Source organism: Capricornis sumatraensis, chromosome 9 (assembly GCF_032405125.1).
Source record: "Capricornis sumatraensis isolate serow.1 chromosome 9, serow.2, whole genome shotgun sequence".
Lineage (NCBI taxonomy): Eukaryota > Metazoa > Chordata > Mammalia > Artiodactyla > Bovidae > Capricornis > Capricornis sumatraensis.
Genome location: NC_091077.1, coordinates 52,591,761 through 52,663,849, shown reverse-complemented (window position 1 = coordinate 52,663,849; position 72,089 = coordinate 52,591,761). Strand labels below are relative to the sequence as shown.

At 41.3% G+C, this 72,089-nt stretch overlaps 2 protein-coding genes across 5 annotated transcripts; one reads left to right on the top strand and one right to left on the bottom strand.

Moving 5' to 3' along the window:
* The first annotated feature begins 24,058 nt into the window (after positions 1 to 24,058).
* Positions 24,059 to 34,235, top strand: GNPDA1 (glucosamine-6-phosphate deaminase 1). 2 transcript variants are annotated; one of them, XM_068979616.1, is made up of 6 exons: positions 24,059 to 24,182; positions 27,401 to 27,502; positions 28,992 to 29,174; positions 30,159 to 30,343; positions 31,978 to 32,152; positions 32,826 to 34,235. In XM_068979616.1, the coding sequence occupies exons 1-6, from the start codon at positions 24,059 to 24,061 to the stop codon at positions 32,924 to 32,926; spliced, it is 870 nt and encodes a 289-aa protein (XP_068835717.1). In that variant the 3' UTR covers positions 32,927 to 34,235. The 2 variants fall into 2 exon arrangements, with proteins under 2 accessions (XP_068835717.1, XP_068835718.1); XM_068979617.1 differs by lacking the exon at positions 27,401 to 27,502.
* Positions 32,006 to 66,309, bottom strand: RNF14 (ring finger protein 14). 3 transcript variants are annotated; one of them, XR_011145372.1, is made up of 12 exons: positions 66,258 to 66,309; positions 63,621 to 63,796; positions 61,195 to 61,364; positions 60,020 to 60,171; positions 56,696 to 57,223; positions 55,156 to 55,384; positions 51,180 to 51,352; positions 50,112 to 50,242; positions 48,449 to 48,541; positions 39,300 to 39,539; positions 34,399 to 34,502; positions 32,006 to 32,115 (listed from the first exon to the last, which is right to left on the bottom strand). XR_011145372.1 is itself a non-coding variant. In XM_068979613.1 (9 exons), exons 3-9 carry the CDS (start codon positions 61,346 to 61,348, stop codon positions 48,484 to 48,486), a joined length of 1,425 nt encoding a protein of 474 aa, XP_068835714.1. In that variant the 5' UTR covers positions 61,349 to 61,364; positions 63,621 to 63,796; positions 66,258 to 66,309; the 3' UTR covers positions 47,165 to 48,483. The 3 variants fall into 3 exon arrangements, 2 of the variants coding, with proteins under 2 accessions (XP_068835714.1, XP_068835715.1); XM_068979613.1 differs by lacking the exons at positions 32,006 to 32,115; positions 34,399 to 34,502; positions 39,300 to 39,539 and having other exon boundaries at positions 47,165 to 48,541; XM_068979614.1 differs by lacking the exons at positions 32,006 to 32,115; positions 34,399 to 34,502; positions 39,300 to 39,539; ... (1 more) ...; positions 63,621 to 63,796; positions 66,258 to 66,309 and having other exon boundaries at positions 47,165 to 48,541; positions 61,195 to 61,323.
* Between the last annotated feature and the right edge of the window lie 5,780 nt (positions 66,310 to 72,089).

Genomic DNA, 72,089 nt, shown 5'->3' with positions numbered 1-72,089 from the left:
ATGTCCATTGAGTTGGTGATGCCATCCAACCATCTCATCATCTGTCGTCCCCTTCTCCTCCTGCCTTCAATCTTTCCCAGCATCAGGATCTTTTCCAGTGAGTCAGTTCTTCGCGTCAGGTGGCCAAAGTATTGGAGTTTCAATATCAGTCCTTCCAGTGAACACCCAGGACTGATCTTCTTCAGAATGGACTGGATGGATCTCCTTGCAGTCCAAGGGACTCTCAAGAGTCTTCTCCAACACCACAGTTCAAAAGCATCAATTCTTCAGCGCTCAGCTTTCTTTATAGTCCAACTCTCACATCCATACATGACCACTGGAAAAACCATAGCCTTGACTAGACAGACCTTTGTTGGCAAAGTAATGTCTCTGCTTTTTTTTTTTTTTTTTGTCTCTGCTTTTTAATATGCTGTTTAGGTTTGTCGTAACTTTCCTTCCAAGGAGTAAGCGTCTTTTAATTTCATGGCTGTGGTCACCATCTGCAGTGATTTTGGAGCCCCCAAAAATAAAGTCAGCCACTGTTTCCCCATCTATTTGCCATGAAGTGATGGGACCGGATGCCATGATCTTAGTTTTCTAAATGTTGAGCTTGAAGCCAACTTTTTCACTCTCCTCTTTCACTTTCATCAAGAGGCTCTTTAGTTCTTCCTCACTTTCTGCCATCAGGGTGGTGTCATCTGCATATCTGAGGTTATTGATATTTCTCCTGGTAACAGATTTCTCTCAACCTGTGTACAGATTTCTCTTTGACTGTGTGGATCACAACAAACTGTGGAAAATTCTTAAAGAGATGGGAATACCAGACCACCTGACCTGTCTCCTGAGAAATCTGTAGGCAGGTCAAGAAGCAACAGTTAGAACCAGACGTGGAACAACACACTGGTTCCAAATCGGGAAAGGAGTACATCAAGGCTGTATATTGTCACCCTGCTTATTTATCTTACATGCAAAGTACATCATGAGAAATGCTGGGCTGGATAAAGCACTAGCTGGAATCAAGATTGCCAGGAGAAATATCAGTAACCTCAGATACAAGGATGACAACCACGCTTATGGTAGAAAGAGAAGCAAAACTAAAGAGCCTTTTGATGAAAGTGAAAGAGGAGAGTAAAAAGGTTGTCTTAAAACTCAACATTCAAAAACAAAGATCACGGCATCCGGTTCCATCACTTCATGACAAATAGATGGGGAAACAATGAAAACAGTGACAGACTTTATTTTGCGGGGCTCCAAAATCACTGCAGATGGTGACCACAGCCATGAAATTAAAAGACGCTTGGTCCTTGGAAGAAAACCCATCACCATCCTAGCTGCTGCTGCTGCCTGCTGCCAAGTCTCTTCATTTGTGTCTGACTCTTTGCGACCCCATAAACGGCAGCCCACCAGGCTCCCCCGACCCTGGGATTCTCCAGGCAAGAACACTGGAGAGGGTTACCATTTCCTTCTCCAATGCATGAAAATGAAAAGTGAAAGTGAAGTCTCTCAGTTGAGTCCGACTCTTAGTGACCCCATGGACTACAGCCCACCAGGCTCCTCTGTCCATGGGATTTTCCAGGCAAGAGTACTGAAGTGGGGTGCTATTGCCTTCTCCAACCTAGACAGCGTATTAAAAAAGTAGAGACAGTACTTTGCTGACAAAGGTCCATCTAGTCAAAGCTATGGTTTTTCCAGGAGTCATATATGGATGTGAAAGTTGGACCATAAAGAAAGCTGGGCTCCAAAGAATTGATGCTTTCGAATTGTGGTGTTGGAGAAGACTCTTAAGAGTCCCTTGGACTGCAAGGAGATCCAACCAGTCCATCCTAAAGGAAATCAGTCCTGAATATTCATTGGAAGGACTGATGCTGAAGCTGAAGCTCCAATACTTTGGCCACCTGATGTGAAGAACTGACTCATCAGAAATGGGTAAGATGCTGGGTAAGACTGAAGGAAGGAGAAGGGGACGACAGAGGATGAGATGGTTGGATGGCATCATGACTCGATGGACATGAGTTTGAGCAAGCTCTGGGAGTTGGTGATGGACAGGGAAGCAAGCCTGGTGTGCTACAGTCCATTGGGTCACAAAGAGTTGGACGCGACTGAACTGAACTGAACTGATAGGTTATTAGAAGATACTGGGTGTAATTCGCTGTGCTATGAGGCTTCTCTTGCGGCTTAGTGGTAAAGAATCTGCCCGAGCAGGAGACGGAGGTTTGATTCCTGGGTCAGGAAGATCCCCTGGAGAAGGAAATGGCAATCCACTCCAGCATTCTTGCCTGGGAAATCCCATGGACAGAGAAACCTGGCAGGCTATATAGTTCATGGGATCACAAAAGAGTCTGACATGATCTGGCAACTAAAACAAACCAAAATGAAAAGCCCTGTGCTATACAGTAAATCCTTATTGCTTATCTATTTTATGTACAGTAGTTTACATCTGTTAATCCCATACTCCTAATTTGTCCCTTCCCCACCCACCTTTCCCCTTTGATAACCATAAGTTGCTTTGTCGTCTGTTAGTCTGTTTCTGTTTTGTATATAGACTCATCTGTATTGTTTTTTTAGGTTTCACATATAAGTAATATCATATAGTATTTGTCTTTGTCTGGCTTATTTCACCAAGCAAGTATTCTCTAGGTCAAAGATGCCTTTATAACATAGTTTACAACAGTGAAAAATTGCCAAGAGCCTAAATGCTCAAAAGTAAGGGGATTTCCACACCTATGGTCAATTTATCTTAAACCAAGGAGGCAAGAATATACAATGGGGAAAAGACAGTCTCTTCAGCAAGTAGTGTTAGGAAAGCTGAGCAGCCACATGCAAGTCAACTTAGAACATACTCTTACACCATACACAAAAATAAACTCAAAATGGCTCAAGGACTTAAATAAGAGACATAACATCATAAAACTTTTAGAAAAGAACATAAGCAAAACATTCTCTGAGGTAAATCATTCCAATGTTTTCCTAGGTCAGTCTCCCAAGGCAATAGAAATAAAAGCAAAAATAATGTGGGACCTAATCAAACTTAGAAACTTTTGCACAGCAAAGGAAACCATAAACAAAATGAAAAGACAACCCACAGAACAGAGGAAAATATTTGCAAATGATGGGACTGACAAGGGGCTTCACTTCCAAAATATAAGAACACTTCACACCAAATATCAAAAAAACAAACAACCCAAACAAAAAAATGAGCAAAAGACCTAAACAGACCTTTCTTCAAAGAAGACATACAGATGGCCAATAGATATATGAGAAGATGCTCATCATAGCTAATTATTAGAGAAGTGCAAATCAAAACTACAGTGAGGTACCACCTTGCACCATCACTGGAGAAACAGCAGTGCCAAGTCCACGACCCTACTCTAAGAAGTTACTTATGCCAGAGGCTTCCCTTGGGCCAGATTTGGGTTTTAAACCTACTTTTCGTTAGATGACTGACCAGTAGCCCCAGTGGGCCTTAGTCTCTCCAGCTAAGAAATTTACAAGGAATTTACCTTAAAGGTTTGTGTGAGGATTAAATGAAACAAAATGTGTAAAGTTCTTAGTGCACAGGACCCAGTAAAGGCTCAATAAATACTGGCTGTTATTTATAATGCTTTACGTAGGTATCCTTACTTATTGTCCCTGTTCTTTTCTTTCTTTGCTGTGGTGGCAAAATATACATAAAACATCATTTTAATAATTTTAGAGTAATTAGTTCAGTGGCATTAAGTACAGTCACACTGGTGGGCAAGTATCACCAGCATCCTTATCCAGAACTTTTTCCACCTTTCCAAACTGAAATTTCATACCCACTAAAAATAACTTTCTATTTCTCCCTTCCTCTGGTCCCTGGCAACCACCATACTACTTTCTATCTATGGATTTACAAGTCTAAGTACCTAATAGAAAAGGAATTATACATTTATCTTTTTGTAACTGGCTTATTTCACTTAGCATAATATCTTCAAGGTTCATCCATGTTGTAGCATGTGTCAGAATTTCCTTCCTTTTCAAGACTGAATAATATTCCATTATATGTATATATCACATTTTGTTTATCCATGGACACTTGTAGTTTCTACCTTTTGACCATGGTGAATAATGCTGCTACAAACATGGGCGTCCAACCATCATTTCAAATCCTTGCATTTAACTCTTTGGGATATACACCAAAGGGTGGAATTGCTAGTTCATACAGTGATACCATTTTTAATTTGTTTGAGGAACTGCCATACTGCATTCCCATAGCAATACACCATTTTACATTCCCACCACAAGAGTTCTAATTTCTTCCCATTCTCACAGAAACTTACTACTTTTTGTTGTTGTTGTTGTTAAAGTAACCATCCTAACGGGTGTGAGCTGGTATTTCACTGTGAGTTTGATTTGCATTTCCCTACTGGTTAGTGATGTTGATCATCTTTCATGTACTTATTGGCTATTTGTGTATCTTCCTTGGAGAAATGTGTATCTAAGTCCTTTGCTCACTTTTTAATTTGAGCTGTTTTTATTGATGTTGAGTATAGCAAGGTGTCTTACATGAGTTTATTCCTTTCTTCCCACAATGCTCTCAGAGCCTCCTCTTAATGCCGCAAGGCACCTCAGACTGATTAATGAAATCTGCAACAGTAGCTAGAAACATGAAATAAACAAATGCAGAAAGGAGGGAAGGGAAGGCCAGCTAAGAAGATAAACAAACTAGCTCTAATTCTCTCCAGCCAGTCCTTACTAAATTAGCCACAAAATGTCAGCACCTCAGATTCAAACGTGAAGTGATTTATATAAATTTCACCTTTGAACTTGACAAGAGGAATGAGTCTTTGCACATTAGGAGCACCCTCCCTGCTCTCCCCACAATGGAACAGCAGCAGCAAGCACCAGAAAACAGGAGAAAAAGAGTGAGGGGCCTGGAAAGATGTTAGGTCCTGTACAAGCAGCTTTCAGGGTGCAGAAACACATCTGGGGGAAGAAACAGAAAGAGTGATTGCTCCCCCATCACGTTCTCCAGAGGCGGAATCCTAGAACACAGCGTAGGAAGGTAATGTTAAGGCAAGTGAAGCCATGAGGAAAAGTTGTATAGGGAAGACAAGTGAGAATAAAATCAGGAGATCCCCTAAAATGACAGCCATCCATGAGACAGTTTTTAAGCATACTTGCTCTTCTGATAGTAACCCCAGCCTGCCCAGGTTCCTTCCTTTAGAATTTGAATAAGACTATAACTCTACACCAGGAATCACACTAAATGCAGGCTCCCAGGCACCGTATTCAGAGATGCATCCTTTGTGGGTCCAGGTGGGGCCTGGGGATCTGTATTTTAGCTTCACTGCCCACGATGAAACCTCAATGAGTAATGAAGATAATATGAGAATCACAAGCCAAAGGTACAGAGAGAGAATAGGATTTTGTTTGCACGCTTGTCAAGAACACATCCATTTGTAACTGTAATAATAATGACTCTTGAGCCAGGCCCTATGCTAAGTACTGTACTTGATTTAAACATATATTTACATAAGTAAACATGAACAAAAGAAAAACTGAGGCTGTATTTACAGATGATTACAAGTCAGTCAAGCAATGTAGCCTTGTGTTTTAGCACGAGTTCTAGATAGCCTCAGGTTCAAGTCCTGGCTCTGTCATTCATTAACTGTATGACCTTAGCAAGGAAGATCTCCAGGTCTTAGTGGGTACATCTGAGAAATAAGGCAGCATGTACATCACAGGACTGTTCATCCAATTAAAGAAAATGATATGTACAAAGCTCTTAGCACAGTCCTCGTATGTGGTAAAACCAGCTTATGAGTATTTTTAATGGTTGCTATTATCATTGTTGCTACCTGAGTAGAGTTTGAGTCCCCCATACTAAAGGAGGGCAAGAGTTGAGTCTATAGCCAGTTCTGACTTCACACATTCCCACCAAGATGCAAAGGAATACAGGGGACACTGCCAGGCCAGTGTTGTCACCAAGGTGTACCCAGAGCTGGAAACAACCTATCACCAGTTATTCATGCCAGATAACTTCCCCTGCACAGAGAGTGCGTCCTAGAAACTGCAGAGTTCCATAAGGTAGACGTGAGGTCACTTTAAGAATGAAAGGAAAAAAAAAAAAAAGAATGAAAGGAAGTAGAAGAGAGCACAGTACTGAGCAAATATTCAACCATTATTAGACATTGTTATTATCCCTAATTTATCAGATATCTGCTGTGGTGTCTCTAAAAAACACATGACCTCATTAATAATAATTCGCATTGAGCACCTACACCAAGAGCCATCTCTTGGGTCTGCATGCCAAATACCTTCACCTTTTCCTAATGAGAGGGTCTCACTTTTCTCTGGGGAACTTCCTCCCTCCATCCTAGTAGGCAGACCATCCTGTGGCTCTAGTAGGGCTGCCCATCACAGTGCTCTATTCCAGCTTCTGACAGTCATTACTAAATCATTCCAGGGCTTCCCTGGTGGCTCAGTGGTAAAGAATCCATCTTTCAGTGCAGGAGACACAGGTTCAATCCCTGATCCGGGAAGATCCCACATGCCAAGGAGCAACTAAGCCTGTGCACCATAATTACCAAGCGGGTGCTCTAGAGCCTGGGAGCCACAACTACTGAGCCCGTGTGCTGCAACTGCCGAAGCCCGTGCACCCTAGAGCCTGTGCTCCACAACGTGAGAACCCACCACAATGAGAAGCCCGTGCACAACTGAGAGTAGCCCCTGCTCGCTCCAAGTCAAGTCCATGCAGCAGTGAAGATCCAGCACAGCCAAAAATAAAAAAATATTATTAAAAAAAAAAAAAGTTCCTGACTAACCAGCCAGAGGTCACCAAGCAGCGAGGTGGGGCATCCAGAGGACCTCAGGAAGGACTGCAGCTCTTCTGTGTGAGTTTTGGGTTCCAGCTCAAGGATTCCAAGGACAGTCGAGGAGAAGTGAGAATCAGTTCTGGACTGGTTGCTGTTTTGGTCTCAGGATTAAGAAAAGCAGAGGTTAACTAGGGATGGAGTGCTGTCATGAGGTGAGGGCTCGGAGCAGTTAGTTATTCTCAGTAAGTGATGAGAATAACAAAGCAGGCCTTTGCTTTTGCCTTTTGTCAGAAGTCAGAAAGCAGCAGTCATCCCAAGAGAGGTCCTTGCGGCATGTCACAGCTGCTGCCCCACTGCGGGAGAAACACAAAGCTGTGGCTTTGCAGCTGACTTTATCTTCTCTGTCCTCCCAGCCAACTTTTTTACTTTGCAGTCCAAGCTTATCTTCACCGTCAGCCCCAACTGTGACTTTGTACAAAGACACCCGTCCTCAAAACATTTCACTGTCATTTGCTAGAAAATTGAGAATTCAATCCTCTGATGACTATAATGTGAAGGAACCCCCTGGTTGCAAAGCTCAAGCTGCTGTGATAAGGTAGAACTCTGCCACACCAACAAGGGTTGCAGCTGGATCGTCCAAGGCAGAGCCTCAGGGGAGGCCCCGCTACAAGCTGCTGGTGCCGAGATGCCCATCACTGTCTGGCCTCTCCCAGCCTCCCAGAGGACTGACTGTTTAAGCTATTATTTCCATTCCAGGAACTATCCCAGTCTTTTTCCAGTAATCTTTATTATACCAAGCCACTGAGTTACTGTTTCTTGCCACCCTAGAACCCTAAGTGGCCTATCTCTGTAAGCCCTGTGTTGGCTGCTGGGGATAGAGAGGAATAAGATACAGGCCTACCTGGATGTGCTCACTGACTTCTTGTGACCAAAGGGAGTGATTATTCTCATGACAAAAAAAGATTCTTCCCTTTGCAAAATAATTCTGGGTCCTCCCATTCCTCATTCTGTAAACTTCGCGATGGCTTACTCTATCCCCAGTGCCTGGCCCACAAGAAGCCCTCAGTGGATTCACTGAATGAATGATGGATGATGTGATCATCTCTATTTCTAAAGATAAGGAAAAAGAAGCTTATAACTCATTTGGTGGTGGTTTAGTTGCTAAGTCGTGTCCGACTCTTGTGACCCCATGGACTGTAGCCCGCCAGGCTCCTCTGTCCATGGGATTTTCCAGGCAAGAATATTGGAGTAGATTGCCATTTCCTTCTCCAGGGGATCTTCCCGACCCAGGAATTGAACCTGGGTCTCCTGCACTGCGAGCAGATCCTTTACCAACTGAGCTATGAGGGAAGTAGATGCTATCAATAAGTGGTAGAGCAGAGATTCAAAACCAGATCAGCTTGTGTCTTCCCTCCACTACACCACACTATGTTTCCCTTATCTGCCCCAAAATGGAGCTCTCCTCTTCTTAGATAGGAGAAATTCCAAGATACCAAGGAAATATTCTAATTTCAAAACATCACACCATGATTTGGCAGGTCCTCTAAGAGCTAAGCAGGATTACCATGTGACCCGGCAATCCACTCCTAGGTATATACCCAAAGACCTGACAACACCTACCCAATGAGCACATGTACACACATGTTCATGGCGGCACTATAGTCACAAGAAGGAAACAGCCCAAATATCCATCCATGAATGGATGGGTAAACAAACTGGCAGATGCATACAGTGGAATCTGTTATTCAGCCATAAAGAGAAATGAAGCACTGACATGTTGCAACGTGAATAAACTTTGAACATATATGCTACAGGAAAGACACCACACACCGAAGGTCACATACTGTATGCTCTGATTTATATGAAATAGCCAGAATGCTATATTGGGGGTTTTCATTGTTGAGGGGAGGAGGAAATGGAGAAAAACTGCTTCATGGGTAGGGAGTTTCCTTTCAAGGGGATAAAAATGTTTTGGAACTAAATAGAGGTGATGATTACATAACAAGATGAGTGTTCTAAATGCCACTGAATTGTTCACTTTAACACGGTTAATTTTGTTATGTGAATTTTACCTCAATTAAAAAAAAAATCACATTCCAGGAGCTCTGAGGGCACTCAGGAACACCAAATGTTTCCTATGGTACTTATGCTTGATGCTGTTCATATGTTGAAGAAGTCCTCTTTTGGAGGAAGTATGGTCAAACAGCTGGAGTACAGACAGCCTCAATTCAAACCCCAGATCAACTACTTATGTCATGAACTTGGGTGAATTTCTAAACCTCTGCATGCTGGTTTTCTCATCAGTAAAACTGGAATAAGGGTATCTACCTCGTAGGGTTGTTTTAAGAACTAAGTGAGCTAATAATGCATGCAAAGCACTTGAACAATTTCTAGGACATGATAAATGCCCAGTAAATATCAGCTGCTATAATGATGACGATGGTCTGCTAGAGTGAGTTCACTGCTTCCAATCCCTCCATTTTCAAAAGTTTTCATCATACTTGCTCTCTAATACATTTTATGCTACAGAGATGTTTCTGCCAGGAAAGGAGCTATTCTGCTCAGAGCAGACTGACTCCCCAGCGAAGAGATCTCCAGCAATGAAATTCCAAATATGTTCTGGAGGACCCTTCCTGGTTTCTATCTCCATCAGCGGTGGAGAGCTCCCAGGAAGTGAGCCCGACACAGAATCATTAGAGCGGCCCCTGTTCCCTTTGGCTGCCTGGGTAGTTTAGTGCGTTTATGGTTAGCTCTGTTTTTCGGTCATTTGCTATGTGGGATGGCAGTGCTCCCCTCCCAGCACCAGGCTACTTCCTGTGCTCTGTGATGTGGAGATTTGGAGCTGTGGGAGACATCCCACACAGCTGGTTGGCCAACTTCAGATATCCACCCTGGTCCAGATGGGTCACTAGGCTCAAAAAACATCCTGTCCACACCCTAAGAATATCAAACCTGTGCCTCTCATCCATGCCTTAGGGCATACATTTGATTTTTTAAAAATAATTATTTCAAAAATAATTAAAAGTGTTTAATATATAAAAGAATATGCCATGAAAAGGAAGCCTCTTCTGCTCCCTGCCCTTCAGCCTCTCAGCCTTTCAGTTTTCCTCCTCCGAGATCATCATGACTGTTTCCTGTATACCCTTCCAGAGACAGGTTGCTCATACAGGAACATATATTTATTCCTCCTTCTATGATGCCCACGCATACTCCAGCACAAATGATACCATACAAGGAGTTGTCGTCTTGTTTTCTTTTTTGAATACCATAACATTTATTAAGGAAATTAAATTCTTATTTTTCCAAAAGACAAAAAAACTCTTCCCAGAATTACAACTACAGGTCTGAATGGGTTCTCTGAGGAATCCTTGCAAATATTTAAGAAAATGATACACTAATCATCACATCTTGTTTTCTTTTTAAAAATTAGCTATCATGATAGTATTCATATTAGTTCATGGAACTCGATCTCTTTTTAATAGCTGCAATGTATTCCATCTAACAGGTATCCAAAGATTTATCCAGCCAGTTCACAACTGATTGATATTTAGGCTGTTTCCAGTACTTTCCTTTAACAAGTAGGTTACAATGAATGCCTTTCTAGAAGGAAATGAAAATTCAACTTCCTTCTGTTGAGGTGTGGCTTCCTCCTGTTCCCTTAGCACTTTGCTTATACAGTTGCCTATACAGACCGGACATGTTCATTACTTTGTCCTGTGTCCTGTACTGTCAGGACACCCTGAATGTCTTGTATTCAGCTTTTTTCAATAAATTACCAAAATACGTCAGAGCTATTTTTCCTCCACAGTAATTGGTGCTTGAATCACTTAAATGGCAACACCAGCTGAAAAACTTATCTCCATAAATAAAGATTCAGGCAACCTCTTATGATCTCCTGCAGGTTTAGTGGAGGGAAATAAAAGGGGTCACTGAGAATTAAATGTATTTATTTGCACATTCAGGAAAGGAAAACACTGTTCTTTGGCCATAGTCCCATGCCGTGAACAGTAACCACCGTTAATAAGAAATAACTGATTTTTTCCCCTGAAAACCAGCCAATCAGCGACACCCTCACTGCAGTAACTAGGCTTCTGCATGTGAACAAATCCAGGCCGGCCCCAAGCCTCCAAAAGCCAGCCAATCAGTGAGAGTGTCCGTGCTCCTAGACGACAGCCAATCAGCAAACGTCTCACTCCCAGGTCCTTTCTGGAAAGCCAGCCAGCCAAAGGCAGCCTTGCTCCACGGATACATTAACACAGCTGAAAAGTCCTTACATCCTGAAATCCTTTCTCTTCTGAAAATCCACCAGACCCCGCTCCCGGGCTTCCTAGACGCTTTCATAAAATCAGCTCCGGCTTTGCTGGGGGGCTTTGCCTTAAAATTGTAGTTCCCACTTTTAGGCAAACAGGAAGTTCACCTTAAAAAAAATCATTTTTTTGAATTCAGTGTATGTTAGTTTGCAGTTTTGCAGCCCTTTTAACAGTTGGACCCAGCTGTTTATAGTGAGAGTTTGAACCTGTGAATGACAGATGTACTCTCTCACAGCTGTGAGATTATCAATCTCTGATTCTTGCAGTGGTTTTTATTACTTTTTTCAACCTTCCAGAAATATTTTTTTTCTTGAGGTGTAAGAGACATATAACATTAGTTTCAGGTGAACAACATAATATTTGCTATCTATAAATATTGCAAAATGATCGCAAGTCAACAACTGTCACCATATAGTTAGAGAAATTTCTTTGTGATGAGGACTTTTCAGATTTACTCTTAGCAACTTTCAAATATGTGATAAAGTTTAAAGTCATCAGGCTTTACATTACCTTCATGCACTGGAGAAGGAAATGGCAACCCACTCCAGTGTTCTTGCCTGGAGAATTCCAGGGATGGCGGAGCCTGGTGGGGTGCCGTCTGTGGGGTCCCACAGAGTCGGACACGACTGAAGCAACTTAAGCAGTAGCAGCAGCCATGACTTATTTACTTTATTGCCAGAAACTTGTACTTTTTTGCCCTTTTCACCCATTTCTCTTAATCCTTACTCCTTCACCTGTGGCAACCACCAATCTCTGCCCTGTGTCTGTGAGCCTGGTTTTTTGTTGTTTTAAATATGTGTCATAGGCTACTTTGTCTTTATTTCAGTTAGCATAATGCCCTCAAGGCCCACCCATTTTGTTGCCAATGGCAAGATTTCATTCTTTTTATGACTGAATAGTGTTCCATTGTGTAATCTATGCTGCATCATCTTTTTCCATCCATTGATGGACACACAGGTTGTTTCTGTATCTTGCCTATTGTAAGTAATGCTGCAATGAACACAGGGTTGCATACATCTGTTCAAATTAGTGTTTTCATTTTCTTCAAATAAATACCTTGGAGTGGAATTGTGGGATCATATGGCAGTTCTGTTTTTTTATTTTTTGAGGAACTTCCATACTGATTTCCATAATGGTTGCACCAATTTACATTACCACAAACAGTGCATGAGGATTCCCTTTTCTCCGCATTCTCGATAACATTTGTTGTTTCCTACAATAATAGTCATTCTGACAGGTGTGAGATGATACCTCATTGTGGTTTTGATTTGCATTTCCTGATGATTTAGTGGTATTGAGTATCTTTTCATGTACCTATTGGCGATCTGTATATCTTATTTAGAAAAAAATCTATTCAGATCCTCTACCCATTTTTTAAATGGGGTTGTTTCAGGCTTTTTTGCTATTTAGTTGTATGAGTTCCTTATATATTTTGAATATTAACACATCATCAGATATCTATCTTTGTGTATATGGTGGTGGTGGTGATGGTTTAGTTGCTAAGTCATGTCTGACCATTTGCAACCCCTAGGACTGTAACCTACCAAGCTCCTCTGTCCATGGGATTTCCCAGGCAAGAATACTGGAGTAGTTGCCAGTTTCCTTCTCCAGGGGGCCTTCCCAGCCCGGGGATCAAACTGGCATCTCTATATCTCCTGCATTGGCAGAAAGGTTCTTTACCACTAGCACCACCTGGGAAGCCCTCTTTTATGGCAGAGCCAAATGCAAAGAATCACAGTGCAGAAATTATTTTTGTTTTGTACAATATTTTTCTAATGAGAAAAGCTTGTATATAAGGCAATTGCAAGTAGAACTGCCTTCCAGATGAGACTTCAAAAACAGTAGCAATTTTTTGTAGACAGTCTTACTGAGTTGAGTTAATCACACACACACACACACACACACACACACACACACACACACAAACCAAAAGGACACAGGAAATTTTTGGAGGTGATGGATAAATCTGTTAATTGTGATGACTGTTCCCCAGGGAATGCATATGCCCATACATACTCATCAAATATATACATTAAATATATGTAGTTTTTGCATATATATTAAAAAGTTACTAATACAAACCAAAACCACAGTGATCTGGAAGCAATCTAAGTGCCTACTGATAGATGAATGGATAAAGAAGATGTGGTATATATGTATATATAATGGATATTATTCAGGCATAAGAAAAGAATGAAATCTTGCCATTGGTGACCATATGGATGGAGCTGGAGGGCATTACGCTACTTCAGACACAGAAAAACAAATACTATATGATTTCAATTATATGTAGAATTGGAATCTAAAAACAAAACAAATGCACACACTTAACAAAACAAACAGAGTCATAGACACAAAGAACAAACGGTGGTTGCCAGAGGGGAGAGAGGGGAGAGAATGAGAGAGATGGGTGAGGAAGATTAAGAGGCATAAACTTCCAGCTACAAAATAAGAATCATGGATATGAATGTACAGTGTGAGACATATAATCAATAATAATGTAATATCTTTATATGGTGACAGATGGTAACTAGAGTTATTGTGTAACAATCATTTTGTAACATACAGAACTATCAAATCACTATGTTGTGTACCAGGAGCTAACACAGTTGTAGGTCAATTGTACTTCAAAACCAAACAAACATGTGCACACTGCTATATATAAAACATTATCAACAAGGACCTAATGTATAGCACATGGAACTCTACTCAATACTCTATAATTACCTATATGGGAAAGTAATCTGAAAAAGAATGAATATATGCATATGTATAACTGAACCACTATTCTCTACAACTGAAACTAACCCAACATTGTAAATCATACACCTGAAACTAACATAACATTGTAAATCAACTATAAAAAAGAAAAGTGAAGTCGCTCAGTTGTGTCCAACTCTTTGCGACCCCATGGACACCAGGCTCCTCCGTCCATGGGATTTTCTAGGCAAGATTACTGGAGTGGGTTGCCATTTCCTTCTCCAGGGAATTTCCCAACCCAGGGATTGAACCCAGGTCTCCCACATTGTAGACAGATGCTTTCCGTCTGAGCCACCACTTGATCTTAGCCAAAAGGCCAGTATAAAATAAAGGGAAGGACTTCCCTGGTGGTCCAGTTGTTGAGACCCCATGCTTCTACTGCAGGGGGCATAAGTTCTATCGCAGGTCAAGGAACCAAGATACCCACAAGCCACACAGCCAAAACATGAATTAATTTAATTTTAAAAACTTTTAAAAATCCAAACTATCTTCCTTCTTTAAAAAAAAAAAATTATATGTGAGTGACAAGCAATTCCAAGATCATTGCTAATTTAGTAAACACAACATTTTTATCATGAAGCTGTGATTCACCAAAATACATATTTCTATTGACACAACAGAACAATTTTATCTTCAATGCTGGATATTTTAACTAAATTTATAATTGTGTTTACGTTACACTGAGCATGATTTCTCCTTAGCGAAAGTTCAACGGCCAAGGACAAGTTAACTTGGTTGTGACCACTAAGGAAATCACGTTAAAATGTAAATAGGACTTCTCTGGTGGTGCAGTGGTTAAGAATCCGCCTGCCAATCCCACGTGCTGCAGGGCAACCAAGCCTGCTTCCTGCAACAACTGAAGCCAGAGCACCTAGAGCCCATGCTCCACAAGAGAAGCTGATGCGCCACAATGAAAGAGTAGCCCCTGGTTGCTGCAACTAGAGAAAGCCAGAGCACAGCACTGAAGACCCAGGACAGCCAAAAATAAATGTGTAAAATTTTATAAATGTAAGTGAAACATACATAGACTGTCACTTTGGGGAGTTTTATAAGAAAATCCTGCAAAACAACAAGCTATTAACAGCCGAATCACCAGGGAAATATAAAGAAGGAAAGAGGTCTCTAATTTAGATGCAATTTATTTCAGATAAACAAAAATATGCTTTTAGAGACACTTATCTGTTAGTACAGGAGGTAAGAATCTGCCTACCAATGTAGGGTACATGGGTTCGCTCTCTGGCCCAGGATTCCACACGCTGAGAAAAAACTAAAGCCACAACTATGGCACTCACACGCTGCAACTGCTAAAGCCCGCCCAGTTAGAGTCTGTGCTCTGCAGTAAGAGAACCCACTAAGATGAGAAGCCCGTGCATCACAACTAGAAAGTAGCCCCCACTCCCTGCTACTGCAGAAAGCCCCATGCAGCAACAGTGACAGCGCAGCCAAAAAGAAAAGCTTTTAGAATATCTCATGGAGGATTTTCTTTTATCTCAAAGTATATATGCATAAGAAAGTAGAAATGATTCAAATTTAACTGGGTCTCCTGTTTATATTTCTTAAATCTGGAAACACTATTCCTCCAGCCTCTGTGGCTTCCTGTTTCTGATCATCCCTGTCTATAATGCCACCCTCTTCCTCTTCAGTAACCAAATCCTAACTGTCTTTCAAGGCCCATCTCAAAACTCTAGTAATAATAACAACGATCCCTTAGTGACAGCTAACTCCGTGCCAGGCACTGTTCTAAGTGCCTTCAGTTCAGTTCAGTTCAGTCGCTCGTGTCCGACTCTTTGCGACTCCATGAATCGCAGCACACCAGGCCTCCCTGTCCATCACCATCTCCCGGAGTTCACTCAGACTCACATCCATTGAGTCAGTGATGCCATCCAGCCATCTCATCCTGGGTCGTCCCCTTCTCCTCCTGCCCCCAATCCCTCCCAGCATCAGAGTCTTCTCCAATGAGTCAACTCTTCGCATGAGGTGTCCGAAGTACTGGAGCTTCAGCTTTAGCATCATTCCTTCCAAAGAAATCCCAGGGCTGATCTCCTTCAGAATGGACTGGTTGGATCTCCTTGCAGTCCAAGGGACTCTAAGTGCCTTACATGTATTAAATCATTTATTCCTCCCTGAGGTAAACTACTCTTGGCAATCATAGTACATACCATAAGATAGGTGTTATTTTTCCTATTTTATGGATGAAGCAATTAAGCAGAAAGAAATTAAGTGACTTCCCAGAAGTTACAATCAGTAAGTGGTAGAGCTGGGAATCAAAGTCAAACAGCCTGGCCTGCATTCCTGGATATGCCCCAGGTCTCTCTGGCTTTGATCTATGTGGCTCTCTTGGGGCTCTGAGCTGCTTTCCCATCTAATATCTGAAGCACATGATCATGCAGCTTATTATACTGTCATCTCCTTGTGAAGGAGCCTGAAATTACTAAACTTGTTCACATTTCTCCGCTTAAAAGGAATTCTGCAATAGCCAAGAGGTAGGAGCAACCCAGTGTACCTGGACAGATGAACAGATTAAAAGGTATGTACATATGTGTATATACACAACACACACACACAACGGAATAATTTTCAACCTTTAAAAAGAAGGACATTCTGACACATTCTACAGTGTGGATGGAACTTGAGAACATATGCTAAGTGAAATAAGTCAGTTGCAAAAAGTCAAATGCCATATGATTCTTTGTATATGAGGGAACAAGAGTAAACGAATTGGTAGAGACAAAAAGTAGTGGCTGCATGGGCTCAGGGCAGGAGGAAATGTTGTCTAATGGGTATGCAGTTTCAGGTTTGCAAGATGAAAGAGCTGTAGAGACAAGCTGTAAAACATGAGTGTACTAACCATACTGAGCTGAACACTTAAAAATGATTAAGATGGTAAACTCTATGCTGTTTTTACCATATTTTTTTTAAACAGAGAAAAAGAAATTTTGCATTTGCCTTCTTAGTTGCTCCCCTCTCACCTGCTCTCTAGGAAGCCAGTTTTTGGCAGTATCATATCTGGGTTTTTGGAATGAGAGAGAGAGGAAAAGAGAACAACTGGGAAGCCAAACTCTGGTATCTGCATCAAAAAAGGCAGAAATTTACTGTAAGGAAAAGGAGAATGGACGTTAAGTTGAAGGAAGGGTGAGGCAGTCACCTGCTTTGGCTGGTTATGTGCGATGGGGAGTTGGGGCAGATTTTTTTAGTTAGGAATTTAGAATGAGCAGTAGAAAAAGGTTTCCTGGTTAGCAGTAAAAGGAATGAGGCAAGGAGAATTTTAAAAGGTGCTCTGAGTTCTGATTTGGATTGTCTTTGATATTCCTCTAGAGACCTTAACAACAATTCTAATTGCTTTTGGTCACCAGATTGTTTCTCTGAACATAACTCTGATGCAAGAACAACAACCACCACAATAATAATATGGGATTAAACTATGTAAAATGGACAGTATTTGGTTTCTAATCCATAAAAATGACAATTTTGTATGATTCTACCTAATAAGTGATATTTATGGAGCAGCTGCCATGTTCAGGCATAGTGCCAAGTGCTTTACATGTGACGGTCTATTTTAAACTTCATGACAACCCCATGAAGGAGTTTCCCTACTTCACAGTTGAGGAAACTGAGGCACAGAGATTAAGAAAATGTCCCAGCTAATAAGTGGGTGATCTAGTATCTGAACCCACTGGGGTCTACAGCCAGTGCTCTGAAACATGTGGGGCTTTGACTTTTACACGCAAGGTACTGAGCTAGGTGGTATGGGAAATGCGAAGATCAGTGAATAAGCTGTGAGATCAGAAAGAAGGTGAGAAAGAGCTATAGGAAATGGAGATTAAGACATGGCCTCAGATAATGAGAAGACAGAGAATAACAGCAGAAGCCTTGGCAAGGGATTCACAAACACAGCCGAAGGCAGCACAACATGGGAAGGTGTGGTCTGAGGAATGGAGAGTCATTGCTGGGTCAGACGATGCACCCCCAGGCACGGGGGACAGAAAACAGGGGTTGGATCTCTTGCTCAACATCTATCCCACCTGTGGAATTTTCCTGAGTGTGCTAGATATCTACTGCAGCATAACAAATTACTTTATAATGCAGCAGTTTTAAACAACAAATGTTTATTTCCTCACAGCTTCTGTGGGTCAGGAATTCAGGACTGACTTAGCTGAGTGATTCTGGTTCAGGGTCTCTCATGAGACTTCATTCAATATACTACTGATCAAAGTGGTGCACCTGTTACAAGTGATGAACCTATACATTATAATCACCCGAAGTCCAGTTTACATCAGAGTTCAATCTTGTACAAGGGTTTAGACAAAAGTACAGTGAAGGACATGTATCTATCACTACAGTGTTACGTAGAATAGTTTCACTACCCTATAATCTCTGTACCCATTCATCCCAGCCTCCCTGTTGTTTCCATTGTTTCCTGTTAATTCCTGGAAAACATCTTTTTTGTTGTCTCCATACTTCTGCCTTTTCCAGAAAGTCATATGGTTGGAATATTATAATATGTAAAAATCCTCAACAAAATTCTAGCAAACAGAATCCAACAACATATTTAAAAGATCATACATCATGACCACATGGGCTTTATCCCAGGAATGCAAGGATTCTTCAATATTTGCAAATCAATCAATGTGATACACCACATTAACAAACTGAAAGATAAAAACCATATGATTATCTCAATAGATGCAGAGAAAGCCTTTGGCAAAATTCAACACCCTTTTATGATAAAAGCTTTCCAGAAAGCAGGTATAGAAGGAACAGACCTCAACATAATACAGGCCATATATGATAAACCCATAGCAAACTATCCGTAATGGTGAAAAATTGAAAGGATTTCCCCTAAAGTCAGGAACAAGACAAGGGTGCCCATTCTCACCACTACTATTCAACACAGTTTTGGAAGTTTTAGCCACAGCAATCAGAAAAGAAAAAGAAATAGAAGGAATATTATAATACATAGTCTTTTCAATAACACACATTTTAAGTTTCCTCCAGGTCTCATGACTTGATAGCACATTTCTTTTTAGCCCTTATTGTAATTATTGTTTTCAGCCACTAAGTTTTGGGATAATCTGTTATGCAGCAATTAATACCTCAATATTCTTCCAGAGTATCTGATAACTAACCTCAGGGGAATAAAGATATTTATTTTTGTAATCAGTTATTCACCCAACTTAAACCCAACAGATATATTTGGCTTCAGATATGGTTAGATCTAGACAGCTCAACTGATGTCAACAGGGCTTTGTGTCTGTTTTCTATTGGTTCTACATCCCTCACTGACAGCTCTAAACTTTCCTGGATTTTATTAGAAGAAAGATTCATACAGAAGAAAGGTATCTCCTTTCTTCTAACCTGAGTCATCTGCTGTAACAGTGAGTCATGTTTTTGATCTTAAGTCACAGGAAACTCTACCAGCGGTGGCTTAAATAAATATCCCACACAGATACTTATTATTTCCTTAGAGGAAGTCAGGAGTAGGAGGTCTGCTGCTGCTGCTGCTAAGTCACTTCAGTCGTGTCCGACTCTGTGCAACCCCACAAACGGCAGCCCACCAGGCTCCTCCGTCCCTGGGATTCTCCAGGCAAGAACACTAGAGTGGGTTGCCATTTCCTTCTCCAATGCATGAAAGTGAAAAGTGAAAGTGAAGCCGCTCAGTCATGTCCGACGCTTAGCGACCCCATGGACTGCAGCCTACCAGGCTCCTCCGTCCATGGGAGTTTCCAGGCAAGAGTACTGGAGTGGGGTGCCATTGCCTTCTCCGGTAGGAGGTCTCAGTTCAGTTCAGTTCAGTTGCTCAGCTATGCCCAACTCTTTGTGACCCCATGAATCGCAGCACGCCAGGCCTCCCTGTCCATCACCAACTCCCAGAGTTCACTCAGACTCACGTCCATCGAATCAGTGATGCCATCCAGCTATCTCATCCGCTGTTGTCCCCTTTTCCTCCTGCCCCCAATCCCTCCCAGCATCAGAGTCTTTTCCAATGAGTCAACTGTAGGAGGTCTAGCACTTGTCAAATATCAAAGACTTAAGTTCTTTCTATCCTCCAATCTAGCTTCATGCTTGTTGCCTCACAGTTATAATATGGCTTCCCCAGCTCCAGGTATCACAACTGCCTTCACGACAGGAAGGAATGAAAAGGAACAGAGACTATATAGATGAACTCACAAACAAAAAAATTGGGGTGAGGGGTGTATTCACAATTCTTTTAGTTAGATAACTTTAGTTCCAAAACAAGAGGATGGAAGGATGAGTATGGGTAACAGTTTAAACCCAGGCATGGAATGGGAGGCGTCTGAGGGCAGAAGGTTAGATTAGAGAGTATTTAATTGCACTCATCTCACACGCTAGTAAAGTAATGCTCAAAATTCTCTAAGCCAGGCTTCAGCAGTACGTGAACTGTGAACTTCCAGATGTTCAAGCTGGTTTTAGAAAAGGCAGAGGAACCAGAGATCAAATTGCCAACATCCACTGGATCATAGAAAAGGCAAGAGAGTTCCAGAAAAACATCTATTTCTGCTTTATTGACTATGCCAAAGCCTTTGACTGTGCGGATCACAATAAACTGTGGAAAATTCTGAAAGAGATGGGAACACCAGACCATCTGATCTGTCTCTTGAGAAACCTGTATGCAGGTCAGGAAGCAACAGTTAGAACTGGACATGAAACAATAGACTGGTTCCAAATAGGAAAAGGAGTACGTCAAGGCTGTATATTGTCACCCTGCTTATTTAACTTATATGCTGAGTACATCAAGAGAAACGCTGGGCTGGAAGAAGCACAAGCTGGAATCAAGATTGCTAGGAGAAATATCAATCACCTCAGATATACAGATGACACCACCCTTATGGCAAAAAGCCTCTTGATGAAAGTGAAGGAGGAGAGTGAAAGAGTTGGTTTAGAGCTCAAAATTCAGAAAACTAAGATCATGGCATCTGGTCCCATCACTTCATGGGAACTAGATAGGGAAACAGTGGAAACAGTGGCTGACTTTACTTTTGGGGGCTCCAAAATCACTGCAGATGGTGACTGCAGCCATGAAATTAAAAGACGCTTACTCCTTAGAAGGAAAGTTATGACCAACCTAGATAGCATATTGAAAAGCAGAGACATTACTTTGCCAGCAAAGGTCCTTCTAGTCAAGGCTATGGTTTTTCCAGTAGTCACATATGGATGTGAGAGTTGGACGGTGATGAAAGCTGATCGCCGAAGAATTGATGCTGTTGAATTGTGGTGTTGGAGAAGACTCTTGAGAGTCCCTTGGACTGCAAGAAGATCCAACCAGTCCATCCTAAAGGAGATAATTCCTGGGTGTTCATTGGATGGACTGATATCGAAGCTGAAAGTTCAATACTTTGGCCACTTCATGAGAAGAGTTGACTCACTGGAAAAGACCCTGATGCTGGGAAGGATTGGGGGCAGGAGGAGAAGGGGACGACAGAGGATGAGATGGCTTGATGGACATGGGTTTGGGTAGACTCCAGGAGTTGGTGATGGACATGGAGGCCTAGCATGCTGCGATTCACGGGGTCGCAAAGAGTTGGACACAACTGAGCGACTGAACTGAAAGAGGGGAGGAGGAAATAAGGGGTATTATGGATCTATGATAATATAGTCAGCCATCGGTTTCTCAGGGGATTGCTTCAAGGACCCCCACAAATACCAAAATCCACACCAGCTCAAGTCTCTTACATAAAACGACACAGTATTTGCATATAACCTATATACAACCTCCTGTATATTTTAATCACCTCTAGATTATTTATAATCCCTAAGACAACCTAAATATTATGTAAACAGTTGCCAGGTACACAGCAAAACACAAGTTTTGCTTTTTAGGAACTTTTAGAAATTATTTTTCGAATATTTTCTATCCAAGTTTGGTTGAATTTGCACATGTGGAACCATGGACATGGAGAGCTCACTTTTTCATTTAATGCTCACAACAGCCACATGAGGTCAGTATTACTTAATTTCTACTCAATCCCCAAATTCCAGAGAGGAAAATTAAGAATTGGGGAAGAGGGATTATTGGCTTGAGTCACTCACTCAAGAAGTGGATATTGGCAAGAACAGAATTCAAATCCAGGCCTTTCTGATTAGTCCCCATGCGGACTCCAGAGTTAACAGACACCCATACTGGTTCCCTACAGAAAGGGTAACTCTGGGGTGGTGGTTGTGGCTTAGTCTCTAAATTATGTCTGACTCTTGCCCGCCAGGCTCCTCTGTCCACGGAATTCTCCAGGCAAGGTTGCCATTTCCTTCTCCAAGGGATCTTCCTGATCCAGGGATTGAACCTGGGTCTTCTGCATTGCAGGCAGATTCTTTAAGGACTGAGCTACGAAGGAAGCCCAACTCTGGGGAAACAGGCCCAATTAAGGTCACTTCCTAGACCTATCTGAAGGCAACTGACTAGCTGCTGACTAGCAGCCTATTATCTGAAGTATCTGGAGATAGGGTGGGAACCTCACTGAGAAACATCTGCAATCCTCAGGCCGAGATGAGATTTCTAACTAAATAAAAAATAAATAAAGCAAACCAAACAAACAAAAAACCCTACACCAACAGTGAAGCCAAAGAACAAGTACCCAGAACTTGTGTTAGCTCATCAGGGTCTCACCAGAAGATGGAGCCGCAGCGGGGCCCAAAAGGAAAGGGCGAGGAGAGTCAGGGCAACTGCAAGACAAGGGCGCCCAGCTGCCTTGGGATGGCCCGTTTGGTATGTTCTCATTTCTGTAAAATATAAGGATCGTAAGGAAAATTCACTGAGGAGGTAGTCTAAACCGTTAACATGACAGAGGACACCAAGAGTTTACGTTTTTCTCTAGTTTATACTGCTGCAAAGATTGATCTTATTTTTTTTTCCCTAGAGGTAGAAAAAAATCCAATTATATTGAAAACAAAAAAAGCAGTACTAACTAGGTAAGGAAATGACATCTAAAAACATAAAGGTCAGAGACAAGCTCAGCCCTAGAGGAAGCGATTCTGCTCTTCCTCCCCGGCCTCACCCCCAAAACTGAAAACCTGGTCCCAGAACCCCCGCCCGGGAGACTGCATCCCTGGGAGCAACCTGGGACGCCCTCCCGTCTCTCTCTTCCGCCAAACCAGTCCCCAGGTACCCACCACCCTCTCCGCCGCCACCCGGGCCTACTCCGCCCCGGAACTCAAATGAGAGTGGGCGGCCCCTGGCCCGCGGGGCAGAATCTCCCGCGGCCCTTCAGAATCAACCCCGCCGACCGAGCGCGCCACCGCGTGACCTGCAGCCACATGACCCGCGCGGGGCGGGGCTGCCGGCGCAGTCGCTGCCGCCGCCGCCGGGAGGCATCTGCGTAAGTGGGGAGCGGGGTCCGCAGGGACCCTCTTCGCGGGCGGGGTCCGGGTGTTGCCCAGCCTCCGGCACCCCGGGGCCGGGATTCCTAGCGATCTGCTTGGACCTCCTCCCTGGGAGGGCGATGGGATTGCCATTCGGGGGGGGCGGGGGGGGGGACTTCGGTTCGTGGGGAAAACCCCATGAATCGCAGATCCAGCCACCTTCAGCCCCGGGCCTTCCCACTCTGATTTGACCGCAGTGCTGGGGGAGGAGTAAGCGCCCTCATTCCTGAGTGATTGCCTTTACGCGGTGTTTTTGGTGGAAACTGAGGATTCACAAAGCAAGGCCGGGCGGTAGGAGCACCCCTCTCTGGTACTGAAAGAGAACACACCTCTCCAGTCCGCCACATACTCTAGTGATCCAAGATGATCCCATGACCTGTTTAGTGAGTTGTTGTTCAAGGGTAGAGCATAGCATCTAGCCAGGGTTATCAAGAAGGGGAACGGGGGCCTGGGTCGAGCTACAAGATACTAGCCAACATATTATGTTGAATACTATGTGGTTTACAGGCATTTTCTCATTTAATATTCACCATCATGAAATCTCTCAGGTAGGTGCTGTTGTCCCCATTTTCACGTTAAGAGAAAACAGGCTCAAAGAACTTGGATCCTTAACCAAGGTCCTGCAGTGATAAAATAGAGGAACCGAGATTGGACCCCAGGTCTGTCCCGCAGCAGCGCCTCCTGCTGGGTGGTGGAGGCACTGGCCCAGCTTTTTGACATTCCTGTGAACTAAAAGAGCCTTCCTCTTCCTGGCTCAGCCTAGAGAAAGGGGCTTACCCCTCCATCCCAACCACCTCCACCCCTTTCTCCTTATGTCTTACCAATGAGTCTTTCTGTCACCTGCCTCTGCAGGACACGATGAAGCTCATCATCCTGGACAACTATTCTCAGGCCAGTGAGTGGGCGGCCAAATACATCAGGAACCGCATCATCCAGTTTAACCCAGGGCCAGACAAGTACTTCACCCTGGGGCTCCCTACTGGTGCGTTGTGGGGTGGGGAGAGTGGGCAAAGGCATTAGGGGCTCTCAAGGGTCCAGGTAGGTAGGCTCATTCAGACAAGGAACTGCAAGGAGGGCTCTGAGGTACTGCCCCTTATGAATGAACAACTCCCCTGCGCCCTGAGCATACAAAACAGAGGACCTAGCTTCCTCGGGTTGGTTTTGTTGCAGTCTGCGCCTGAAGAATCCTGGAGTAGAAGGGATCTTGGTTAGGCACGAAAAACTGATTTTTAGGCTATATTCTAAGTCAGCCTTGGGAGCCAAGTGTCCTTAACAGAATTAAGTCCAAATACCTTAAGACATACATTTTATGTAATGAATTAATTTCTCTTCTCTGCACCTATAGTGCTAGTAACTAAGCACCATCTTTGGGAGAATTGAGAAGATAGTCACTCAAAGCAGTTTCTGTAAGGCTTAATTAAACATAGAACCCAAGTGAAAAACAGTCCCAATTTCTTTGCGGAAAAAATCAGAATGGTGCCTTTATCGGAGGATATTTTGACTAGCTCGTCAAGGCAAATGTGCTGATTATTTCTTTCAGAGGTGGGGTGGATTTGCCTCAGTGGCCCATATACTATTGGGTGAGTCTTCAAGCTTTTTCTATATACAGCCAAATAATAAATATTTTACACTTCACTGGCCATACAACCAGTGATTGCAATCACTTAACTCTGTCCTTGTAGCTCAAAAACAGCCATAGACAATACATAAATGAGCATGGCTGTCTGCCAGTGAAACTTTACCAACACTGAAGTTTGAGCTTATATAATTTTCATATGTCATAATATTCTTTTGTTTTTTAAACTGTCCTTTAATTTATGAATGCTACAAAAACAGGCAGTACGCTAGGTCTGGCCTGTGGGCTGAAGTCTCCCCATCTCTGCTCGAGAGGTTTGTGGGAACAGTATATGCAGGTGCCTGTGAAACCACTAACATCTGAGACTAGGACAGGGCTGCACTAACATCTGTTTTCTAACTGTACAGCCAGGCTAGGTTGGAGTCTGGGCTTCTGCTGAAACCCCTCCCCATTGCCCCGTCATTTGCAAAATAGATCCAGCCCCCTCAGAATGGTATTAAGGGCCATTGAGGGCCTGGCCCCTTCCTTACTATCACACTTGAACCAGCACAGCATTTCCATGTGGGTTCCTTGGAATACTCCTTCTATTAGATGAAGCACCAATCAGGGATTTGGGTGGAAGTTACCAAAACCTACTCTAGCTAATTTAAGAAGAAAAGGAATTTATTGGCTAGATATTGGGGAGCTCACAGGATCAAACCAGTCAGTCCTAAAGGAAATCAACCCTGAATAGTCATTGAAAGGACTGATGCTGAAGCTGAAGCTCCAGTACTTTGGCCACCTAATTCGAAGAGCTGACTCACTGGAAAAGACCCTGTTGCTGGGAAAGATTGAAGGCAAAAGGAGAAGACGGTGTCAGAGGATGAGATGGTTAGATAGCATCACTGACTCGATGGACATGAATTTGAGCAAACTCCAGTAGATAGTGGAGGACAGAGGAGGCTGGTGTGCCACAGTCCATGGGGTCGCAAAGACTCAGACACAACTTAGTGCCTGATCAACAACAACACACAGGATTGATGGGAAGGCTAGAAGTTTGGAAAATGGACATGACGAAGTTCGGGGGAGGACAGGGAAGCTGTGTAGCTCAGGCATAGCTAAGACCATGTCACAGGGACAAGCTGGTTATTTTGTGTGAATGGGGCTGCTGCCATTCATTCAGCAGATATTTTTCGAATACCTGCTGTATGCCAAACTGTTCTCGATGCCAGAGATACAGCAATGAATAAAAAGAACACAAATTCCTGCCTTCCTAAAGCTTATAGTGGGAGAGACAGATCATAAACAAGTGAATTAGCAAAATACAGAGGTGATAAGAGAGGAGAAAATGAAGCAGGGAAAGTGATAGGGAATGTTCAGGAAGGGGTGGGAGTTACAGTGTTGGATATGGGGGCAGGGAAAGTCTCTGAGTAAAGGCCCTAAAGAGGTGAATGAGCTGTGCAGATACTGGTAGGGTAGCATTGTTGGCAAAGGGAACAAACCCCATGTGCAAAGGCCCTGAGGTGAAACTGCTTGAAGCAGGATTCCTAAGGCGGGTGGGAGGCAGCCAGGGGCCAGGTTATATAGAGCCTTTGTTAGGACTGGTTATTATTCAGAGTGAAATAAGAAGTCATTAGTGGGTTATGAAAAGAATGACTTGGTTTGGGTGGGGCTTTTTTCTTTCCATCTTTTTATTTTTAGCAGTTTCACATATTCAGAAAAGGTGAAAGAACAGGTACTGTTTACCTGGATTCACCAGTTGTTAACATTTTGCCACATTTACTTTCTTCTCTTGTGGCTCATGTTCTGTCTATACACACACACACACTCCTTATAAGCCACTTGAATGGTCCAGAGATCCTTTAAGTCTTTTACCTCTAAGTCCTTTAGCACATAACTCCTCAGAACAAGGACATTCTCTTATATAACCACAATACTACTGTCATACCTAGGGGAATTAAAAATCATTTCAGTGTCATCTAATACACAAACTATATTAATTTTCCCTGTAATTGTCCACATTTATTTGCAGTTTAAAAAAAAAAATCCAATGTCCAGTCAAGGCTCCATGCATATCTAGTTTCTTAATCTACAGTAGTCCTCTTGCCTCTTCATGGGTTTATGATTGACTTTTTAATGAGACTGCACTTGAGTTTGCTGCTCCAAGGGGAAGTCTCCCCGAACCCACAGCCTGGCCTGTACCACGGCTGACATTACGTGGTGTAATGTGTCCCCTCTCCTAGACAGTGAGCTCCTCCAGGGTGGCTGCTGAGTCTCTTACTTCTCTGCATGCCCATAATGTACCTCTCACGTACTGGTTGCTCAGGGAATATCGTGTTGGTAATTAAGTCTGACATTTACTCAGGTGCTAATCACAGTCATTTCAATCATCAGTGTTTTCAGTGCTAGGGATTCAGCAGTGAACAAGACAAACATAGCCCTGCCCTCCTGGAGCTTGCAGTCTAGGGAGAAAATAGGTTATTAAACCAGCAACTTAATGGATGGCAGTTGGGATTGAGCATTGGGTAGGACTTCAGATCTGACAGGTATTCCTAGTGAAGCACCCCTGATTCATTCCTGGTTGCCCTCTGGGCTTCCAGGAGTGGGAAGCTGAAGGGGGTTCATTGCTCTGGCCTCTCTTGCAGGGAGCACCCCACTTGGTTGCTACAAGAAACTGATTGAATACTATAAGAATGGAGACCTGTCCTTCAAATATGTGAAGACTTTCAACATGGATGAGTATGTGGGTGAGTCTTTGTCTTTCATGGTCTTACCTGATTCCAGGAAAGTCGTACTCCTTGCCTCACAGGATCAGCCAGGAGAGGACTGGGGACATCTCGGAACCAGTGACATTTGATGGTAGGCTCAATTGGTGATACCATATCCTCCAGGCCTTGGTTTCTTCAGCTATGACATGAAGCTAATGAAACTGACTTTTGGGCTTAAGTGATATAACAGATGTGGAAGCTTCTTGTACAGAGCAGACACTTGATAAACTTTAGCATATTGCCCCCCCGTCTCCTCCCCAACTCCATGCCCTTTCTTTCTGGAACAAATGACTGCAAATGGGATCTGGGGTCCCATGGCTGGGTGGTGTCCCCCCAGTGTCTGTGTCTGGACTTTCTACTGCATCTTCCAGTCCCTTTCCTGCCAAGTATACCAGGAGGGGAGCTGAGACTGGTGTCCTTCCTACTGATGAAAAGTGGCACCTTGGACTCCTGTCATCCTCTGTGCCACCTACCATCATCTTGTAATGGTTTCACTTGAAAGGGGGTTCTTCTGTTTAAATTGTACATAACATAAAACTTACCATCTTAACTGTCTTTCTGTGTATAGTTTGGCGTTAAGTACTTTCACACTGTTGTGCAACCAATTTCCAGAACTCTCTTTATCTTGCAAAATGAAAACTCTAGCTATTAAACATCAACTACCCATTTACCCACTCCCCCAGCCCCTGCTGCTGCTGTTGCTGCTGCTAAGTTGCTTCAGTTGTGTCCGACTCTGTGCGACCCCATAGAAGGCGGCCCACCAGGCTCCCCTGTCCCTGGGAGTCTCCAGGCAAGAATACTGGAGTGGGTTGCTATTTCCTTCTCCAATGCATGAAAGTGGAAAGTGAAAGTGAACTCTCTCAGTCGTGTCCAACTCTTAGCAACCCCATGGACTGCAGCCTACCAGGCTCCTCCGTCCATGGGATTCTCCAGGCAAGAATACTGGAGTGGATTGCCATTTCCTTCTCCATATCCAGCCCCTGAAACATGCATTTTAAACATTCTTCTTGACTGAAAAATATCCTTTTTGGGAAGCCCTGAAATTAATTCTCACCAGCCCCCTGGCGTTCAAGTTGGGGTTCAGGCTGAGCAGGGTGTAACTAGGAATGAATGGTGGGGTAGGAGGCATAGGGTAAGGGGTATGCTTGCTTCCTTCCCTAGATGGACCCAGTACTTACCCCTAGGAGGCTAGTCTACCTCTAGTGGCCCAGAATGACCCTGGCCTGCAGCCTCTGGCCATTCCCCTGTGAAAGGAGATCAGAATGAGGGCCTAGTCCCATGGTCTTGAGCAGACAAGGATACCAGCTCAGCCTATCCTGAGTGGCTGGGGGTAGAAGGGCTGGGGCCCCAGCCTCCCTGATAGGCTCTTCCCTGAAAGTGTCTCTGGGGGTCAGGAGGTATCCTGACATCTTTGGGAGGCAGACTCTGGCTCAGCCTGGCATGACTGAGTACAGCCATGGCCCCACAGGCCTTCCTCGAGACCACCCAGAGAGCTACCACTCCTTCATGTGGAACAACTTCTTCAAGCACATTGACATCCACCCAGAAAACACTCACATCCTGGATGGGAATGCAGCTGACCTGCAGGCTGAATGTGATGTCTTTGAAGAGAAGATCAAGGCTGCGGGCGGGATTGAGCTGTTTGTTGGAGGTGAGCTCGACACTGCAGCAGGTGTCCAGGGTGGCTGGAACACATGAGGAGGACAAGACCCATGCCTGTCTCCCAAACAGCTTCCTCTCTGTGCCAGTGACAAGAGTCATTTGTTGGCCTGAGGTGGCAGGGAAGGCACAGTGGGAGCCCCTGCTGCTCAGAAACTGTGATCTGGGGCATCTCCTCTTCTTCAGTGTCTTATCTAAAGTGAGGTATTTGGATTTGGACTCAGATTCTCTCTGTTTCCTAGTTAGGAGTTTTATGGATCAGTCACAGGAACTGGCTGATCAATCAGTTAAACATTAAAAATCAGACTCATGTAGTTCTAAAAGATTCTACCATCAACCCCAGCACACTATAAACAGCAATTGAACCCCAGAGAAGCTTTGTGACTTGCCCTGGGTCAGCCAGCCAGAGCAGCAGAGAGAGGGTGGGGACCGAGGGTGTCCCTACGCTGAGCTGCCCTCTTACACTTCCGTCTGTCATGGCCTCTGGAGTCACCCACAGCGGGTGGAGGTGGGAGGCTGAAGTTGAACAGTTTTTTACTGCTCCAGATTTAATCCTTCTTTACTTCAAAGTGGGGAGGAAGAGGCTAGGAATGCTCATGTTTTGAGATATAAACCTGGAAGCCCCTTTCCAGGCCTTGTGTATGTTTTATTCAGTGTGACTCTGTCTAAGCAGCGGGACCCATGACTAGTGGCAGACGAGAGAAAAGTTACACTTGGATCACCTGGGGGGCAGAAGCTTATTGAATTGCTCCCTCCTTAGCTTTCTGAGGGGGTTAGCAAGTTAACAATGTGTGTATGCCTCAGCTAGAAACAAGGGGGGGAAGGTCAGATGCTTAAAGTTTATCTTAACTGAATGAGGTAAGATACACGGTTTTCAAGGATTTTTTTCAGACCCCACGTGGGGAAGGAGGGATTGTCCATTCTTGAAGTCTTGGATCCCTGGCACCAACAGGGCTGTCCCATCTCTCTTGGGCAGGCATCGGCCCTGATGGACACATTGCCTTCAACGAGCCGGGCTCCAGTCTGGTGTCTAGGACCCGTGTGAAGACGCTGGCCATGGACACCATCCTGGCCAATGCTCGGTTCTTCGATGGAGATCTTGCCAAGGTGCCCACTATGGCCCTGACAGTGGGTGTGGGCACTGTCATGGATGCTAGAGAGGTAAGGGTGCAAGGGATCCACAGGCCTTTCATTGTAGGTGGGGGGAGCTAGACTTGTCTTTTTGCTGCTGATTTTAACTATACAAGTACCACCTGAATTCACTTTTATTAAAAATGAAGACATAATAAATAAGGCTAAAGTCCCAACTGAGACCCTTCACTGTTCTTCTCTGGAAGTAACCGTTCTTCCCAGTGTGAGGTGTAACCTTTCAGCAGTGACTTCCCAGGAAGCCGCAGGCTCCTAGTCTCTGCTTACCCAGTACCACTAATGTTAGAATATGAATTTGTACCTGCCCAGGTACTGAGGGGGCCCTCTGGTTCCCTGCAGTTGGTGGCGGTCAGTCACTGCTTGAAGGGAGCTCCCCCTGCAACTGCAAGATGCTTGTGCTTAAAGCCCTGTGTGCAGAGATTCATAAATGTGGAGAAGTGTGATGGAAATAGTATCTTGACCTGAATTTAGTAAGTCTTTCCATAGAAATCTGGGTATCATTAGAATTTTTTGTGGTTCCAGTTTCCTTATTTTCATTAGAAGCTTTTTCTCTTCATTTCTGGTATATTCAGTGAAAAGAAGCTACAGAAATTTTAGCTTCAACTTTCCTTGCCCAAGTCTGTTAACAAACATGTAAATCAGTGAAAAAGATTCCCTGTCTAAAATGAACTTTTGTGAAACAAGCAATGGCAGCAGATTTCTGTTGGGTAACCTTGAATCAGTACCTAGGAAGGTCATTTTGCTGGTTTTGGTAAATAGTGTGGTTTGATGGTTTGAGGGCTCTTCCTGCAGTGTGCAGAAAGGACCTGGGGCTGAAAACCTGGAAATTCTCTTTTTGAAAATGAATTCTGGCGTCCTGAACAAAGAGTCACATTTCTCTGTGCCTCTGTTTCTTCATCTTTCAAGCAAGGAACAGTAGATCCTGCTCACAACTCCATGATACAAGTGAATTACAATGAAAGGGTATATGGAGAGCTATTTATAATCACTTTCCAACACTTGACATCTTGATATTTTAAGCATCGAGGGGAGTCTGTGCCTGTTTTACTTAGACAAAAAGCATTACTCTAAGTCACATGAGCAGGTCTAAAACTCTGAATTGAAAAGTGACCAGATTAAGGGGCAGCCTTATTTGGGTTCAACCTTAGCAGCCACACAGATAACTCTCAGCATTGCTTCCAAGGCCTCCTTGTAGACAGTGCCGATTGTGACCCCTTTTTCAGTTTGTCACTGAAAACTCACCCAGCCTAGAAGCCCTGGGACCTAAGGTGTGGGCCTCAGTGTGCACGGGACATATGTTCACAGGGCACTTTCACAGACATCACCAGAAGTGCCAGAAGGCACAATTACGTGGTGGATAAGAGCATGGACTCTAGGTTAGAAATGACCTGGGGCAGGCTACTTAAACCCCCATCACAGAACCTACTTCCTTATGTAGGGATAATGATGCTCCCCACTTCAGGCTACTCGTGTGATAAGGCACGTAGAGCATGGAGCGCAGTGTGCCTGCCCCGTGCTAAAGACTTAAAACGACATAGAAACAGCAGTCCTTACGATCATTTTGGGTGGCCAGACTAGAATTCAGGTGTCGACTTCCGTTTTGCTGCTCCTTCTCCTCCATCACAGGCTTGTTTTCTGATCCCCAGGTGATGATCCTCATCACAGGTGCTCACAAGGCGTTTGCTCTGTACAAGGCCATCGAGGAGGGGGTGAACCACATGTGGACCGTGTCTGCCTTCCAGCAGCATCCCCGCACAGTGTTTGTGTGCGACGAGGATGCTACCCTGGAGTTGAAAGTGAAGACTGTCAAGTATTTCAAAGGTGAGGGTGAGGTGGGTCAGAGTAGGTAGCCACCTTCAGATGTGCCGGGAGTGAATGGTGGATCTAGCTTGCATGCTCTGACCACTGTAATTCAGAACTGTGATTTTTAAAAAAAAATCAAACCCTCCTCTCAGAATACAGTGTTTTCTTCCATCCATGACTGTCAGGGTCCATTTTGGGAGACCTACTTGCTCTGAGGAGGAGAAAAGAATGAAATCAAAGTTGGAGTTCTAGGGCAATTTGGTAAACTCCTTGCAGTGATACTGAGCCTCAGGCTTTTTATCTTCATACAGGCCTTTTCCTTCTAGTCAAGGCACTGAACTGTCATGAAGATCTTTTTTCTTCTACTTAAAGAGGACACTCACTGCTTCAAACATGAAAATCCTCATTTACTGAGCAGGAGAATAGGAATTTGTTCTTTGGTGAACAAATGGCCAACTTATAATGGCCGACTGTCCTACAGACTGAATTTATAAAAGTCCCATGGATTCTAGCATTTAATAGGAATAACAAATTCTTTTCCTGTTCTTAAGATGTTCATCATTTGGGCCCACAGAAAAATGATGATGAGTACCAGTTCTAGGACAAAATTTGAGAGCTCCTGGACGTTACTGTTGATAATGGAACTCTGCCTCTACCTGCATTAACAACTTTTGTTTTTAATTTTTTGTAGGTTTAATGCTTGTTCATAACAAATTGGTGGACCCCTTGTACAGTATCAAAGAGAAAGAAATAGAGAAAAGCCAGTCTTCTAAGAAACCATACAGTGATTAGCCTGTGCTAATCACTGTAGTATCAAGTACCTCATTGGGACAGGCGGATCTTTCTGGAAATTGTCTTTAGGATGACAGAATTGTATTTCTTTAATCTAGTATGGTTACTCCAGATAAGTGGGCAAGTTTTTTGGCTATGCAGCTTGGAGTCTGGTCATAAGAGTTTAGCTACTTGTTTGTAACTTACTCTTAATCAGAAAAAAAAAAAAAGGAATCACTCCATAATTTTGATGTTTGCCCCACTGACTAGGGGTTTTTAGCTTTTTGTTCTGTCTCTGACACTGTTCGTATGTATACTACATTCCCATCAGTAAGTTCTATCATGTGCACTGAATCTCAATTGGGGAGGGAGTTAAGGGCTTATATATATTGGATAGAACCTCTCTGGAGAGTCTTGAAAGTCCCTCTTGAACAGACCTGCCCCTTATTTGAGAATCACTGTTTTAGATTAAGTAATAAATACTGTGTCTAAAATCAGTATGAGGAAGCAGTCCCTTTGGTCAATAACAGAGGCCATGGGAAGGAAACTATCCCTTACTTTCTCCCTCACCCCCCCTTTTTTTTCCCTGCTCTTTCAGTTGGCCCTTCCTTGAACTCAGAGGACTCTGAGAGAGGATTTGGGTGGGTAGGGCTAGAGAGAAGGCTTTCTCTGATAAACTCAGAGCTTCAGGTTTGACCCAGCCACATCAAACTCCCCTCCCACAGGGACCTTCCAGCACTGGAAGGTGGAAACATTTTTCCCATGGGAGTCCTGTGTTTTGTTCCAAAGTCTCACTGTGGAACCTCTCATACTCATGGAGGAGGTCCACAGGGGCAACAGACACTGTCAAGTTCAAAGCTGTATTCAGCCAAGGTTATGGGGCCAGGGCAAGCAGCTTAGTTTAGAAACACACAAGTGACATGTTCTACACCCCTAAGAGCTGAGCGCCAAAAACATACCAACTTCTTTAGAAGTTGCCTAATATCCTTTCCCCACATAAAATACCCTATCCTTCTAACCCTCGGGGGCTCCTGTGGCATGGCCTCATGTTCCCAGAACATGAGAAAACACAATGCTTTTGCCCCTTTCTCCTTCGTTCCTTGTTCACAAAATGAGTCTACTGCTCTGCTTTCCTCTTACTTCTATGCCTTGACGGTTTGGATGCTGCCTGCTCCTCCCTGTTTTTGTGCCAGCTGGAAGCTGCTGCCACCTCTTTTCTGGGAAAGATCTTTCAGAGCCTGGCTCAGGCCTCTCTTTAAGCACTGTGTTTGGTACCAGTGTTTTACCTTTAGCTTTTATACGTGATTGTGCTGCCATTCTGTTTTAAGCTAATGGATCAATGGACTTGTTTACAATGTGATATTTTCTATTAAATCCAGTATTTTCAAGTAAAATGTGTCATTTGTGGATTTCCTCCCCCAGAGGTCAGAAGCTGGCCTGGGTTGATATTTCTATGTTTTGAGAACAGCTAGTGAGTAAAGCACCACACTCACTCCTCATAGCAGCTCAGCAGGAAGTCACAGTCACAGCAACTGTTGATCTCTTCTTCAAACACCAGAGAGGAAAATAACCAAAATATTTCACAAAAATGAAGTGCCTGTGTGAAAAAATGGTAGGAATGAACAGATGAGCGATGAGCAATAAATGGTCAGCTTCTGGCTCTGCTTGACATCCCAATGAATATGTGGCTGTTAAATAGAATAAGGCAGACTTGTGACCAGGAGGGATGTACCGACTGCAGGGTACAGAAAACAGGTTTTAAGGTTTTTTTAGTTAAAAGTCAATACAATGGAACATCTTGGGTCAACATAACCAACTGAGATATGAGTAGAAGCTGAAAATAGGGTTTACTTTTTTAACAACTGTTACTAATATATGTGCCCATAGTAGTCACTTGTTTTAAATATAAATTCAATGACTTTTATTAAGTCTGTGGACTTTTACAATTCCTCACCACAGCCCCTTCCATCATCCCCCACAGCTCCCTAATCCTACCCCAGCCCAGGTGACCACTCATCTGCTTTGTCTCTATAAATTTACCTTTGTTGGACATTTCATATATAAATGGAATCATACAGCATGACATCTTTTGGGTCTGGCTTCTTTCACTAAGCATAATATTTTGATGTTTATCCATATAACATGTAGCAAACTGTCTGTTCCTTTTTATTGCTGAAGAGTATTTCATTGTATGGATATATACCACATTTTGTTTATTTCATAAAGAAGGGATTACATTATAAGTAGGCATGTTAATAGGAAAAAAATCTCAATGAAATGAGAAAGGATTTAGTGATGAATGCTAAACGGAGATGTCTGTATGAACTCAGGATCTTAAAAAAATCTATCATGGTAAAAAAGTCTAAAAGAGTGGGTAGATGTATATGTCCCCTTCATGGATCACAGCCTTGTCGTGGTGAAGGGGCCTGCATAATTCAATGAAGCTAAGAGCCATGCCGTGCAGGGCCACTCAAGACAGATGCGTCATAGTGAAGAGCTCAGACAAAACATGGTCCAGTGGTGTAGGAAATGGCAACCCAGGCCAGTATTCTTGCCTGGAGAACCCCATGGACAGTATGAAAAGGCAAGAAGATATGACACCAGAAGATGACGCCCCCCACCCCACCCCAGGTCAGAAGGTGTCCAATATGGTACTGGGGAAGAGCAAAGGGCAATTATGAATAGCACCAAAAAGAATGAAATGGCTGGGCCAAAGCAGAAATGACGCTATGTTGTGGATGTGTCTGGTGGTGAAAGTCAAGTCTTCTGCTGTGAAGAACAATACTGCACAGGAACCTGGAATGTTAAGTCCATGAATCAAGGTAAATTGCATGTGGTAAAGCAGGAGATGGCAAGAGTGAATACTGACACCAGTGAACTAAAATGGACTGGAATGGGTGAATTTAACTCAGATGACCTTATATCTACTACTGTGGGCAAGAATCCCTTAGAAGAAATGGAATAGCCCTCATAGTCAACAAAAGAATCCAAAATGCAGTATTTGGGTGCAATCTCAAAAATGACAAAATGATACTGGTTAGTTTCCAAGGCAAACCATTCAAAATCCTAGTAACCTAAGTCTGTGCCCAACCACTGATGCAGAAGTTGAAGTTGGTTTGACTGGTTCTCTGAAGACCTACAACACTTTCTAGAACTAACACCAAAAAAGATATTCTTTTCATCATAGGATTGGGATACAAAAGTAGGAAGTCGAGATACCTGGAATAACAATCAAGTTTAGCCTTAGAGTACAAATGAACCAGGGCAAAAGCTAACAGGGTTTTGTCAAGAGAACCCGATGGTCATAGCAAACACCCTTTTCCAACAACCCAAGAGACAACTCTACACATGGACATCACCAGATGGTCAATACCGAAATCTATGTTCTTTGCAGCCAAAGATGTAGAAGTTCTATACAGTCAGCAAAAACAAAACCTGGAGCTGACTGTTGCTCAGATCGTGAGACTTTATTGCAAAATGCAGGCTTAAACTGAAGGAAGTAGGGAAAACCACTAGGGCACTCATGTATGACCTAAATCAAAACCCTTATAATCATACAGTGGAGGTGATGAATAGATTCAAGGGATTAGATCTGGTAGAGTGCAAAGAACTATAGATGGAGGTTGATAACATTGTACAGGAGGCAGGACCAAAACCACCCCAAACAAAAAGAAATACAAGGCGGCAAAGTGGCTGATTGAGGAGGCTTTACAAATAGCTGAGGAAAGAAAAGCAAAAGGCAAAGGAGAAAGGGAAAGATATACCCAACTGAATGCAGAGTTCCAGGGAACAGCAAGAAGAGATAAGAAGGTCTTTTTAAATGAGCAATGCAAAAAAAAAAAAGAGGAAAATATCAGAATGGGAAAGACTGAAGATCTCTGAAAAATTTGGAGATACCAAGGGAACATTTCATCAAGGATGGGCATGATAAAGGATATAAACAGAAGGACCTAATAGAAGCAGAAGAGATTAACAAGAAGTGACAAGAATACACAGAAAAACTATACAAGAAAGGTCTTAATGACCCAGATTACCATGATGATGTGGTCACTAACCCACAGCTGGACATCCTGGAGTGTGAAGTCAGGTGGGCCTTAGGAACCATTACTGTGAACAAAGCTAGTAAATGTGATGGAATTCCATCTGAGCTATTTAAAATCCTAAAAGATGATGCTGTTAAGGTGCTGCAAATTTGGGAAGCTCAGCGGTGGCCACAGGACTGGTAAAGGTCAGTTTTCATTCCAATCCCAAAGAAGGACAATGCCAAAGAATGTTCAAGCTACCATACAGTTGCACTCATTTGACATGCTAGCACTATGCTCCAAATCCTTCAAGCTAGGCTTCAGCAGTATAACCCAGAACTTCCAGCTGTACAAGCTGGGTTTTGAAGAGGCAGTGGAACCAGAGGTCAAATTGCCAACGTTTGTTGGCTCATGGAGAAAGCAAGGGAATTCCAGAAAAATACCTACTTCTGCTTCATTACACTAAAGCTTTTGACTGTGTGGATCAGAACAAACTGGGAATTTCTTAAAGAGATGGGAATACTAGACTACCTGATCTGTCTCCTGAGAAACTTGTACACAGGTCAAGAAGCAACAGTTAGAACCAGACATGAAACTGGTTCAAAACTGAAGAAGGAGTACATCAAGGCTGTATATTGTCACCCTGCTTATTTAACTCATATGCAAAGTACATTACGTGAAATGCCAGGCTGGATGAATCACAAACTGGAATCAAGACTGCTGGCAGAAATATCAACAACCTCAAATATGCAGATGATACCACTCTACTGACAGAATGTGAAGAGGAATTAAAGAGCCTCTTGATGAAGGTCGAAGAGAAGATTGACAAAGTTGGCTTGAAACTCAACATTAAAAAAACTAAGGTCATGGCATCTTGATCCCATCACTTCATGGCAAATAGAAGGAGGAAGATTGGAAGCAATGACGGATTCTATTTCCTTGGGTTTCAAAATCACTGTGGACAATGACTGCAGCCACGAAATTAAGATGCTTGCTCCTTGGAAGGAAAGTTATGACAAACCTAGACAGCATATTAAAAAGTAAAAACATTATTTTGCTGACAAAGGTCCATATAATCAAAGCTATGGTTTTTCCAGTAGTCATGTATGGATGTGAGAGCTGGACCACAAAGAAGGCTGAGAGCCAAAGAATCGATGCTTTGGAACTGTGGTGCTGGAAAAGATTCTTGAGTCCCCTGGACTGCAAGGACATAAAACCAATCAATCCTAAAGGAAATCAACCCTGAATATTCATTGGAAGGTCTGCTGCTGAAGCTGAAGCCACCTGATGCAAAGAGCTGACTCACTGGAATAGACCCTGATGCTGAGAAAGAATCAAGACAAAAGAAGGGGGCAGCAAAGGATGAGATGATTAGATAAAATCACTGACTCAATGGACATAAATTTGAGCAAACTCTGAGAAACAGCAGAAGACAGAGGAGCCTGGTGTGCTACAGTCCATGAGGTCACAGAAAGTCATGACTTAGTGACTGAACAACAACAACAAATAGGTATATATAAAGCTGATTCACTTTGCTGTACCACAGATATACAGCTGTACAGCACATTATAAATCAACTATACACACCAGTAAAAATTTAAAAAATAGTAAGAATAAAAAAATTTTTTTAATCTGTCTTTCCAAGGTCTGTGTTTCCCAGCAACAGTGTCATCATGCTTCAACCAGCTCTCGTGCAGATCAGGTGGGATGTATACTCCTGGGCCAGATTGGGCCTCTGATGCTACTCAGGGCTTCTTGGAGAGAAGCAATCATTAATGTATGTTTTGAGCAGCGATTGCAGTAGAACTGGAATATTTTGTTGCCAAAAACAAGGATGTTTTAAGAATGGCCATCACCAAAAAGTCTACAAACAATAAATGCTGGAGAAGTTATGGAGAAAAGGGAACCCTCCTGCATTGTTGGTCGGAATGTCGATTGGTACCACTATGGAGAACAGTGTGGAACTTCCTTTAAAAATTAAAACAGAACTACCATAAATCCAGCAATCCCACTCCTGGACATATATCCAAAGAAAACCATAATTCAAAAAGATACATGCATCCCAATGTTCACCGCAGCACTATTTAACAACAGCCAAGAGATGGGAGCAATCTAAATGTCCATTGACAGAGGAATGGATAAAGGTGTGGTACATATATATAATGGAATATTACTCAGCCATAAAAAGGACAAAATAATGTCATTTGCAGCAACATAGATGGGCCTAGAGATTTTCATACTAGTGAAGGAAGTAAAAGAGAAAGACAAATATCATATGATATCACTTATATGTGGAATCTAATTTTTTAAAATGAAAGATAACTATAAAACAGAAACGGACTCAGAGATTTCAAAAACAAACTTATATTTACCCAAAGGGAAATGCTGGGGTTCTTGTTCAATTACTAATTTGTGTCCAACTCTTTGCAACCCCATGAACTGCAGCATGGCAGGCTTCCCTGTCCTTCGCTATTTCCAAGTTTGCTCATTCATGTCCATTGAGTCAGTGATGCCATCCAACCATCTCATCTTCTGTCACCGCCTTCTCCTCTTGCCCTCAATCTTTCCCAGCATCAGGGTCATGGTGGAGAGTTCTGACAAAATGTGGTCTACTGGAGAACAAAATAGCAAACCACTTCAGTATTCTTGCCTCAAGAACCCCATGAATACAATGAAAAGGGTCAGGGGATAAATTAGGAGCCTGGAATTAATATACACACACTACTATATATAACACATAACCAACAAGGACATACTATATAGCACAGGGAAATCTACTGAATATTCTGTAATAACTTATATAGGAAAAGAATCTGAAAAAGAATACATGTACAACTGAATTACTTTGCTGCACATCTGAAACGAGCACATTGTAAGTAAACTGTACTCCAATAAAATTTTTTTAAAAATAAATATTACAGCTAAGTAGAAAAAGGTGAATCTGTAAAACCCTTAGTGTGATACACAAAAAGGAAAAGATAGTGTATATATATAATTTGTATTTCAGGGGTTGGATGCAATGTGCTTAAAGTTTCATTTAGTAAAAAGTAGCAGCATGCCAACAAATGGGTGTCATGCCTCCTATTAAATACATGTTTAGAAACTGCAGATGGATACAAGAGACTAGCCCACTATCTACCCCCAACCCTGGTCAATATATCCATGGCTTACTCCCTTACTTCTTCAGGTCTTTTGCTCAAATGTCATTTATCAGAGATATCTTCCCTGACCCTCCAGTGTAAAGTAGCAATCCTGATTCCCTATGCCTCTCTGGGATATTTTCTGATGCCTCTTTCCTGGGAACTAACATCCTTACTGTGATGAGATGCTAGTGAAAGGTGCAGAAGTTTCCAATAAATAGACTGTGATAGAATCCTCAATTATGAAATAATGGAAAAATAAAACAATGCAGTAATTTGGACCTCAAGAGTGTCCTTAACAACTATTTTCCCCTAGTCCTTTCAGTCTCCTTAAAGAGACCTAATTCATAATGTCTAATTATGGCCTCTAATCCCTCTTCCTCCAGCTTTTCTCTGACCTTGAAAATAGAAGCAAGTGGTAAAGAACTTCACAGGTTCCCACCACCACATACACCCACCTGCTAGCCTTGCCCTCAGTTTGCCCTCTTCCTGTGGTTTGTCCCTTGTCCAATCCCTCTATTTGTACACTGCTGCTGCTAAGTCGCTTCAGTCGTGTCCGACTCTGTGCGACCCTATAGATGGCAGCCCACCAGGCTCGTCTGTCCCTGGGATTCTCCAGGCAAGAACACTGGAGTGGGTTGCCATTTCCTTCTCCAATGCATGAAATTGAAAAGTGAAAGCGAAGTCGCTCAATTGTTTCTGACTCTTCGTGACCCCATGGTCTGCAGCCTACCCGGCTCCTCTGTCCCTGGGATTCTCCAGGCAAGAACACTAGAGTGGGTTGCCTTTTCCTTCTCCAATGCATGACGGTGAAAAGTGAGAGCGAAGTCGCTCAGTCGTTTCCGACTCTTCGTGACCCCATGGTCTGCAGCCTACCAAGCTCCTCTGTCCATGGGATTTTCCAGGCAAGAGTACTAGATCCCTTCTTTTCTTGCCTCCTTGAGGGCATTGCTCCTGAAACTCTCCTTTCACACCTACAGCATCAAACTGTCCTTTTTTTTTCCTGAATCACCCCTACAAGAATACAAAACAAGCTTTAAAAACAAAACTCTTTACCGTTTGTCCTCTCTTATAATAGCTTCATTCTGATTCCCTTTGCAGTAAGAAACTTCCGGAATTATCTATACTCTGGCTTCAGTCTCTCTCCAATTCTTTCTTTATTCTCGTATTCCCATTATGCACATAACACACCTTTTGCAACTGCCTCACAGTTCTTAGATACTCTGTACCTTTTCTGTATCTTTTGTCTTTCATTCCTTTTCCTCTTTCAGTTTTTCTATTGACATATCTTGAAGTGCAAGGTTCTTTTTTCAGCAGTGTTAAGTCTACCCATGAACCCATCAAAAGCATTCATTTCTGATAGTTTTTATAGCTAGCATTTCTTTTCCATTCTCTTTTGGAGTTTTCCATTTTTTGCTTATATTCCTCATCTGTTCCTGCACATTGTCCACTTTTTCTATCAGAGACTTTAGCATAATCTTAGTTGTTTTAAAATCCCATTCTGATAATTCTAAAATTTCTGCCACATCTGAGTTTGGTTCTGGTGCTTGCTTCATCTCTTTGACACCAGCAATTTTCCTTGAGGGCAGGCTTCTGTCCTGGAAACAAAGCTCTGGGGTTATTTCAAAAGTTACTCCCTGCAGCCCACCCCCCACCCCCAGCCCCCTACCAGCCAACACCTGACAGAAGCAGATTCTTTTGCCATCCTCAGAGTGACAAGATGGTTGAGCTACTGGTGGTAAAACCCACATATGGGTGGGTCCCCTTCAAATGAGCTCCCAGGAGGTTTCTTTTTTTAAATTGTAATAATTTATATGGTATGTGTTACAAATTGCTCCCCATAGTTTTAAACTCTCACTAATCCACACTCAGCCCCCTAGCAATTCATTTAAAGCCTAATTATTGCCTCCAGCAACTTCTACTTTGGGTAAGCAGACCTGTATTTTCTGCATTTTCCTGTCTTTCTAGTTTTTGTGGAAGTTTGCCCTGTGACCTCAATTCTCTGATGGAGCTAAGAAAAGTTGATTTTCAGTTTGTTCATTTTCTTTATTACTGTGAAGATACTCCATTCCTTCTCAAACACATTCCAGATTTTCATCCCCTCCATTAAAACAGCAGTTGTCAAGGTCACCAATGACCTCTAAATGGATTTCCAAGTCAATTCTCAGAGCTCATATAACTTGATTTATTTGCAGTATCTGACACAGCCGACCACTCTGTCCTTCACATCTGACGTGGCTTCCAGGACATCACACTCTGCTGATTTTCTTACTTCACTGGTCACTCTCAGTCTCCTTTGCTGGTTCCTCATCATCACCCTGAATTCTTAGCATGTGGGGTGTCATAAGATGCAGTCTTTGGACCTCTTCTCTCTTAAAACTCACTCTCTTGGTAACTTCATCCAGTCTTACGGCTTTAAATACCATCTATACACTGACTCTCATATTTACATCTCCAGCCTGATATTTACATCTCCAGCCTGATATTTACACCTCCAGCCTCCCATATTTATATTTCTCCCTTGAACAGCAGAATATCCAACTGCCTACCTAACATCTCCACTGAGATAACCATCAGACATAGTAAATTCATCTGTCCACAACTCAAGTCCTCTGGCAAACCTCTGCTACCTATAGGTTTCTCCATATCACCTATTTACAAAGACCTAGAAATCGACTCTGCTGTCTCATCTTCTCACATTGTATGTCCAATCTAGCAGCAAATCCTGTTAGTTTTACCTTCAAGGAAGTACAGAATCTGAACATCTGTCAAGATTCCAAGTGCTGGTACACTGGTCCAAGGCACCTGCACTTCTCACCTGAGTTACTGCAGTCGTTTCCTAATTAATCTGTTTCTGCCCTTGCTCACCCTGTTCCCTCAACACCAGACACTAACACACTTCAAAGTCCTCCAAGGGCTTCCATCTCAGAGTAGAAGCCAAAGTTCACCCAAGGCCCAAGCAGTCTGCAGCACCACCTACTCCCATCCCACCTCTTAATACTCTCCCTTTCTCAATCTGCCCAAGTTGTGCTTGGCTACCATGCCATTCTCGGAGTCCTCTAACACGCTCCTATCCCAAGGGCCTTTGTTCCTGCTATTCTCTTTGCCTGGACTCTCTTCTCACATTGTCCACAAGGTTCACTTCCACACTGCCAAGCCTTTTTTCAAGGGGTATGCTGATGAACTCCTGTCCGCTCTTTAAAATTCCAACATCACTCAGCCTCCCTTAATAGCCTCCCCTATTCCTTCTTCCAACTTTTCTCCATGGTGCTTATCTTCTGATAAATCATGTAATTTGCTTAGTGTCTGTTTCCTTCCACCAGAATTTAAGTTTTACAAGGGCAGGGAGATTTATACCTGCTTTAATCAAGGCAACATTCTCAGTTGCTAGAAAAAATAGTAAGGCCTATTGTGAGGTGTTAATAAATATTCATTAAATGAGTGAACGAATACTAGGAAACACAACAAGTTTGTATTGGAATGGGATTGAAATTAAGACACACAATCATCTCTTAAATTTATATGCATTTAGGTTATATTACAGAGAAGGCAATGGCACCCCACTCTAGTACTCTAGCCTGGAAAATCCCATGGACAAAGGAGCCTGGTGGGCTTCAGTCCATAGGGTCACTAAGAGTTGAGCACGACTGAGCGACTTCACTTTCACTTTTCACTTTCATGCATTGGAGAAGGAAATGGCAACCCACTCCAGTGTTCTTGCCTGGAGAATCCCAGGGACGGGGGAGCCTGGTGGGCTGCCATCTATGGGGTAGCACAGTCGGAAACGACTGAAGCGACTTAGCAGCCGCAGCAGCAGCAGCAGGTTATATTAATATTAGTTTGTTGATTCAATGAAGAAAATAAAAAAGAGTCAAGGAAAAGAAATAACTATGCTGACTTTGTACTTCGGCATCAGAATCTCACTAAGTTTTCAATGTGCACGATACTCTTCAAAGCATCCTCTGGCTCAGAGATATACAGTACTATTTGGAGTGGTAAATCTTCAGGCTACTTGAGTAATTATGCAGACACTAGACTATAGGTGCTCAAAGTTGATATTATAAACAGCTTTCTGACCACAACCTCTCAACCTGGCCTGCAGGCCAATGTTTACTTTTAATGAGCCAAAGTTCAGGGAACACACTACTTAGCTACTCTCATCAATATGAGATGGCACCACAGATTAAAATTCCTTGGTTTTGCTTACTCAGATATAACTTAATTTCTTCACTTCAGTGGTTTCAGGCAAGCACTACTATCAGGGGTGACACTTTAATGTCACATCACAATTGGAGGTCAACTATGGTTCAAGTACAGTTTTAAGTGGCCGTATAGTCTTTAGTAATACTGCTGTTCTTGCCTTGCTGGTATCATCAGATGTTATTCTACCTAACAAAATGTATAACAAACTGTAATGAAACATAATGAGAAAAATTAAAATCTCAGAAATACATCTGGGATGTGTTTCTACAACAAAATACTACTCCTGTCATAACCAGTTATTGCATTTATACCATGGGAACTATTGCCACCTGCTGGTGATGCTTATGACTTACTTTAAAGATTAATATGGAGAAGGCAATGGCAACCCACTCCAGTCCTCTTGCCTGGCAAATCCCATGGACGGAGGAGCCTGGTGGACTGCAGTCCATGGGGTCACTAAGAGTCAGACACGACTGAGCAACTTCACTTTCACTTTTCACTTTCATGCATTGGAGAAGAAAATGGCAACCCACTCCAGTGTTCTTGCCTGGAGAATCTCAGGGACAGGGGAGCCTGGTGGGCTGCCATCTATGGGGTCGCACAGAATTGGACACAACTGAAGCGACTTAGCAGCAGTAGCAGCAGCAGGCTCTCCAAAATTCCAGGCAAAATTTTGAAATTCCCTTCTAAATCAGGCAACCACACGAAGGGCTTTATGATTATCAGATCTGATTAATTTTCTCTTAAAAATAAAAAGTAAATATATTAATGAATTTCTAATGTAAATGAGAACCAAAAAGAAATTGAAAAAAAAAAAAAGAGAATCCTCTTCTACTAAAAAATGACCTTGCTGACAATACTATAGGTCTGGGAATATGGCTGCCAACTGTTTTCTCTCTTACCCATCTCAACAGGAAGGGGGGCAGCCCCTAGATGCTCACTCATTGAATTCAGTATTTAGCTGAGGTGGCAGGGCTCATCTTCTCACACTAGTGCAGAGCCCCTCTGTGAGTCCAGATGACCCACAAGTCTGATTAACTTGTCCAGTGTTTAATGATTTCCTCATGAAGCTGAGCAGAAAACTGACCATAACAGGCATACAGCCTAAAACTCCAGAGATAGCCAGTGTCCTCAGAAAAAAAAAGAAAAAGACCTCAATCAATAATTTTACTGATTTTCTGAGCCTACCTGCAACAGGTAATCAGTCTTCTGAAAAAATTTTTGGCTTCTGACCAATACAGGTGCATCAAGATACAATGTTTATGTAATATTACTAATAAAAATGTGATAGCCAAGAGAAGCCTAAGGAGACATGATGACTAAAAGTAATATGTGGTATCCTGAATGGGATCCTGGAACAGATAAAAGTCTCCAGGGGAAAAAAAAACCTAAGGAAATTAGAAGCATAGAGTCTAGTTAATAACACTGTTCAGTAACTGTGACAAATGTATCATAGTAATATAAGATGTTAAGAATAAGGAAATATTTCACCTTCCAGTGCAGGGTTTGCAAGTTCAATCCCTGGTTGGGAAGCTAAAATTCCACATGCTCTGAGGCCAAAAAACCAAAACATAAAACAGAATATTGTAACAAATTCAATAAAGACTTTAAAAATGGTCCACATTAAAAAAAAAAAAGAGTAAGGAAATGGGTGTAGAGTAGATGGGAACTCTGTACTATCTTTGCAATTTTTCTGAAAATCTAAAACTACTGTAAAACGAAACGTTTACTTTAGAAAAAATGAATGAGACAAGATTTACCTCAAGTGACAAAAGCAGGCCCTTAAGTTGATTCAATCCCACGCTTTAAAAGTCACAAAAGCTTTATATTGACTTAAAAAGTTATTTAGCAGGTTGTTTCATCAGTTCTAGATCCAAACCTTTTCTACAAAATCAAGGGATGCACCCTCTTCAAACTTGCTTTAGCAGTCTTCAAAGGGATCCTCCTCTGCTCTCTCATTCTCATCAAAAGGACTCATAAGGTCCATGTCAATTTATGGCAAATCTCAGCCCAATTGTAAAAAAGGCCTTCATCCTAAAACACAATATTGTAAATCAACTATATTCCAATAAAAGATTTTTTTAAATTCAAAGGAACTTAACAATTCATAGAATGAAAATTTCCAAAAATTATACTCATTAGTAGTCAATGTGTATGCAAAAAATTTTTAATTGTGTGCCATTTTGCCCTGTCAGATTGGCAAATTATAAGTAAGTAAATAAATGAAAATAAGACTTTATAAGTCCTACTGTCTTTGTGAAAATTAAAGGGTGAAGATCTTGTACCTAAAGAAAAAACACTCAGTTGAACAAACAAGTCTTTGAAGCTAAGGACCTGTTGTGTTTTTTTAGAATCATAGAGAAAAATCCTGTCATTTCTTTCACGAAACTAAGAGTCTTTCCTACTTTCAATACATCATTAACATAATGTACAACAGACCCAAATAACCCCTAGCAACATCAATTAGCCCATGAACCTAAGAGCTTCTGAGAGGCTACCAGTGAAAGGTATGAAATGAACTCTTACCCAGTCATTGAGAAGAGCCACTATTCTCAAGTATGTACTCTATATAATTAGTTGTTTTCATTTCCATTTCTTATCTTCAACTTATTTTTTAAGTTAACTTTAGCTCTTATATAAAATGTGCTGAATCCATGTAGATTAAACAAAATATGGGCCCCCAAATCTAAGTTCAGTCACAAGCTTAGGTAAAAGAGGAGACACTGTTCCATGACTTTCTTCTGCTCACTTTAAGAATATGTGTTATACACCACATAGTTTTTAAATGTGATCATTGCCTTGGTGACAGAACAGATAGCAGCAACTCTGCTCTAATTATAAGACAATTTTTAAATAATTTTTATTTTTAAGATTTAGCATCCTCATTGACAATCCAGAAACAGTCCATGCTCTTTGGATACACACATATAAAATGGTTAAAAGCAATTCCCCAATTTTCAATGACAAGGTAGGAAAAAAGAACATGTTCACAGCTTTAGCTGAATTCTTCTATCCTTTTTACCAAAAATCTTATTTTGCTACCAACCCACTCACCAAACCATAAGGAAAGACAATTTTTCAAAAAGCCAACAAAACCCAAGAACAGGGATCTAGGTATCAAGCCAAAATCATCCCCTGAAACAGTGCTGATGCCAAAAAAAAAAAAAAAAGAGAGAGGCTAGGAAAACAAATTTCCATAGCACATTAGAGAAGCCCTTTTAAAAAGAATTCAGAAACTTAGCGCTGGAACTATGGTGGTGCAGTGTTCAAAACGCAGATAATTAAAGTTCAGCTTGGGAATATATTAGGCTTTCTCCTATCCCAGCAGGGGAAATAAAAATATGAGCTGTTGGAGCTAATATTAAAATTGTCCTTACCAATGAAAGGTAGGGCAAGGGTCGACTGGAGAGAATGTAGAACAAAAGGTAGCAAAGGCAAGTCGTTCTGAATCTAGGCTCTACTGCCTAGAAGCAGCATGAAAGTTTAAAAGGGCTGAAATTCTTCTAAGCCACTAGCAATAAATTCTTGACTTGGCTCAAAACCAGTGGACTATAGACCACTGATAAATATATTAGGTGACCTACAGTGTTTACGTACTAAAAAATATTTTTTAAATTATCTGTAAATTTCTATTCTGAAAAGCAGCAGACCAAAATGACACGGGGCCATCTAATCAGTTAGAGAGTAAGGGGCTTCCTCCAAATAAAATTAGCAGAAATCAGGTTGGAAAGAACGTAATACAGAGTAAATAAGATCAGGCTCTCGGCACAATTTTAGTAAGGCTTCTACCTACCCCAAGTTTTAAGGAGTACTACTGAGACAGCTCCCACAGAATGTCTTAGAGGGATGCTTCTCAGAGACAAAAAGGTCTTTAACTCTTGACCCCTCTCTCTTTCCCTAAAGCTTGGAGAAGAAAATAAATATTTAATTTTAACTATTCAAAGCTTTGGGCACATTGTAATATTTAATCTTTTCTAGTTTTCATTTTCTGAACCTTTGGCTTAATACTTCCTCAATTATGCTGCAATGAAAAAATGTATACATGTGCCTTAATCAGTAGTACCACATGAAAATAAAACCTTGTTCTTCCATATCTTCTACATAGGAAGACTAAATCAACGGCACCCTAAATATCCTGCAAAGTTACTCTGTATACTTGACAAAAGATTAGGGCAAACCATTCCACTTCCATATCTTGAGCAGTAGAAGTTAACTAGTCTTCAATCTCATCTTCCCAAATATCTCCATTAACATCCACAGCATGGAACAACCTGGAAGCATAAAACAAGGTACATTTTAATATACCTGATAGAAACTGAATATAATTTCTTTCCTTTTTACAAATATATGTTCTGCACTATTCTGATAATATCTTTTCCTTTCCTTTAATTATTCTACTGGGAAGGGCTGAAATAACAACCCTTTTTTAAGGATCCAGACAACTCTCAAGGGCCAAGGAGAAACAATAATGGGAGACAGGTATCACAAAAACTGACACTAATGTGTATAATATGTAGAATAAGTCAAGACTGAAAAATTCAGGCAGTCAAGAAGCTGCACTCCTTCAAAACACTGTAACTTTACTACATACTAATCACTCCATCCTTTCCATCTTCACCGTGCTTGTACTCTCCACTAGTAGAATGTTTTACAGTTGCCAATTTCTTTTCCTCCTCTTCTGTTACTTAAAATTTGTATTTTCAACACTTTTATTTCCAGTGGTTCATAGGCAGAGCTGGTTTCTTCAACTCATAGTTTCATAATGTCAAGAACTGACTGTAGGTACCCCACAGATGTCTATTAACAAAGATTATCAACTGATATTGAAACTGAAGCTGGTGGAGAATAGGATATTCACATTGTGCCAAGGAGTCATCCCACAGATCACTCACTGACAACAGAAGAAAAACCTTACCTTTACAACGGAACAAATGATAGAACTGAACATCATGCTAATAGTGAGACAGCCTGACATTATGGATCTGACGTGATACAACATGAAGTACACCACCTCTTGTTAAGTATTCCTGTCAAAAATGTTACTCTAAATCTAATCAAACTGCATTCTACAGCTAACTTCCACTTTACAGAAAATACAGAGGAAAGAGAAACAAACTAAAAGGCACCATGGAGAAACAGAACTCCAGCAGGTAAGGTTATATAGGACAACAGCCTGGACTCTTCAAAAGGTCAACGTTCCGCTCAATACAGACAAACAAAAGGTGGGTAATACTTTTCTCCATTATGAAACAGAATCAAATAAAATAATTAAACTTGATTAGATCCTGGTATAATAAAACAGCTTTAAAAGATATTTTTGGGAATAGTTGATAAGTCTTAAATATTTTATTAGATGACAGTACGCCATTGTTAAATTTTTTGAGGTATTACTGTTATGTACAAAACTTTCCTTATCTTAGGAAAGATGTGTAGAAGTATATAGAGACGATGCATCATATCTCCAACTTATGGCCAAGTAGTTAAGCAATAAATTTAGAAAACAAATACGGTAAATATTATCAATTGTTCATTTTGGTGAAAGATATCATAGTCCTATCCTTTCAACTCTTCCATATGTTTGAAATTTTTCACTAAAAAAGTTGAGGAGGATAATAAATTAAAGAAAATCTTCAGATAGTACATTTTCATCATAAAACTCATTTTCAAGAAAATGCATATATGACAAAATATATGAAAGAAAAATATGAAAAATATATAAAAGAAAATATTTAAAAATATAAGAAAATTCTCTGAATAAACAGAGCTAAAACTTCCTGGGCTTGTGGTCTGCAAATCAAGTACCAAAAAACTGCTGAAAGTAGGAGTTCTGGGAATACATACCGGTTAAAACACGGGGAAGCAGGATCAGTGAAATGTTTATAAGGGTTTGCTCTAGAAAGAGAACCCATGCAAATCCAGCAGAAATACTGCATACAGCCAGTACATGTCATCTTGTTACATCCATCTAATTTCTGGTGGGAAAGAGAAAAATATCAAGGCTGTAAAAGCAAAAGAGAAATGCACTTGACAAAATGATTCGGTGCAACATTTTCCTTATCGTCTCCCTTTTCTAATGCAGGGTTGAGAAACACAGGCTAACACACACTGATATTAATGCCTAAACTCTTTGGCATTACAAGTGAAATATAGGAAATACTTCGATACTAAGCAAAATCTCTTCTGATAAACAGTAAATACAAACCAAACATGTATAGGTGAATTATGTAGTTAGATTGATTATGAAAATGTTTGGCTTTAATATGTGGGATTTAAACTTTTTACCTAAATCTTAGTAAACATTTGGTACCCAAGTCTCCCATTCTATCAGAGCTGAGACATGTCAAAGTGGTTAAATAGAAGGCTAGTTTCCTTAATGAAGTAACTGAGGCATCATCATCCAGGTTAGCTCAGATATAATGGACTGGAAAAACAGAATCAAATGCAAAGACATATATTTTGATTTTAAAATATATTAAGGTTTTGTCAAGAAACAATAGATTTATCTATCTATTTTGACTTATATCTGTATTTCGTAAGCAGGAACTTGTTAAAAAGATGTGTTAAATTCCAGGATAAATAGTTTTGAGAAGTCAGCCTGTTTTTTTTAAAAAAATAACATACATGAGTTGAGTTGACTGTAGTCCTAGCATGGCCTCCTCATAACTCATTAAATTTTGAGGCAGATACAAGGTGAGAAAAACCATCACTGTATGAGAGCACTCTGAAAAGGGAAGTCTAATATATTTAATATCAATAACAATAATTAGTAGCAAATTTGAATCTTCCAAGAAGGTTTAATAAATACCAAAATATGTTTTCTTAATTAGTTCAAAATTAAAAGGCTTCTTGAGGAAATCATAACATGCTTGGCAAGTAGGCAGGCCTCCAAGTCTGTCCCCAGACTTTTACCTCAATGGGAGTTCCACAACACGGGCAGCTCTTTGAGTTCTTTTCTAGCCACTCCTTACTTTCCATCTCTTCCAGTGCCTTCTGAATCACCCTCTTACCATACCTCTGTTCCAAAAATCTTTTATTGGCCTCATCTGCTTGCAGGTACTCATTTCGTAAGTCCATTAATTTCTCTAGAAGGTGAAATGGAAAATTAACTTTTATACAACTTGTAAAGCTCATTAAAAATCATTAAAAATCATCATAACCTTTGACTATTCAATAATATTATTATTTAATAATGTTATTCTTGGGATTTTAGCATAAGGAATTAATCCAAAGTAAAATTATATGCAAAGAGACGCATATAACACATATAACAATGGCAAACAAATTAAATGTCCAAGGGAATAATTGTGTGTGGAACCACTTAATGACATAATGTTTAGTTATTAAAACTTATAATTAGGATGGCTACAATTCAATTAAATACTCATTACAGAAGCCAGCAAAAAGAATATTTAGGTTGTAACTAGGTAAAAATTACACATGCATGAAAGACAAAGAACAGACAGGAATTCTCCAAGTAGAAAAGCTGGACTTCTTAAATGTGACAGAATAATAGCTTACCTTTTCTCTTTGATTTTAACTTATTAATGTTGATATTTTTGTGCAACTAGTACAACTAGTAGTACAGTTTAAAGGCTGACTTATCAAATGACACAAAGGTTGAAACAGACGCTGATTTTCTACTAAGTCAGCATCATTCACCATTTAATAACAAGACCTGCCAAACTAAACAAAAGCACCTTTGATTTAAGGACAAAGACCAACAGTTCAATTCTGCATATATAAGAAAAAAGCCAGTGAATAAAATTTACCACCAACAGGTAAAGGAAAAGTCCTTTCTACCAACTTTTCTGCTTAATACTCATCAATCTGGTTTCTACTGCTTTATCACTTAACTCAAATGGAATGGGCAGCTATTTCCAAAGGGCTTTATTTGTCAACAAAGGCTTTTGCTCACAATTCTATTACCTTACCTTTTCAACACAATTAATTAAAGACCTCTCTCAACAATGTTCTGGCTCTTTTATTATTTTACCTTCCTCATACTATTTAGAAGTAGACAACTTCTGGAGCAGAATTATAACTGCACTTTTCCTTCACCTATGTATCCTTTCTCTGTATTGTTCATTCCCATGACTTTAACACTTCTACTGAGATGCAGCAGACATGTATTTTTAAATCCTGTCATTTGTATTTCCTCTACTAGTTCAAAGCATTTTTGTATTCCAAGACATCTTAAGGACAGAGGTTGCTGCTCTAATGTTCTCAAAATAATAAAATTATTAGTGTATCATATATTTTTTATGGTAATATCTAACATATAGAGAATAAGAAAGAGATTCCCAATTTTGCTGCAGCCCCCAAGTCTATCTTTGATTTCTTCCCCAAACATTGTGAAATACCTGGAAGGTACTTCAGCCTCTCAATGATAAGGATACCAAAGTCTCAAGTAAAGGCTTATATTATACTCTGGTGAGTTCTCCATCCCATTTGCCAATAACCTCTACAAGACTCTGCCACAGGTGACTGGAAATACTCCATTTACTCATTCTCCTGTCAGGGTCCTTTCTTGGAGATGACACTCTGCTAACAATCAGTAACTATAGCAATACTGGCATTAATAGTTACCATTTTGTAGTTTGAAGACTTAAATCTAACACATAACACCATAAAACTTTCAGAAGAGAACAGAGGCAAAACATTTTCTGACCAAGGTAATAGAAATAAAAGCAAAAATAAACAAATGGGACCTAATCAAACTTACAAGCTTTTGTTCAGCAGAGGAAACCATCAATAAAAAGAGATGGTTTGGAAGAAAGTATTTGCAAATGATGCAACTGACATGGGCTTAATTTCCAAAATATACAAACAGTTCATACAACAAAACAGTTCAACAACAAAAACAAACAACTCAATGGAAAAATGGGCAAAATAACTATTAATAAATAGATATTTCTCTAAAGAAGACAAACAGATGGCCCAAGAGGTACAGAAAAGATGTGCAATACGACTAATTATTAGAGAACTACAAATCAAAACTACAATGAGGTTCCACCTCACATTGGTGAAAATGGCCATCATTAAAAAATCTACAAATAACAAATGCTGGAGAGGGTGTGGAGAAAAGGGAATCCTCCTACACTGTTGATGGGACTGTAAAAGGTGCAGCCACTATGGAAGACACTTTGGATGTTCCTTAGAAAACGAAAAATAGAATTACCAAACGATCCAGGAATCCTACTCCTGGGTAAATATCCACATAAAACTATAATTCTAAAATATAGCTGCACTCCTATATTCACAGCAGCACTATTCATAATACCCAAGACATGGAAACTACCTAAATGTCCATCAACAGATGAGTAAGGAAGATGTGGTACGTACATACGAAGGAATACTACACAGCCGTAACAAATAATGAAACAAAGCCATCTGCAGTAACATCGATGCAGCTAGAGATTATCCCACTAGTAAAGTCATAACGAAAAAGACAAGTACCATATGATACCACTTATATGTGGAATCCAAAATATGACACAAATGACCCTATCTACAAAACAAGAACAGACTTGTAGACATAGAGAACAGACTGGTAGTTGCCAAGGAAACCAGGAGTGGAATGGATTGGGGAGGTTGGGGTTATGCAAACTGTTATATATGAATGGAGAAACAGGGTCCTACTGTATAGCACAGGGAACTATGTCCAACATCCTGTGATAAATCATCATGGAAAAAAATATAAATATAAAAAAGAATGTACATATATTCTGTACTGTAATGAATCACATTGTTATACAGAAAAAATTAGCACAAATTATACATTAATTATACTTTAATAATAAATAATACACAAATTTTTAAAAAATAGTTACCATTTTGCATTTCACATGCAAAATGCCCATTCTCAAACTTCAGTGAAGAACCAGTTTTTTCCTCCCACTCTGTCAAGGACCAATACTTTTGCAAAATATAATCAAATGAATTATTATAAAAATGCATAAAAAGACAAAAAATATAAGCCTAAATTTTTGTGTTTGACTGACATAAAATTTAGTCAGTGGCCAGCAATAATGAAATTGCTATAAAAGTTTTAAACCCTGACTCTCAATTTCTGTATTTACCCTGTCACTGACCAGTATAACAACTATAACAACTCTGAGCAGCACTACAATAGGTCATTTCAAACTTACAATAACCTTATGAAGTAGCTATTATCATCAGCCCTGTTAGTTTGAGAAACACTAAGTCACCAAAGTCTAGTCCAATTGATGTCAAGGGCATGATTTCTCAATCCTTATCTAAACCAGAAATGGCTAACAGGTTTCACTTCCTGTGCCTACCTCAATAGACGGTGGCTTTCTAAAGCACTGGGTTGAGGAAGATTCTGAGCCCTCCTGGGCTCACTGAGAAAGCACTTGATCAAACGTGTGCATCATGGAAACAACAGTGATAGCTCAGTTGCTCTGTATTTGCCAGCATCTACATTATTCCATATTCATTGACAGAAATTACCCTGTCATTCCTTCCATGGAATGCTCCCCTTTGATATCTGCATGGTTTGTTTCCTTACTTCCTTCAAGTCTACTCAAACCACTTTGCCTCCGCTGGGTTTTTCTAAATAAAATCCCAAACGTCTTCCCCTTCAGAACACTTCATAGCTTTCCTTTTTTTTTTCCTCTTCAGCATTTACCACTATCTAATATTCTTATTTATTGGGTTTGCCTGTCTCCCCCATTAGAATGTAAGTTCCATGAGGGCATTTGGTCACTGCTATATTCCCAGAATGTAGGCAGTAACTGACATAAAAATATCTGTTGAACCAACAAAGAAGAACACAATTCTTCCAAATGAAGAATTGAAGTGATAAGTCTCTTTTCTAGGGGGTGGGGGAGGGCTGGGAGACTGAGTTCACACAGTTACAACCTACCTGCTGTCACCTTACATGGAGAGACCCCGTGGTAGGTCAGTCTGCACAGGGTACAGAAGGCAAAATTGCAGCTGGAGCAGATGCCCATGGTACAGCCAGGCTCCTGCATCACAGGCAGCTGGCAGGATGGGCGGGGGCAGTACACCACATCGGCCATCAGGTCCAAGGTGGACTGGAGGAGAAGGCGGTCATAACGGGCAAACAACTCTGCTTCCACTAGCTCTTTGACCTGGAGGGAAATGTGAAACATCGTTAAGTTTGATGATTTCCCAACCAGTTCTGATCCTAAGGGAGATCTTTAGGAAGCAAGCATAAAAACCAGATGAACAGAAAATAATAACGATAACCCCGTATGCGAGACAGCAAAAGAGACACAGATGTACAGAACAGTCTTTTGGACTCTGTGGGAGAGGGCGAGGGTGATATGATTTGGGAGAATGACATTGAAACATGTATATTATCATATGTGAAACAAATAGCCAGTCCAGGTTCGATGCATGATACAGAGTGCTTGGGGCTGGTGCACTGGGATGACCCAGAGGGATGGGATGGGGAGGGAGTGGGTGGGGGGTTCAGGATGAGGAACACATGTACACCCGTGGAGGATTCATGTCAATGTATGGCAAAACCAATACAATATTGTAAAGTAATTAGCCTCCAATTAAAATAAATAAAGTTAGATTAAAAAAAAAGAAAATAAAACCCTCTATCTCACTTCAAAATCAAACCAAGTATGAGTGAATGAGTGAGTGAAAGTGGCTCAGTCATGTCTGAGTCTTTGCGACCCCATGGACTGTACAATCCATGGTATTCTCCAGGCCAGAACACTGGAGTGGGTAGCCTTTCCCTTCTCCAGGGGTCTTCCCAACCCAGGGATCAAACCCAGGTCTCTCGTATTGCAGGTGAATTCTTTACCAGCTGAACCACAAGGGAAGCCCAAGAATACAGGAGTGGGTAGCCTATCCTTCTCCAGCAGATCTTTGTGACCCAAGAATCAAACCAGGGTCTCCTGCTTTGCAAGCAGATTCTTTACCAACTGAGCTAGTATGGGCAGTCTATATCTTGACGGAGACAGTGGTTACATGGGTCTACCCATTTGTCAAAACTAAGCAAAATGTACACTTTACATGAGTACATTTATGCCTCAAAGGAGCTGATTTAAAAAAAAAAAAAAAGAAGAAACAACCAAGCAGGCTATCTTTAAAGTCTGTAAACATTTGGTTAATCATCCCAAGGGATAACCCCTCCAGATCCCAACCTCACACAGACTGGGTAGTAGTTCCCCCTTCTAGCAGATAATATAGAGTAAATCACCAGAATTATTTTTTTAATGCTCATCCTTGCCAAGGGACACCAAAGCCAGCAAAGGGAGCATTTACATTTGTTTAAATAAAGATCATGGACACAATAAAACTGGTGGGCTGGCTCCAAGGCCTCAGACTGTCCTGATGAGCCCTATCAAGAAGTTCCTGAGAGAATGCCTCCCTTTGGAGAGTTGTGAGAGAATTAGGGAGCAGCTGTCAGCAGAGTGAAGAGTTACCTGACCAGGAGTGGCCACTGAAGGGCACTTGGGTTCTGGGCAGTTGAGGCATTGAACTTGGCCATCTCTGATCTGGATTTCAAAGTAGTCCTTGAGACAGGCTTTGCAGTACACATGCCTGCACTCCAAGAAGTACATGCACTCACTACCCAGTTTCTCACAGAAACAGATATTGCACAGGAACAATTTACTATTAAAGCATTTTATCTGCTGAGCTTGATCAAAGTCCAAGATTTCCTGGATCAGACTCGACAATGATTCCACGTCCTGCATGGCTCTCTCATCCACAACTTCCTCTTGGTCTATGTCAGATCCAGTGGCTCCTCCAAAATCTAGCTCTGTGTTGGAAGAAGCTTGAGCCATCCTTCTCTGAACCTTTTTCTGAGAACCCATCGTGAGTTCAAAAGGAGAGACAATATTCAGGTATGCTAAGGTCTCTTCCTTAAGAAACTGCATCCAGGCAAACAGGACCACGCTGCCACGATGTTCTTCCCACAGGTTGTCTAAGTGCTTGCAGAGAGCAGATAGCTAGGGGAAAAACACATGAGGATGTTGGTGAGTTTGGAAAGATGATGATGCTGTCAACTCCTAATTTCCCTTGAAATCTTTTTAATTTAGACCTTTCTACTTCCTGTTAGGAAGTAGAAAGTATTCTTTTCACTTCTGTGATAAACTGTGCTGCATAATAGCATCAGTGTTCTTATCAAAGTACTTCTTAAACTATTCAGCAACATGAGCCATAGACACAAGGTCAGAAGCTAAAAAAAGTTCCATAAAACAAGAGAAACAGTTAAGAGTCTACCAGATGTAGAACAAGGTTTACATATGGGCTACTGAAATGGAGGACTTTTTCTGTTCTTTATTTTTCTTTACTTTAGTATTGCTATCTATCTCATGTAGGAGAAGAGATCTAGTTTTTTTTTTTTTATTTTATTTATTTATTTATTTTTTAAATTTTGAAATCTTTAATTCTTACATGAGTTCCCAAACCTGAACCCCCCTCCCACCTCCCTCCCCAGAGATCTAGTTTTAAAATGAACTATTTCTATTCCTTTGGAGTACTAGCCCTGTTGGTACCCTACAATAAAGATTAGCAAAAAACAATTTAAAAATACCATCCAAGCTTTAAAATTAATTCTTTCAACTGTATCAAGAAGTCAACTTATGTGAAAAAAATCACTAACAGAATCTAATCTCATAGTCCTTGTTATTCCAATTTATAAGCTGATTTTAACTAAGCAATCTGAGATTACACCAGATCCTGGTAAATAAAGGAAAGCAGACTGATATTGAACCTGGACATGATTACAAGCCCTTAACATGATTTGACTCCCATGGGCAAAGCTCACATTTTTCCTAAGTTAAGCAATCAAACTTTAAACTATTTTGACTTTTCCTCCTTTAAAACTGGTCTGTTCAATTTGAAAGGCAAATATAAGAAGATTTTTAAGTAGACCTCGGGTTCATAAGCAGATTTTCTTTTTAGGTAAACATCAAAGAATAAGCCTTCCAGATGCAAATAAATTTTGTAAATTTGACATTTGAAGTGAAAAAGAACCACATTCTCTTCCTTACACTGCGTAGTGCTATTCACTAAACTCTATACAGGCACAAAATTAAACACTGACTGTTCAAGACTGGACAACAAATGCTTTTACACATTTGCATAAATGTGCTTTCATGATCAATAAGGAACCGGATGAAATCTTTAAAATGTAATAAATACTAAAAGGAAAGCTCTGCATGTTTGAGTCACCAAATCCAAGGAAGGAGTCACCCTCCTCCATCCTCTTTTCTTCTCTAGTCCCTTCTCAAAAGAGGTATCTGAGATGTACATACATGTGAGGAACGAGGGAGGCAGAAAGAGAAGAGCATGAAAGACACTGTGTGTTATATACTGGAAAAGAAATAAGGAAAACACTAGAAAACTAAACCCACTTCTATCTATCAATCAAATTCACTGAGGAACAGGTCCATGAGTAAACTTCATTATTAACAGGAGCAATTCATAAAGCCAAGGAATCAGGGCCCAGTAACAAACAAGAATTGAAGGAAGAAGGAGCATAAGAGATAGATTAAAATGTCAATTATATGGACAAAAATTTACTTGACAGAGAGTCCTACTGTAATTTTAACTATGTAACATAAAATAATGAGCAACTCTCTTCTCCCTTAAAAGCCAGCATTAAGTAGATGCTATTTGGTTGGAATCTGCATACTGTACATATGTATACATGCATGAAGATAAAGTATCAAGAGCTCTCTGGAGAAATGGGACTATAAATGTCTAGATAATTTAGTCAACTCTCAGTGATCTAAATGTAAATAATCCACTGTCTTGCATGTGTTACCTCTGACAAAGATGTTAAAACGCAAGGTGAAACTCCTTTTTATTCTGCATGTATTATTCTTTTTAAAAATTTTAACTTTGTTTTTAAACTCGAAGTTCAATTTTACAAATGCACTCTCATCTAAGGATCCGCCTGGTGATGAATGAACAGTGGTGGGAATGAGAATTACATGACCAATAAAGAAAAACTGACAAGCTGTTCCTTGAGGTCAAGTAACTCTGACAGCTTTTGTCTCAATACATCAGCCTATCAATCTTCATCATGACTTCTAGAAAAGTAACTGCTATTGATCCATTATCTATTCCAGAATACATTATATCAGCTTCAAGCCATATTTATGTCTCAATCAAGAGATGACATTGTTAGTAGAAAAGGATACACGACACAGAGGAAATGAAAGCTCGTAATATCAGATCTCAAGCCTTAATGAGATATCTACAGGAATCATATGCATTTCTGTGTGCATTCACATTATGTGAGCGCAGTCAACAACTGTTGCTAATATACAGACTTCTACATACAAAAGCGCTCTTATGTGTTCTTAAGGAACGTTTATTATAAGTACATTAGCTCAATTTTAGTCCTAATTACAGTTAAATCTTTCATTTAAGGAATGGATTAAAAAAAATAAAAAGCAATAGCAACATCTGAGGAAAATGAGGAGGACCTGTAGTCTCCATTACAATATAGATTAAATGGGAAAATACCAAGAAAAGGATAGAAACAATATACTTGATTAAAAATTACTCCTACTGCAATTCAAAATGATTAATCATTCTAATTATTGCCATTCCTTTCTAAAACACCAAACATTTTCAACTTATTAATATTACAATTCATGAAGGGGAAACAATTATAACATCAAACCCATTTGTTCTTCATGCACTAAATTCAAGATCATCAAGGTAGTCTTCAATTAAAGATGATTTTTTAAGTTTCTAAAAATGGATAGAAATTAAGTTTCGGGTCTAACCTGAGTTGGTGACAGCCATTTGCCACTAAGTGTGAATGAAGGTGGGGAGGAGGATGGATAATCTGGTGGCAGTTCAAAGTGCAGCACAAGTGGAGGCAGAAAGCAAATGGTGTATTCAAAGCCACTATTCTGGAGACACTCATTTGAATTGCCTGAACCAAAAACAAAGATTAGAAAGGATCAGCTGGTCAACACTTGAGTGTCCATTACTGCTGAGCAGTGCTCAAGAAAAACGTAATGCTTTAGTTGAGGGGATAAAAACCCTCCCTCAAAGCACTTTCTGTTCTTAATTTTACTTTGGAGCCACCACCTTAAAAAAATCTTATAACCCCTTTAAAAAATCTACTAAGCATCATGAAATTTAAAATGAAGATACACAACTTATTCTTGCTACACTTCTGACTATAATTCCTAACACCAGTGAGCAAGTAATACACAATGTTTTCTTTTGTTGTTTTTTACAGTAGATGATTAAAGACACAACCTAGAGAAAAAGACATTATTTCTATCAAAAGGCCATGACCTACTTAGACAATGTGCCAACTCCAATGAATCAGAGTTGGGAGGATTTATGCCAATGCAATGATCTCAGGCTGAGAGCAAGCTACAACACATAACACCTTCACAATCAAAGTTTCATTTCCAGTTATCACACTTACTTTCTCTACTTAAGGCTGTTACACTAGAAACATATTGAGAAAGTGTTCATAATGTCTTCTGTGAATACAGTATCAAAAGTACTAGTTTTTAATTTTTTTCTGAAGCAAAAGGTCACAGAGTAGTAGTGTCATGTGTTTATGGTGGTTAAAAAGATTCTAGAAACCAAATAGTATTAACAACAACCAAATCTTTCCAAGTGTTTTCACATATATTATTTCATTTTCTATTTTATTACCCCTATTTAACAGCCAGTGACTCACGGCTGATGAACTGCTAGTTAGATGATTAGGAAGCATGAAATATGCAGGGTAATATTTGTGATCAAAAAGGCAGAATTAAATTGAAAATTGTTCACCCTTTATTTTCAATTAAAACAGAAACAGGCATTAAATCTGTAATACTACCATCTATCACTAATGCCTATAAACACAAGATGATAAATAACTTAGGGTACACTAAGAAATTGAGAATAACCTTTATCTAGAAAAAATCTGTTTAAGAGAATATTAACTGACCGCTCACAAATATCTTGAAATTTTGTGGTAAGTCCAAATGGATCCTGGTTTCTCCACCTTGGACAGACTCTGCTTTTCTAAATTCATCTCCATCATAAATACTTGCCAGGGCCAGCAATTCATCCTCCTGAGCTTCTCGGTCTTCTGACGACATTTAATTTTCTGAGGAGCTGAAGATAATCATTCAAGTCAGTTAAGAACAGAAAAGGCACAGAGTCTGGAAAAGTCTAATGGCCCTCCCCCCAACAAACCCACTCCCCCCAAAAGAAAGTTCCTCAAAAACAACTGCAAAGAATTAATCAATATTCTCACTTTTCTATCTAACTAAAAGTGACAGGCATATCTAATATCCCAGTAGATCATCCCAGTAACAGCCTTTTTCAAAAAGGACAGCTGTGGTTCTTATAATTGCTGACTTTTTCAGTTAGGTATATGTGTGGATCACAATAAACTGTGGAAAATTCTGAAAGAGATGGGAATACCAGACCACCTGACCTGCCTCTTGAGAAATCTGTATGCAGGTCAGGAAGCAACAGTTAGAAATGGACATGGAACAAAAGACTGGTTCCAAATAGGAAAAGGAGTACGTCAAGGCTGTATATTGTCACCCTGCTTATTTAACTTCTATGCAGACTACATCATGAGAAACGCTGGGCTGGAACAAGCACAAGCTGGAATCAAGATTTCCTGGAGAAATATCAATCACCTCAGATATACAGATGACGCCACCCTTACGGCAGACAGTGAAGAGGAACTAAAAAGCCTCTTGATGAAAGTGAAAGAGGAGTGAAAAAGTTGGCTTAAAGCTCAACATTCAGAAAACGAAGATCATGGCATCTGGTCCCATCAGTTCATGGGAAATAGATGGGAAACAGTGGAAACAGTGGCTGACTTTATTTTTTGGGCTTCAAAATCACTGCAGATGGTGATTGCAGCCATGAAATTAAAAGATGCTTGCTCCTTGGAAGAAACGTTATGACCAACCTAGACAGCATATTCAAAAGCAGAGACATTACTTTGCCAACAAAGGTCCGTCTAGTCAAGGCTATGGTTTTTCCAGTGATCAGGTATGGATGTGCGAGTTGGACTGTGAAGAAAGCTGAGCGCCGAAGAATTGATGCTTTTGAACTGTGGTGTTGGAGAAGACTCTTGAGAGTCCCTTGGACTACAAGGAGATCCAATCAGTCCATTCTAAAGGAGATTAGTCCTGGGTGTTCATTGGAAGGACTGCTGCTAAAGCTGAAACTCCAATACTTTGGCCACCTCATGCGAAGAGTTGACTCATTGGAAAAGACCCTGATGCTGGGAGGGATTGGGGGCAGGAGGAGAAGGGGACAACAGAGAATGAGATGGCTGGATGGCATCACCGACTCGATAGACATGAGTTTGAATGAACTCCGGGAGTTGGTGATGGACAGGGAGGCCTGGCGTGCTGCGATTCATGGGGTCACAAAGAGTCGGACATGACTGAGCGACTGAACTGAACTGAAAAAAGAAAGCACAATAAAAAAATTTTTCAAGGACAATTCACAAAGTACTTTGACTTGCTCTCTAAACTTAGGAAAGTGCCTTGCTCACAAAAGCAGTCAAAGTATATTTAATATACTTCTTAAAAATAAATGAATTTTTTAAATCCACAGGAATCTCTACAGCAGGTTTTCTCAGCCTCAGTGCTACTGATGTTTTGGAACAGACAACTGTCGTGGGAGGCTGTCCTGTGCATTAGAGGACGTGAATCTGCATGTCTGGCTTCAACCTGCTAGATGCCAACAGCATCCCTTTTCCTCAAGAGTTGTGACGATCACAAACATCTCCAGACATAACCAAATATCCACCACCACCCCTGCCACTGGGGAGGGGGAAGAAAATTGCTCCTACTTGAGAACACCCCACTCTAGAGACTGTTAAAAGGATGATAACATGTCAGACAGATAACTGTGGAAGCAGCAAAATAACATTAAATTTTTGAAATAATATCAAATCAATTTTAAGATTTATCATTATTTTAGGTTAACACCAACAGTGAAAATATGCTATAATTAAACTGTACAAATGTTTTTTAATTACAGCAACTGAAAGATACACCACACTGTCAGATAATTCAAACATGCAAAAAAATATGTGTGAGAATCTGTGAAAATAAAACAACCACCAAAAATTACCATTCTATCGATTAAAATACTAGACTGTAACTGTATTTGCAAATATGCTCCCTCTTGGCTGAAATATTTTCTAAATTGGAATGCACAAGGAAAAGTTAGGACGTGGTTTTTCATGTTATAAAAAAGTGACACTACAAAACTCAAATTCATTTAAAATGATTCCATTTTCAAAAAGTACGTTTTCTAGCAGATGATAATGGTTCTGCTTAAGCTGTGTCCCTACCTAAGACACAGTGATATATTCTATTTAAGGTCAGTTAGTACCTGTTAATAACAACTAGAAGAAAAGGATATCAGCACTGGAGTTTGTACTTCAGCCCCAAGTTTGGAACTCATGCAAATCTCATTTATTCTTAAGATGATGGAGATGAGACTGCTGAAGGTGGATAAAAGGCCAAGATGTAGAACTCATACTAGATATACTAGAGAAACCCTGCCATCTGCAGAAAAAAAATACAAAAGATGGTGTTAGCATCCTCTCCAAATTTAAATTCTGAATTTCCACAACCACCACTTAAATCAAGCACATTCTAACACACAGTCAATCCTAATCTACAGCTGCATATTGATCACCTAGGTCAGCCTAACTGAGCCATGTGGTTCAAAGGATATTTGCATGTTCCCAATAATCAGAGTGCCCTTCTTATCTGCCTGCCTTCAGCCCTGGGAGGAGCTGAGAACACCAAAGTCATAGATGACAGCACAACATGTCCCCATAACAAACCACTTCCTGCGGTTTTCTTGTTTTTCTTTTTCCTTTCCTCTTTCACCTCTTCTATTCCTTCATTTCCTACCCCTCCAGTTTGTCCTTTTGTCCACTAACGAATTAATCCTGAGAGGGACACTCAACATTAGGTTAATTTAAGGAAGACAGCAGGGTATTTAAAAACAAAATAATAAAAGTGCTCACATGCAAACATTTAAGTCCTATTCTAAATGCACTACCAGGCTTCCTGAACAGGGAATAAAGGAGAAAGGGAGACTGGTCCATAGACGGGTTCTGGAGAATGCTATGAATACCTTAAAATATGCAAAATATATAAAACAATAATTTTAAAACCATATTTTCAGATGTGTGACTCCCAAATAAGTTAACAATGAAATTTAAGATCAATTTACATTTATCGAGTAGTACTACTATGTATTATGTATGATATTTAAGTCTTTTCACATCACCGTACATAACTGTAAATGCTTTTTACCACCTGTAGAACATGGTGATAATGTAATTAAGCTTTTTGTTTCTTCCTGTTCAAACATATAAATGAGGTAAGGTAAAATCACTCAGTCGTGTCTGACTCTTTGCGACCCCATGGGCTGTAGCCTACCAGGCTCCTCTGTCCATGGGATTTTCCAGGCAATAGTACTGGAGTGGATTGCCATTTCCTTCTCCAGAGGATCTTCCCGACCCAGGGATCGAACCCGGGTCTCCCACATTGTAGACAGACGCTTAACTGTCTGAACCACCAGGGAAGTCCTATATAAATGAGGTGAAATGAATTTATACCCAGGCTACACCCCAGAGCAATTCAATCAGACGTGGGCCATCCAAGTTCGCCATGTTATTCTAATGTGCAGCCAGGATTAAGAAACTCTACTCCAAGCTGTTTCCCATTGGCAGCTCCTTATGACCCAACTCACCAGACCCCAGCTTCTGAAGCTGCCATGGGTCCCAGTCCCTTAATTAAAATTGCTGACATGAATTTCTTTGATTCTATTCATTCAGTCTTTAAGACTCACCTCCAAAACCCCTATTCCATATAAAACTTCCAATTAGCATGTCTTCCTTTAAAAACTCGGAAAACTTTTTATTGTAACTTTCCTATGACATTGTCACACCCCACCTTGCATTAGTTTTTCCTCTGAACTTGCGCTTCCTCTCCTCCCAGACTAAATCAGTTCCTTAAGGGCAAGGATCAAGTGTTTTGCCTCTATGTATATTGCTCTCAGAATCTAGCAGTGCTTTAGGTTAGACACTGGAAAAAGTGAGAACTGAACTGGGGTGAGATGTGGTTGCTGCAACGGGGGACTAGAATCAAGATTCAGGGACTGCACTGCCACATCCCACCAGAAGCACGTTGGGTTGGTCGTCACAATAACAGCAAAAAGAGTGAACTCTTACCACGTGTCAGGCATTGTGGTAAGCCCTTTAAATGCACTAACCCGTTAGATTCCCACAACCCCATGAAGAGAGTCCTACTCCTATTTCCACTATACACAGAAAAAGGACATTTTAAGTCCACGCTGGCTCCAGGTCACAGAGCTAATATAAAAATAAAACGGGATTCAGCCCACCTTGTTTCTGCAGCTGTTAACACAGGAACAAGAATAAACCCCGGTGTCACAAGACGAGAGAATTCAAGTTTAATATTACTTTTAGGCAAACCGGAAACCGCTCTAAGAGTGAGGGAAGCCCCTCCTCCGCCGGGTTTCCCTCGAGCCTGGGAAAATCCTACTCATTCTCCCAGGCCACACCGTGAACGTTTTACCCGTGGGCGGGGGACCGGGGGGTCAGCATGCCGCTGCCGTGTCTCCACGGCTCACTGCGGGGCGTATGGAGTCGTTGTTTGCGCGACTCACCTACAGCTGGGGGGGCAGGCCCGAGCCCCGCTACCTGCCCCAGCGCTTGGAAACGGAGGACGCTGCGCGCGTGTGAGCCCGCCCAGGGGTCCCGAAGGGGCAGGGCCTGGAACTTCCCCTTCCTCCTCTGGGCACCCCGGGGACCTTAGCCGGGCCGGGTCCCGGGTCCGGGGAGTTGAAGCCTGCTAAGCAAGCTGTCCGGGCCCGGCCGCCCTTCTCTGCCTCGCGCGCCTGGAGCGCAGTTCCCACCGTACCTTCCGGCTGCCCCACCGCGCCGGGCTCGAAAGTTCCGCCCTCCAACCTAGCTCCGGGTCCCCTCACCTCCACTCGCTGCCCCCTCCTGGAGACGCCCAGCTCAACCGGCGGACCGCCTCTTCCGTCTTCGGAGCTGTCAGCTGAGCCGGGCGGATCTGGCTGAGAGGCCTCGGCGAGAGAAGGGCTGTGCGCAGACGCCGTGACCGCCCCGGCCCCTCGGCCGCCCCCCGCAGGTCAAACCGGCGCTGCAGCCGCGACCACCGTCACCGTACCGCTGCCCACCAGACGTAAGACTTCAGTATGCCTGTGGAAACGTTGACACAAATGCAGATTCTGGGGCCCCTGCTGGGAATGTGCCTCGGAATTAGAATTTTTACCAATCACTAGAGGTAAATCACGAGGCAGGGAACTACCTGGGGTAGACCTGGTCCCCCAAGTAGAGAAGGCAAGCCTCTTCTACCTCCCGGGATCCCGGTCTCAGAAATGCTACCTATCTTTCTGGCACCTCCACTATGAAGGCATTCTCTCATTGGTCATATTGTAACTGTAATAACTACAGTGTTTATTAAGCATAGGGATGCTTCAAGTCCTGTACTCATGATTTTATGTAAATGTTCACTTCATTATAACCTTACTATTTGTTATTCCTGCTTTACAAGTGAGGAAATTGAGAAAGGTTCAAGAATTTACCAAAGCGTATAGGCTGAGTGGGAATTAAAATTACATGTCCCCTACTACCTCATGCCATATGCAAAAATTAACTCAAAATATAGCAAAGACCTAAACATAAGCAATAAAACTAAAAAATCTCTTAGAAGAAAATGTTGGATTAAATCATGAACTTGGATTATGCAATAGGTTCTTAGGAACAAAAGCACAAGAAATAAAAGAAAAATAAATTAGATTCATCAAAATTAAAAACTTCTGTGCTTCAAAGGACATTATCAAGAAAAGACAACCCACAGAATAGGGGAACAAATTTGAAAATCATATGTCTGATAAAGGTTTAAAAGCCAGAACATATAAAGAACTACAACTCAACAACAGAAAGACCAATAACTCAATTTAAAAATGGGCAAAGGATGTGAATAGACATTTCTCCAAAGAAGCTATACAAATGTTTAGTAAGCATGTGAAAAAAGGCTCGTCATTAGTCATCAGTTTAGTTTCAGTTCAGTCACTCAGTCGTGTCCGACTCTTTGCAACCCCATGAATAGCAGCACGCCAGGCCTCCCTGTCCATCACCAACTCTCGGAGTTCACTCAGACTCACTTCCATCGAGTCAGTGATGCCATCCAGCCATCTCATCCTCTGTCGTCCCCTTCTCCTGCCCCCAATCCCTCCCGGCATCAGGGTCTTTTCCAATGAGTCAGCTCTTTGCATGGGTGGCCAAAGTACTGGAGCTTCAGCTTTATATCATTCCTTCCAAAGAAATCCCAGGGCTGATCTCCTTCAGAATGGACTGGTTGGATCTCCTCGCAGTCCAAGGGACTCTCAAGAGTCTTCTCCAACACCACAGTTCAAAAGCATCAATTCTTCGGCGCTCAGCTTTCTTCACAGTCCAACTTGCACATCCATACATGACCACAAGAAAAACCATAGCCTTGACTAGACAGACCTTAGTCGGCAAAGTAATGTCTCTGCTTTTGAATATGCTATCTAGGTTGGTCATAACTTTTCTTTCAAGGAGTAAGCATCTTTTAATTTCGTGGCTGCAATTACCATCTGCAGTAATTTTGGAGCCCCCAAAAATAAAATCAGCCACTGTTTCCACTGTTTCCCCATCTATTTCCCATGAAGTGATGGGAAATAGTCATCAGGGAAATACAAAACCACAATTAGAAGCCACTTCACACTCACTAGAACCACTGTAATAAAAAGAAAAAAATTTTTTTAATCTCATGATACAGAGAACTGTTTGGTGGTTGTCAGAAGCAAGAGGTGGGCAAGTGGGTGAAGACACAAACTTTTAATTATAAAATAAATAGGTCATTGGGATGTTATGGAAACCGTGGTGAATATAGTACATAATACTCTATATATGAAAGTTGCTAAGAGAATAAATCTTGAATGTTTTCATCACAAGAAAAAAATCTGTATGTATGGTGTTGGATATTAACTACTCACTGTAGAAATCATTTCTCAATACATACATATATTGGATCATTATGTTATACACCTGAAACTAATATAATGTTGTATGCCAGTTACATCTCAATAAAGAATTTTAAAAAAGAAGACACATTATAACAAGTGTTGGTGAAATGGCAAAGAAATTGGAATCCTCATATATTGATTCTGAGGATGTAAAATGGAGTAGCCACTCTGGAAAACAGAGGTCTGCATTTTCATTTTGCACTGAGCGTCACAAATTACATTGCTGGTCCTGCATGCAGGAGAAAGGAAAACTCAAGTGGGAAAAAATTGGGTACTGGAGGGGCTTCCTGACTGCCACAGAAGGGAAATTTTTGAAATGCAAATAATCAGTCCTAATCCTCTGTGCTATAAACCTTGACTGTTACAGAACAGAAACCTAACTATCCCTGTAATGGATATCAAAACCAGAAATGTACTCCTTAAAAAGACAAAGGAAGGAAGAATAATCTCTGAAGTCATCCACTAATACGGTTCATATTCAGCCAAAGGAAATAAAGCCAAGAGTGAAAGCCTACTGCAGCGTGCTCAGAGACGAGACCGTGAATGCAGCCAGAGATCTCCCAGCTGCTAAAAGCGAGGGGACAAAGAACCAGGCCAGGAAAGTCTCACAAAGTCGAAGTGAAAGGTGATTGTGACATCCTGTCAGGGCTTCATGTCAGAGGTCACAGGACAGAGGGAATAGAAGAATTTCGAAGCAGTGTTAAAAGTTTGGATGAATGTTTAAAGTGGACTAAGCAGAGTCCACTTTGGAAGTCAGGTTTGGATAAACAGAGTTTTTTACTTAATTTTCTTTTTAGACTCTGTAAGATTTTTGTACCTTTGGTTTTATGCGCCTGGTTTTGCATCATTTAGTTTAAATTGAGCTTTCCCTACATGCCTAATCATCTGCTGTGCTAAGCATTTTACATGCATTGTTTCATTTTAACACCCAGGACCCCATGACCAAAGTAATTGTATCTCCCCATTTTACAAATGAGGAAATTGAGGTGCTATGGGGTGAAATGATTTTACCAGTGTCATTCAGTGGTGATCTATATAGTATTAGGACCAATTCCTCATCAGTCTGACCCTCTCATATAGCTTGTAAAAGAATTAGGGTTTGTTGAAACAGAAATACAGACAGAATAAAGTCATTCTGGCTTTAAGAATTAAAAGAGGAGGCCCTAGGGAAGTCAGGATTACAGTTTATGATGTCATGATAGGTAGAATGAAAATACAGAGAGAGAGAAAGCGATCTAACTCCATATCCTGTCCTCAGGAACACTAGAAGATGATGGAGTCCAGGGCTAGGAGAGAATGGGTCGTGTGACCTAGACCAGAGGTCAAGACCCTGCCAGTGGGTAGAGAAGCAAAAGTGAGTCACAAAATATGTCTGGTCTTGTAGGGACAGGCAGGCCTTCCATCAGGACCTGCACTGGTTCATCCATCACTGGCATCCAATGGTGTCCAGAGCCTTTGCTGAGCTCTCATCCCCCCTGCCCGGGGGGCCAGCCTCCTTTTCAACGGCCATCCCTCTCAAGCATTCCTGAAACAAGCCTTGACATATACAGGGGCAGCAGCGTGGAAGGGAAAGTCTTGCCCCATCTCTGGGACAGGACTGGATAGTGGCAGGCCTCATCCCAGTACAGAAGTTTCACAACTGATCTCATGTCGTTTATACTTCCTCACTCTGTGGATCTCAAAAAATTTACTACTATCACCTGGAAATCTGAAAAATTGGTGTTTCTTTAAAACAGGGGCTTCGTACTCAAAAATAAAAATTGAGAGCTAAAAGCATAATTATAAATAATTAACAAGTAGAGCGCTATTAATGTCCCATGCGCCACTCTAAATGTTCTGCATGGAGTAAGCTAAACATGACAGTAACCCTGTAACATATTACCATCATCATCATCCCTATTTTAAAGCTAAGGAGACTGATCACAGAGAAGTTAAGTGGCTTGCCATGGTCACACAGATAGGAAATTACAACGCCATGCTTTGAACCCAGGCAATTGGAGTCCTGAGCCCACATTATTAACCTTAATGTTATGCTTAAGTCAGGTTAACACTTTGCCTAAGGAAAGTGCTCAGGTCTGTAAGGAAAAATAGCCAGACTAACCAATGTGGCCAGCTTCCCTGGTCAGTACAGCTCAAACAATACCTCAGGTCATCCCAGGGTTATATAAAAACAGACTCCTAAAAAGGCTTGCAGTGGCTGACAGTATAAAAATGTTTTCTGTGCTTCTGTTCCAAGGTAAAATTTGATTTACAATAATAGGCACAGAATGATCATGTTTATACTTGCAACCTGGCACTTTATTATTATTCCCCTGAATAACAGTGAAAAGAGTTTTGTAACCCCAAGGTAACATGGCACTGTAAGAAGGAAAGAGGGGTGAGATTTAGCAGCAGCTGCCATCATAAATCAGCATACGGCTGTTTCTCTCGGAGCTCCAGGCTCAACTCTTGGCTGTCATAAACTTATAAAGGGGAGTCCCATGAGAATTTATGTAACGATGGGAAGACTTGTATTCCTTCCTGCAAGAATCTTTCTGAAGCAAGGTGAGAATTAGGCTGATTAGATTCTATGTGAAGAAAGAAAACCAAACCAGTGGTTTAGAGGAAAGGAAAATATGGGTCAACTTTAGCTATTTAGCTACTTCCCTTGCCAAAAAACCCTGACCTTGAAAATGGAGAAGAACATGCTGAATTCCACCCAATGAATGAGTGACCGGATGACCAAATAAATTAATGAATGTGATCCAAGCCTCCTCGGGGGTGGTTCTTTTAGTGTGAGAACAGTTACATCCTACAATCACCCAGAAATGCTGAATACATAACAAGGCCAATCAACAGAGTCAGCCTCTGAATATTCATGCACAGATGATGCTCCCAGTCAATATGTTTGATTTTTGTGTTTACTGATAGATTTTCAAATTCACTGTGTAAACCAAAATTCTAAAAATAAAAAGAAGAGGAAAAAGGAAAACAGAGAAGAACTTGTGGTGAGGTCATACTTAACGTCTGGATAGGATTGCCAGATAAAAATACTTAAAAGTTTTTTCACTATCTGAAGTTCAAATTTAACAGTCACTCTATATATATTTTTTAATTTATTTATTGGTTGTTCTGGGTCCACGTTGCTACGCGGCTTTTCTCCAGTTGCGTCAAGTAGGGGCTGCTCTCTAGTTGTAACGCGTGGGATTCTCACTGCGGTGGCCACTCTTGTTGCCGAGCACGGGCTCTAGGATGCTCGGGCTTCAGTAGCTGTGGCTCCCAGGCTCTAAAGCACAGGCCCAGGAGTTGTGGCACAGGGACTTAGTTGCTCCACGGCATGTGGAATCTTTCCAGATCAGGGATCGAACCCATGTCTCCTGCATTGGCAGGCAGATTCTTTACCACTGAGCCCCCAGGGATGCCCCCACCCTGTATTTTTATTTGTTAAACCTGGCAACCTACTTCTGGGCTAAGAACCCTAATTAGAAGAGAGGGCTGAAGAGAATATTTGGTGGACATGCCCACACCTGGGAGTCAGAAGGAAGGCAAACCAAAAGGAGAATCCGAGAAGCAGGCAGAAGGGCCTGCAGAAATATGGAAGAACCAGTGTGCACAGAGCTTCTGCTGAGCACTGATACAGATATAGGACAGAGGTGGGGACCAGGAGGATGCTTGGTGAGAAAGGCCTGATGGCTACAGAGTTCGCCCTTGCCAGGCTGTTAGTGCTTCTAAGAAGCTCTGTGAGCCCATGAGCTACAGCTA

What these genes read in the sequence shown, in the direction of transcription:
- RNF14 (XM_068979613.1), bottom strand. Translation starts at nt 61,348, where the DNA reads ATGTCGTCAGAAGACCGAGAAGCTCAGGAGGATGAATTGCTGGCCCTG. An exon ending in TCCATGTAAGGTGACAGCAG is followed by an intron (nt 51,353 to 55,155) that starts GTAGGTTGTAAC and finishes TTCACCTTCTAG; the next exon opens with AGAAATTAATGGACTTACGA. An exon ending in GCTTCCCCGTGTTTTAACCG is followed by an intron (nt 48,542 to 50,111) that starts GTATGTATTCCC and finishes TTATGCTTCCAG; the next exon opens with GTTGTTCCATGCTGTGGATG.
- GNPDA1 (XM_068979616.1), top strand. Translation starts at nt 24,059, where the DNA reads ATGAAGCTCATCATCCTGGACAACTATTCTCAGGCCAGTGAGTGGGCG. An exon ending in GATTGAGCTGTTTGTTGGAG is followed by an intron (nt 29,175 to 30,158) that starts GTGAGCTCGACA and finishes TCTCTTGGGCAG; the next exon opens with GCATCGGCCCTGATGGACAC. An exon ending in CTGTCATGGATGCTAGAGAG is followed by an intron (nt 30,344 to 31,977) that starts GTAAGGGTGCAA and finishes TCTGATCCCCAG; the next exon opens with GTGATGATCCTCATCACAGG.